Source organism: Thermobia domestica, chromosome 8 (assembly GCF_964235325.1).
Source record: "Thermobia domestica chromosome 8, izTheDome1.hap1.1, whole genome shotgun sequence".
NCBI classification, from domain to species: domain Eukaryota; kingdom Metazoa; phylum Arthropoda; class Insecta; order Zygentoma; family Lepismatidae; genus Thermobia; species Thermobia domestica.
In genome coordinates, this window is record NC_137461.1 from 294,323,915 (window position 1) to 294,396,003 (window position 72,089).

At 36.3% G+C, this 72,089-nt stretch overlaps 1 long non-coding RNA gene across 1 annotated transcript; it reads left to right on the forward strand.

The window, feature by feature from the left end:
• The first annotated feature begins 26,567 nt into the window (after window positions 1-26,567).
• On the forward strand, window positions 26,568-53,075 carry LOC145692046 (uncharacterized). Its single transcript, XR_014132613.1, has 2 exons — window positions 26,568-26,793; window positions 52,972-53,075. It is a non-coding gene; the product is annotated as an uncharacterized LOC145692046 (long non-coding RNA).
• The last annotated feature ends 19,014 nt before the right edge of the window (window positions 53,076-72,089 follow it).

A 72,089-nucleotide genomic window follows, 5' to 3' on the forward strand; every position in this document is an offset into this window, starting at 1 on the left:
AAACGTGTGTTACGAAAATACTTTCTTTAAAAAGTTCATGAAGTCGCCATCTTGAATCCAATATGGTGGATGAGAATGTATTTCACAATCACTGGGGATAGAAATACCAAATGAAATACACATATTGATTATCAAGATGTGATCACGAAATGATAAATAAAGTGTGAAAAAGTAGTTGTCTTGAATCCAAAATGGCCTCCTATAATAAAAATCGAAGGTACTAAATTTGGTAGAAATATTCATGAGAATGGGCAGGTAAAGGGAAGAATACCAAATGTAGAAAAGTTCCCATCGTGGATCAGTATGGCGCCCTGAATAAATAACGAAAGTATATGCACAACCCAATAAATGGATGAAGGCAGAAACACTGAATTTGGTATAAATGTGCATTATGATGACTACGTAAATGGGATAATATGAAACTTTGAAATGGTTTTCATTTTGGATTCAATATGGTCGCAATCACGAAATAGGAACTTTTCCCTGTATATGACTTTAATCGAAACAACTACTAATTGCCATCTGAATGTAACCAACAAAATGAAAATACAGAAAAAAAGCGAAGATGTCTGAAAAGCCCTCGAAAAAGTGGACGAAAACAAACTACGCTTACATTGTACGGAAATGGTGGCTACTTTGAAATTGTATGTACGGTTGCCGTATTGAATTCAAGATGACAACATTTTCAAAGTTTCCAGTGATGTCATCCTAAAATTTTAGGTGGGATACGCTCTGACACTCTATAGATGCGGTATATAGACTTCATAAATTTTAGGTAGCCATACAATGGTGTCTCAAAATTGAAGGTGAGTATACGCCGAATATCCTCGTATTCCCTCCATTGCATTCTTGGTATTATCCAATTTACCTAATGGATTTACCAATTTATCATAATGCACATTTATACCAAACTTTGTGTTTGTATAGCTTCAGCCATTTGGTTTGTGCATATACACTCCTTATTTTATTTAGGCTCCAAATAGGATCCACGATGGCATTTTTTTCAAAATTTGGCGTTGTTTCCTTGACTTGCTCATTCTCAAAACTATTTCTACCAAATTTGGTACATATAACTTCAGAACTTTGACTGTACATATAGCTTTGATTTTTATTTTAGGAGGCCATATTGGATTCAAGATGACGATTTTTTCGTACTTCATTGCGTGATCACATATTGATAATCAATATTTGTGTTACATTTGGTGTTTCTATCCCCAGCGACTGTGAAATATATTCTCTCCGCCATATTGGATTCAAGATGGCGACTTCTTGAACATTTTTATTATTCTTTTAATGCACGTTTGATGAAAGGGTTTTATACCAAATTTCGTATTTTTAGGTTCAGTAGTTCGGGCTGTGCATATACTGTGCTTATATTTTAGGAATCATATTGGATTCAGGATGGATACTTTTCCCAAATTTATTTTCTGCTTCTAACCTCCTCGTGATGGTCATTATTTATACCACATTTGGTGTCTCTAGCCTCAGCGTCTAGGCTCTGTATTTTTATGACAAATGCTTTCGGCCACCATATTGGATCCAAGACTTTGGGAGGTGATAGAAAAGGTTATTCTAAGCAAAAATGTTTTTTGTGAACATATAGGGTTTCGGAGATAGAGGTGGAGATAACTTTTTGCATCTTGCATTTGCCCATTCTTGTTTCAAACATTATAGCACACCCTGTAGTTGGTCTTACATTACATATTATAGCTTGTTTTAAAGCTAATGAAACATTCTTTTAGGAGATCTGCAATTTGTCTCAACACTGCATACAATAGGGAAGTAACGGAGGTTTTTTTTTTTTTTTTTTTTAATTCTCTTTTGCAACACAATTTTTCACTGCTCTTGAGTAGAAACTCTGTCAGTAGAGAAACTGTTTCTGATTTGGGGAAAACTATACACAGGTGTCAAGTTGTTATCTTCTTTAGAAGCCATAAACACTTCTTACTAATCTGTTTATTTGTTAAATAATGACTTCCACTGGAAACAAACAATTTTGCTTGTTTAGTAATAATGATTATTATAATTTCTTCTCTTATTTTAATTGTTACTGTTATTATTGTCACAATTTTTATTGTAACTTCTGTTCCTACGTGGAAATGTAGAGCTTTCGTATGTTTGAGAATAGTATTGTATTTCCAGTTTTGTAGAAAAACGGCTTATTAACCAAGTAACGGTTATCCTTATATATAAAAATGATTGTATATATGTACGTATGTATGTATGTATGTTCCACATCTCCTCCTAGACGGTTGAACCGATTTTGACCAAACTTGGCACAAATATTTCTTGCTACTAGGCAACCAACACTGTCGGGGTTAGCTACCCCATACTCACCCCGTTGCAGAGGGGGAGGGGGTGGAACACTACACAATGCTTTTTAAATGGCGATATAATTGCATAAATGGTTTTAATGAATTATCTTAAGAACGGTTCGACCGAAACTTGTCCCACATATAGCTTATAGTCCGGCGAATAATAATGTTGGAGTAGAACACCCCTAGCGCGTCCAGGGGCGGAGTTGGAGGGAGTGAAATATAAATAATAGTATAAATAAATGGTTTTAATGAAATATCTTAAGAACGACTACACCGATTTGAACGAAACTTGGCACACGTATAGCTTATAGTCTGGCGAATAATAATGTTGGAGTAGGACATCCCTAGCGCGTCCAGGGGCGGAGATGGAGGGGGTGAAATATATATAAATAATGGAATAAATGGCTTTAATAAAATACCTTAAGAACGACTACACCGATTTGAACCAAACTTGGTACACGCATAGATTATAGTCAGGCAAAAAATAATATTGGAGTAGAACACCCCTCGCTCGTCCAGGGGCGGAGGTGGAGGGGTTGAAATATAAATAATGGCATAAATGTTGTTAATGAAATATCTTAAGAACGACTAAACCGATTTGAACGAAACTTGGCACACATATACCTTATAGTCTGGTGGATAATAATGTTGGAGTGGAATACCCCTAGCGAAGGTGGAGGGGCTAAAATGTAAAATTTGTCGAAAATGACCAATACATCCTGTACATAGGTCTTGTACATAGGTTTTGAGGTCACTTAGATCAATGTTAACACTCCAAACGCCGTAATAGTAGTAGTTGCTGTTGTTGTTGTTGTTGGAGTAGTAAGTAGTAGTAGTAGTAGTAGTAATAGTAGGTGTAGTAGTAGTAGTAGTAGTTGCAGGTAGGTGTAGTAGTAGTAGTAGTAGTAATAGTAGGTGTAGTAATAATAGTAGTAGTATGTAGCTGTAGTAGTACTAGGTAGTTGTAGTGTTAGTAGCAGTAGGTAGTTTCAGTAGTAGTAGTGGTAGTATTAGTATTAGTAGTAGTAGGTAATAGTGGTAGCAGCAGTAGTAGTAGTAGGTAGTTGTAGTAGTAGTAGTGGTAGTAGTAGGTAGTTGTAGTTGTAGTAGTAGTAGTAGGTAATTGTAGTAGTAGGTAGTAGTAGTAGTAGTAGTAGGTAGGAGTAGTAGTAGTAGTAGTATAATGTAGTAGAAATAGGTAATAGTATTCCAAAATATTTTTAAGAAACCAGATCTCCCCGTACGAAGTCGGGCGTTAAGGCTAGTAACCTTTAAAAAATAGGAAAATACTTGGATAAACTGCATGTAACGTAAGACCAACTACAGGGTGGGCTATAATGTCGGCAAGTGCACCACGAAAAACGTTACCCCCACCCCTATCACCAAAACGAAGGGGAATAGACGCTATGTTTACATAAGCATTTTTGCTTAGCATGACCTTCCCGATCCCCCCTCCCCATCACATCCCAAAATCTTTGCATTTCCTCACCGGACACCGTGTATACATTGTAATATACTTATTGGAAATATCAGTATAATATTTTCAATAAGGGTGATGTTTTTATCAGAAGTGATATTCGAAAAATCTGCATAGAAATTTTCTAGAATTTCTAGCAGAGGATCTCTAATAGTGGATTATCACCTGTTCTCACTTTGTGTGGGGTAGGATACATTAACGAGACTGTTTATGTTGTTCCACTGCGAACTACCGTGGATGAAATGGGGAATCAGTATTTTGCATATCGATAATACTCGGGAAGAAGAAGAAGAAGACTAGATCCACAGATACTACTCTATAGCGTCTCACGGTGCCCCCTACACTATGTTGCGTAAACCGAATTTGAAAATTGTTCTTCGTTCCAAAGATATTTTGATTTGTCAAATTAAATGTACATAAAAACCCTGTATATAAAAAGTGTATAATTTTTTTTAACTTTATGAAAGTAATTTTTAATGCTGAAATTGTATTCAAACCACATTCTATATGGTTATTACTTTTAACAAACATTAAGAAAACACAAATAGCTCAATACCCGCGAACTTGTACCTTTTCATACACACGCACAAATATATTCATTTTCATAAAATTTATATTTGAATTGAAATATTTTTGGTAAAAAAGAAGAAAGCAAATTTATGGAGCCTGCGGTGCTACTTTCCGGGGTATTTATTATCTCCCGAGCCTGGAAACGGAACGAAACTTTTCTGGTGGAAATTCACGCAATGCTGCTCTTTCAGCGCTAAACAAACTTATTTCTACGTGCTTTGAATGCACCAAATCGGCCCATTGGAATGTGTCCAGGCTTGTCGTTGGCCAACCTTGTCGTCAGCGATCCAAAATCAATCCCGACAAGCCTGGACACCTCAGGAATGTGTCCAGGCTTGTCGTTGGTCAACCTTGTCGTCAGCGACCCAAAATTAGATGTGTCCAGGTTTGTCGGGATCGACCACGACAAGCTTGGACACCCCAGGAATGTGTCCAGGCTTGTCGTCGTCCAACCTTGTCGTCAACGACCCAAAATGAGATGTGTCCAGGCTTGTCGGGATCGACCACGACAAGCTTGGACACCTCAGGAATTCGTTCGAGACTGGTGCAAGAGGATAAATTGAGAAGTGTCCAAGCTTGTCGTTGTCCAAGCTTGTCGTCGTCCAAGCTTGTCGTTGTCCAACCTTGTCTGGAGCGACCAAAATAAAGTGTCCAGGCTTGTCGTCGTCCAACCTTGACGGCGTCCCTCCGGGAGTATTACTCTCCCGAGCTAGTCCTGGAATACGAACTACACGTTGTCTCGAAGTGTTGCCAACTACACTCACTCAACGCAGGTTACTAGCAGTGTTGCTAATCCCTAGAAAGAGAAATTGCAAACGTGCCTTTACTTTTTGGATTCCACTCGTAAATGGAACAGGTGTTCGCTACTGTTCGAGAATTGAGTTCTTGTAGTTGACAACACTCAAGTAATCATGCTGGGATTTGTTTGACCATTTGCTTTAGTCCTGTCCATGTGACCTTAAACTAATGCGCTATCCAAAAATACATGCTTTAGAATCCTAAGGTACTTATGTAACAATTGTTATAAAGGGAGTTTGGCTACGGACATATAATTTGAAGTACTCACCAACTACCTCTATAAAAATTGTTGAAGAAGTACCGCAGGATTCTGAAACATGGGTTTTTGGATTGCACATACTAGTTCCTAAATAAAATCTTGACTCGACTATAATAGGTCCCATAGTATTGGAGCTATGGATCTTTAAATTTCATTTTTTCATGTTTTCGGCATTTCCGAGTTACTGCACCCAGGTTGGTCTATACTTTTTTTTTTTTTTTTTGTCTTATCTTGATGTTAGGAGTCACTTCCCAAGCGTTATCGGTGTTGTTTTGAAACCGACTTGATAAGGGATGAATTCACAAATCTAGCTACTGATATGAATATTTAGTTCACAATTATTTAAGAAAGAAAGAAAGAAAAGTATAAACAAAGAACAAAAATAAAAGATAATAAAATTGTGCTGCGTCATTTCTGTTACTTTGTAGCCAAGCTAGGGACAACATACACAGTACAGTGTGTATAATCTCGTTTGATTTATCTAGGCGTGCGTCAAAGTTGCGAACTAATTTCCTTGTTTACAAGTGACGTCTGCAGCATGGTAAAGTTGCCAGAGGTACTGGTTTTACTTGAGATTTCTTTTATATACAGTTTTTCAAGAAAATCAAAAGGATAAACAAACTATCCTGAACCAAACGAAATCTAATGGAATCAGTCGTGTATATTATACTTTAAGTCAGTAGTTCTCAAACTGGGGTCCGTGGGACCTAGCCAGGGGGTCCGCGATGCCAAAAAAAATTTAAATGTGTTGTAGTAAAATGGAACTCACAGCTGTTACGCAAGAAGTAACTTTTCAGTTGCTAAAAAGAAAGCAATTAGAAATTATACCTACGTTTGTAAATTTAAATATTTTCCTAGTTTACTAAATTTCTGCCCTGAAGTTAGTCAATCGTTATATAGGACTACTTCAAGTGAGAGGAATTTCTTCTTTGTTATGGCACTTTTACAAAAACAGTTGTACATTAACTGTACGACGCCTCGGAATTTCGTGGATTTTATCTTGAAGAGGCGGAAAGCTGAAATGAAAATAAAATGAAATTATTGAGTTTTACGTCCCACGGTTATGCCGGTTAGGCTAAAGGAGACGGTGATGATGAGGAATGAATGAAATGGTGGAATGAAGAAAGTGGGAAGAAATGGGAGAACCCCGAGAAAACCCCACGCACACGGTGTTTGTCCACCACAAAGTTCACTTGGCGGAGGCTGGGATCGAACCCGGGACCCCAAACACCAGAGGTGAACGCTCTATCACAGAGCTACCGCGTCCCAGGCGGAAAGCTCTCACCACTACCACCAATTCCATTTTTTCTTTTTCTTTTTCTTTTTTCTTTTTTCTTTTTTACAAAAAGGAGTAAATGTTAGTCATTTCTGTGCTTATAAACATCAAGCCTCCTCCCCCCAATTCTGGGATTTCTAAAAAAAAATTAGAAACTCCTCCCAAAATATATTCCTAAATCCGCCACTGCTAGTAACTCTTGACTCAAATTGGTTTGCGTGTGCGCTGTGAGTTTCGAAGAGTTGTCTAAAAAGGTATTGCAACATTTGATGACTTTCCCTACCACTAACTTACTTACTTTTGTACTCTTAGCAGTATTAAAACCTTAAAGCGAAATTGTTTTAATGTAGAATCGGACCTAAGATTGATGGCAACAAAAATTAGTCCAGATTCAATGCAATTATAAAAAAACACAAATAATTTCATTCCTCACAATAGTGGTCCCACATTTGAGAACTTTGTTTATCAAGTGAATTTCCTTTTTTTTTTTTTTTAATATTTTTAGTCTTGAAAGTTACTGTATTTTCAATTGAAATTTTGTTCACTAGGAAACAATCATGTATCTTTAGAATAAATTACTTATTGGATTATTTTTCTTGATCTTTTCTTGTCAGTGATAATTCTAAGTAGTATATTTTTTAATACCATGTCAAATTTCAGATAGCATTGCAAGCGGGTCCGCAAATCGCTTCAGGGGGTCCGCAGATCAATTCCCGAACGAACAGGGGGTCCGCGTTATCAGAAAGTTTGATAACCCCTGCTTTAAGTGATTGTGCGCTGAATACGAAAAACTATTTAACATAGGATGAAACACTGAATCATGTAAATGACTGTAAATTTAAATTTCCCATTTGAAAATAGAATGTAAAGAATATCAAGAGTATATAATAACAATAATAATATTATGAAATAATATTTTTTTTTAAAAAAAAGCATTCATTTAATATGTGTACAACAGTGGCAAAGACAGAAAAGCATCCGGCAGACTTTCATGTACTCATGCGATACCACGTTAAATATGTTATTTTAATACACAGAGATGAGTCAAATTGCAGGGGAGACAGATAACAAACAAGTTTTATGCTTTTTTAATTTTCTTTATAGTCATACGGTTTGAAATGCTGATTTAATTAGTTAATAGATACAACAAAGTACTCAACTCAGTGCTCCTATAATCTATGAAAAGCACTGGTTAGGCAGATCTAGCACATTCAACGTGGTGATGAGTGGTCAATTGATCAGCTCTCAGATGCCATTATTGTTCGGCTGTTTCCTATACAAGAAGAGATGTTCCACGGTCGCCCGAAAGGGAGGGGAGGATGGGACCCGGCCCTTCCTAGCTCACGAAAATGTATTAAATTTCTTAAGATTTTCTCAATACAAATAAATAACACCAAATGTAATATAGCAACCAGGGGGATGCCCCCCTAGAAAATTTTCTTCGGACTCCCTTGGATGCTTCGTTTATCTCTCTTGTGAACCAATTCATCCGAAGATATCACGCTATAATTATGAAATTTTCTAACAAAGATATGTAATTTATTAAAAATGAAATTTGAAATCTTTAAGAAAGTTTTAATATACGAAATTTTGCTGCATTGGGTAGGGCTTCATGCTATTATTAAGTACCTAAACTTGAACATTTAGAAATTAGATTTAAAAAAAAGAAAACTATTACTCATTGCTGTTTCACTGTCCTAAATTGCTGCAGAAAAGTAAATAAATATAATGTGATTATGAGGGCCATCAGAGATAATATATCTGTATCAGATACGTTCAAAAATGCCAAGTATGAACCCTTTTAGTATCTTACAGATGCCAGTTCGTCCTAACAATATTCATATATATATATATATAACTATTCGAGCTGAACCGATTCTAAGGGACATGAATGATGGTGACTTAATGGCCAAGGAGGAAAGTGCGACGAAACAGGAGAACCCTGAGGAAATCCACGGTCACGGTTTTCATCCACCACAAAGCCTATTTGGCGGGAATTAGTTAATGTCTTCCATATAGCTACGACGAGCAATTATCGTATATTAATAGGTAGTATTATGGGTTTTCAATCGTGAAATCCTGGGCTCGAATGCAGCGTACATTTATCCTGATTTTCCCCCTTTGTTCCAACAGATGAATGCTAGAATGGTCCCTTTAAGTGTATAAGATTATTTGTACTAATTTTCTTCTGAGGAATCCTTTCCTATTTCATTACTAATGTTTCTAGTAGCTGTATCTGGGACTTCATTAGTAAAGGTTTTTCTTCTTTTCTTTCTTCATTGTTCAAGCATGTTCCAGCAAACAGCGAGTGCATCATGATTCCACCTCCCAAAGACAGGTGAGTCAATTTATTTTACATTTTCAGTAGGTAAAATGTGGTTGTTAAGTTAATAATAAGATTACCTAGAAAATAATTTTCTGTTGACTCGTGGATGGTTTTTCAAGATAGTGTAAAAACGCCATCTTGAAAACTAAAAATAAAAATAAATAATTTATATTTTTATTATTATTATTAATGAAATTATATGTTTATTTCTTTGACATAAATTGTTTTATTTTCATTTACTTGTCAAATGTTTCAAACAAAACAAAAAAACTAAAATCTAATTTATTTACCAGTGTAATTTATGTTATTTATGACTACTGTACAACGTTTACATCATATAATACTATATATACACATCAATTTATTAAAAAAAAAAAGCTGTTATAACTTTTTATTCACGTAATGCCAGGAAACATATTTATCTCTCAAGCCAAGAATTTTCTACAAACCTTAAAGTTTTAAATTTTAAACACCATAAATAACACTTTTTCTTCCATAATATATAAACTAAAACCTTGATACTCTAATTTATTCAATATCTAATACTGTATCTTTACCCATTACTAATAAACAAACACTTTAACCTTTTAAAACTTAACAACAAACTAGCAAAACTAAATTTAACCTTTTCAATAAAAATAATACTCTTAACAACTACTATTTATTTAACCTCTAACTTTTACTTCAACAAAATCATGAAGCCCTACGTCACAGCTTCGCCACACCTACTCTGCCCACTCCGAGCAACTAACAATAGGGTAGGCAAGGTAGGCATTGCCTAGGGGCGCAGTGCTCTTGGGCATATTAGGTGGGTATGGGGGCATTTTAGAAGGAGTATATGCTTGAGGTACTAAATCTATACAAAGGAACTACTCCTCACTATCTATTTCCATACAGATGTAAAATAATAAATTCTAACCTGAACGAAGAAAACACGTGAGGAGGGGAAGGGAAGGAATTAATACTTTTGTAATGAAGTTATTAGCTACACAAGACAAGGTCATTACATTGTGTTTAAACAAACTTGTAATTTTTGTATTTTTCACCAGGTGGCCTATACAGGAACTAGTATATGCTATATTTATACAGGAACTATTATATGCTATATTTACTGGACTTTTTCACATTTGCCTTATATTTTTTACAATATTTCTTCTTTTTAAATTAAATTTACATACATTCACAATAACCTTTGGAATCTAGAAATCTGTCTGGGCACAAAACCTAACTACATGAATGTGTAGGTCTGGCTATAAAAGAAAATGATATCTTCTGTACCAGACCAGTGTCCATAACAACATTTACATTTTTATACGGAATATTGTTGCAACTTCATGTCAAATTTAATTCACCTCTATTGAAGAAACAACCATTACCAAATTTTAAGAAATAATTATTATCAAATACAAAACAATAAAAAACATATGTTCTTTATATCATAATTCACTACACTACACAAAACACATTACTCTCTCTCAGCACTTACTCTCAAAAATCATTGAAACAAAATTATAAATACTTGTGTCAACCGTTTTATTCCATCAAAAAACTATAAAGTTACCAGTACTAAATGAATAGAAAACACATTTCTTTATAACAGTAACTATTTTAATTTTTAAACTCTACCATAATTTTTGTAACAGCGTCATTCAAGCATGTACAGTTGTAACTGTGGAGATGCTGGATATCGATCTCAGTACCTCTCCCAAAAGTTTACGTCGACAAAAGTTTAAATTTTATCGCCTCCAGTATCTCCTGCAATAATTCTTGTATGCAGTAGAAGAATCAGGATATAAGGTTAGGTTAGATTAGGGTAACTTGTAAATTTTTTTTTTCGTATATGACTAGCCTCAAGACCCGCCACTATTCGCAAAAGAAAACTAAGAATATGTATGATACCTACATTCATCACAGATGGTCAGCCGCGTTGTAGAAAGCATCATGCATATTTTTGTGTCCGCACGCATTGAACTATTAATTCATATGTGTCTATTACACACACACGCACACGCACACACATACACACACACACACACACACGTATATATATCGGGTAAACATAACATTATTTGAATTTAGCAAGTGTTTTGATCTGAGTCTTTCTTTAAAAAAAAAAATTCATTGGGATTCATTACAAAATAAAATTTTGACTTAACTTAGTCAGTATTTGCTCTTCTGTTAGCAAGTGAATTGTTTTATTTTGTACCGACGCTAATAGATGGTGCTAGTATCAATGTCTATAGACTTAACTGCCATCTGGAAAGAATTGATGTAACTATTTGATGGTAGATTAACTGTATGCTCTTTTATCTGCAATGTGATGTTGCTACATAGTGGAAATCGCGTTTTCAGATGACCATCCGAAAGACATATATATATATATACAGGGTGACCGCGTGACTATGTTACAAAATTTAAGGGATGATTCCTGACACTGAAACAAGAAAAAAAGTTCAAATAAACTTTTGTCCAACGTACATAATTTCGGAGCTACAAGGTGCCGAAAGCGTGGGAAAATGACATTCAAAGCTCTATAGCTCGACTATGGTGAATGATAGAGCTAATGCGGCATGGTCACGTCAAAGACACTGAAGCTGCTGTATTCAAAAATGCTTAGGTCGAGATCGTGCAATTCGTGCACAAGGGATTCCCCAAAGGAGCGTAGGGATTCCCGGATAATCTGTCAAGAAAGATGGGTCGAAAAGGATACGGATGAATAGCTGTCCCAAATGCTAGCAATAATGCGTCTGTACTAAGTCGATATCTCGCACAAGCACAAAATGGCGAACAGTTTTATAGTATCATGTGTGGTTGCATAACGCGCACTAAATAAGAGTGGGAAACATGAAAGGAAAATGTGAATAATTTGGTACAAATGGTAAATACATGATATTACGCTGTCCCATCATTGAACAGACGCTTTTAATAAAATGTAATAGTCATGAAACGTACTAAAATGTTGTAAAAGGATAACACTATTAAAGTCTTTTTTCCATGTATTGTTGTCATTGAAAACAAATAAACAAAACTGAGCGAAACAACCATAATGCAAAAGAGGTTGTTTCCTAAAAACAAAAGTCACAAGAATGGGAATAATGTCTTCAATCAACATTTTACAGCAGGATTGAATGCAGCCAAGAACATCATCAATTACCTGTAAAAGAGACAAATCTCCTAATTATCCTACAGTAGGCGATGGACATGGCGTCCCTCTACTTCAACACAGGCGTTATAGCGTCGCAGTAAGTTCTGACGCATCCGCTGTAACAACACAGGAGCTGTTCTTATAGTATCACAGGCAGCGAGTATTCGTGCTAATAGTTCTTCTGCGTTGTCTATAGGCGTTTCATAGACAAGTGTTTTGACATGACCCCACAAGAAAAAATCAAGTGGAGTCAAATCTGAGGAACGTGCAGGCCAATTACAAGGACCGCCTCTTCCAATCCATCTGTCTCGAAACGTTTGATTCAAATACTCTCGAGCACTAGCTGAAAAGTGGGCTGGGGCGCCATCATGTTGAAACCACATCCGTTGACGAACACCGAGAGGGACATCCTCTAATAACTCTGGAAGTATGTCTCGCAGGAATCTCGTATACACTGATGCAGTTAATCGTGGTGGTAGTAAATATGAACCTATTATCTGATCACTGATAATACCCGCCCACATATTTATGGCGAATCGGTCTTGGTGGCCCCTTTCCACAATTGCATAAGAATTTTCGTCTGTCCATACTGTACATGACTATTGTGACTATTAAATATCCCGTATTTCGTAAAACAAGCTTCGTCGGTGAAAAGCACGTAGGAAGCAAACTGCGGATCAATTACAGAGCGTTGGAGAAACCACTCACAAAACCGAACGCGAGGTTGAAAGTCAGTTGGACGTAAGCCCTGAACTCTCTGCGGTTGATAGAGGTGTAACTGTTGCTCGTGTACTACTTTCCAAACAGTATCTTGTGCTACTCCCGTTTCACGTGCTACTTTCCGGGTACTTACTGTTGGGTCTTGGGCGAAACGATCAAGCACTTGTTCTTCAAAGTCCGGAGTCTTTGTGGTTCTTCGTCTTCCTTGGTCGTAGTATTGAGGTTGTAAATTCCCCGTGTCTTGTAAGCGTTGAAAAAGTCTGGCAAACATAGTATGGGCTGGATATCTTCTTTGTGGATACTTCAGTGGATATAACCTATCAGCTTTTCGACTGTTGCCATTTGCTTGACCGTATATAAATATCATGTCCGCGAGTTCTGCTATCGAATACTTCATTTAATTTCACATTCGAATAAGCAAAGCACAAACTGCACTAAGGAACTCGTACGCAAGAACAAACCACACGAAGAATGACCTTCCACCTTCCACAACGCCTTCTATCAGGGTTGTCTTATACTTTCCTTACCTTTGATTGTTTTCTACGACAGAAGAACAAATGCTTGTGATCGAACCTGCAAACTGTGGTGTACTTCAGGTGATAACGCCGTCTGTGAAAACAAAATATCTTCTAAACGATAAAAATATGACGACATGTTAAGCATTCTAGACAAAATCTCGGAACCAGTCTTGCAAAACATCGGAAGCAGCGACTAAAACAAACGTCCTGATAAATTGTTTTTTCTTATTATTTTTCAATGTTCGGGTAACGCACATTACGGCTAATGATAAGAAACGGATATTTTACTGTTGTTCTCTGGCAGTGGTCAAATTAACATGTGATGGCGGAAAAATCCCCCTCTCGTAAAAAGTATCCTCGGCTCGTATCATCAAATAAAATAAGATTTCTGCCTGGAAGAAAGCACCCATACCCCCGGTTTTTCCACTTAGTTTTACTTGCTTTCAATGACAAAACTACATGGAAGAGAAACAATGTTAGTGTGATGTTTGTACAACATTTTAGTACGTTTCATTATTATTCCCTTTATTAAACGCGTCTATACGTGCAATGAACAGGACAATGTACTATAATGTATTTACCATTTGTACCAATTTATTCACATTTTCCATTCATATTTTCCCACTATTATTTAGTGCGCGTTATGCAACCACACATGGCACGTATAAAACTGTTCGCCATTTTGTGCTTGTGCGAGATATCGACTTAGTACAGACGAATTATTGCTAGCATTTGGGACAGCTATTCATCCGTATCCTTCTCGACCCATCTTTCTTGACAGATTATCCGGGAATCCCTATGCTCCTTTGGGGAATCCCTTGTGCACGAATTGCACGATCTCGACCTAAGCATTTTTGAATACAGCAGCTTCGGTGTCTTTGACGTGACCATGCCGCATTAGCTCTATCATTCACCATAGTCGAGCTATAGAGCTTTGAATGTCATTTTCCCACGCTTTCGGCACCTTGTAGCTCCGAAATTATGTACGTTGGACAAAAGTTTATTTGAACTTTTTTTCTTGTTTCAGTGTCAGGAATCATCCCTTAAATTTTGTAACATAGTCACGCGGTCACCCTGTATATATATATATATATATATATATATATATATATATATATATATATATATATATATATATATACTAGACTCGCTAAACGAGGAACTACATAATTTATATAGTTTACCCAACATTGTTAGGGTCGTCAAGTCTAGGAGGCTTAGGTGGGCGGGTCATGTAGCTAGAATGGAAGAAAGTAGAGACGCTTTCAAAGTCTTGACTGGAAGACCAATCGGAAAACGACCATTAGGAAGACCTAGGCGCAGATGGGAGGACAATATTAAGATGGATCTCGCAGAGATTGGAATACAGAGTAGAAACTGGATGCAGTTAGCTAGGGATAGAAGTCAGTGGGGAGCTTTTGTGAACGCGGCATTGAACCTCTGGGTTCCAGAGGCCATAGAGTTAGTTAGTTAGTTAGACTCGCTAATCCGGCCCTCAGTAGTCCGGCCTCTCAGTAATCCGATGCATATCCAACCATAAACACGTGCACAATGAATTATCGTGCGCATGCGCAACAATGCTTAGTTAAATAATGCTTTATATACTGTACGTATTAGAAATTGTAGGATTCTTTACAGTTCGGAATCATGTCTTCTAAAAGGAAACACGTTACGCTAGACCTCAAGCAGAAACTCGAAATTTTAGATAAGTTAAATCGTGGTTTTTCGCAGAAAGGCATTGGTGCTGAGTTCAATGTTGGACGAGCAACTATTTATGACATCAAAAACAAAGAACTCAATAATCCGGCATTTTCGCTAATCCGGTAGCGAATCTAATATATATTGCTTTATTTTGACCTGCAGAATAATGCACTGTGGGTGCCATTTTTAGAACACCCGATATATATATATAAAGTATATATTGAAGATAAGAGTTCGCCTCTTTATTTTTTTCCTTCAGAAGACTGTACATCCAATAGCCGTTCTAATTTGGGCATCAATGTGCCTTCATAGAACCTTCATTAAGACTATTGTGTTGTCCTTATGAAATAAATAAATTTCGCATCCTAAAGTGTTCCAAGAACCTGAAATGTGAAAAATAGAAGGGCATTTTAAGTGCGACGTCCAATGAATGGTTTGATATGTTAAATTAGTTGAAATTTAGTGTTCATGTTCTTCATTCGGGTTATACAAGACGGAACCGGTCATTTAAGGTATAATCCAAACTTCTATATTTGGTTTTGTGTCTGAAATAACATTCTTATCACCAGGAAGCAAACCTGGGATCATGTGTATAGGAAGTACACACGTTAACCAGGAGCATCCGATGCGGTCAAGGAATCTTCAACTAAGATATGCAAAGTTTCGGAGTTTCAGAAACGGGAAAATCGTTTAGAAACAATATTTGAAATAAATAATTTAAAATAAATATTTGGTATTATATAGGAGTTCAGAATACAAGGGAATCAAGTCCAAACAAAAGCGTGAGAAAGAGAGATTAACTTTGTACGAACACTTAGGTACATGGAAAAGTTATCACTGTTCTTTTACACTGAAGAGTTATTTACATCTGGACATGAGTCTTCTAAACTCTAAAAGAAACTTCAGATGGAGATGCTAAAGATTATATAATCAGTCCAGAATGATCAAAAGTGGATTTGATTCATTTGTACAACTACACAGAACGTGCTACACTTGGAATTAGCAACTGATGCAGAATTTTGATAATGTGGGCGCAGGTTGGGTACGAATTAGACAGAGTAAAACAAAGCGTCCTGTGACTTCTGTGGGCTACAATTAGAACTATCACTAACATTTCCTATCAATATTTAAAAAAACAAAGAAAAACAATAAAGATAAGTGGGTTATAATAGCAATATATAGTGGCGTATTTAGGGGTGGCTATCGGGCTCAAGCCCTCCGAAATTCCACCTACAACAATAATCCTTCTTACCGTTTCTAAGGAAAAATATAAGTTCTTATTCACGTGTTCTGCATTGCCCTCAAAAAATGAAAAAAGAAAGAAAGAAAAAGAAAAGAAAAAGTCGTAAATATGACACTGGCAATATATATTATAATCCTATACATATATATACCAATTTATCCTGCGTATTTGTAGTGTTACAATTAGTAATATTTTCCTCTCCGTATAATTTAAAAATATAAATGAAGTTAGAACATGCTCGGAGTACACAAAGTGTATATGATGGTCCCTGGCTACCAGACGTCTAGATTAGTGCTGTCGAATTTTTGTGACATTTGCGGTTTTCGGTTTTTGAGAAACCCGGTTTTCTGAAAACCGAAAACCGCAAATGCGGTTTTGGAAACCGAAACCGCAAAAGCGTTTTTTCAAAACCGAAACCTCAAGAGCGGATTTCCAAACGGAAACCGCAGAAGCTCTTTTCGAAAGCTAAAGCCGCCCGAAACCGTGTTTGCGATTTCATAAGGGAAACCATGTTTGTCCTTTTCAAAGCAGAAACAATGTTTGCTGTTTTTAATTACACCTTTTAACAATTGTGAAAGCATCTATCAATCGAGACAATTGTATTGCTTTATATGTGTGTTTCAACTTCTTTTTTTATGTACTCCATGACTATTATAGTAATATGTGCAGCACTTGCGAAAGGGATAGTTCGATGGTTGTACACTTCGCATCAAAAAAATTGCGACAGCTAACGCCGTGCAGTTAGGCCACCCAATATACACCTTCTTATCCCATAATCATGTCAGGTAAAGAAACCTCTTTTTCACCCTTTCTTCTCTCCCATTATAAAATTAGCTAACACCATGAGCGCAATTCTGATTTCAAACTACACATGTATTAGTTTCGATAAAATAAAATAACAAAACCGAGAAGAAACAACATTCATAAGTTGATGTAGGGAGAAACTTAAACACATACAATGAAAAGTTGAAACCAATGGATGTCTATTACACAGAGATTCAAAAATGAGACAGAGAAAAAGAAGAAGAAGAAAAGGAGAACAGATTAAACTGTGGAATTCAAACGTGCTTAGAAGAGAACCTAACATTATAAAGTTCCGTTTCCAGAAAACCAACAGTAATATAGAAATAACGTTTGTTTTTACATATTTTTTCAGAACTATTCGAATATATAGAGGATGCTTTAAACATTCATTATGTTATTTTCGTAATGGATAGCATACTCAATTTCCAGTAGAACTGTATATCTCCGAAACACATTTAGGGTAATGTCAAAAGTTTAACACACATTCTTTCTTTCCGCATGGTTCGATTGCAAATTCGGTTGTGTTCATTGGGCGTACTGATCCAAAATACATTCTAATAAACCGAGTAAATAGCGTTGTTCATATCCTCCATTTCAGAGTACTAATGCAAACTGAAAAAAAACGAAAAGAAAAAGAAAAAAAGAAAGAAGATTGAAGAATGCTATTTTACGGTTAAATTTCTATCAGAAATACCCTATATCAAAATTAGAAACTGTATCGTAATGAAAAGTTACAAATGTTAGAAAGGAAAACTTTATGTTCCCCTTGTAGCATGTTTCAAATTTCAACGTCAATAAAACACATTGAATTATTGGATGGAAATAAATTTTGTATCGAACTAGCATAAATAAAATTCTGTTTTCTAATAACCAAAGAGATTACCATTTTCTTGTCTTTTCCGAAGATTTATCTGTTCCGAACATCCAGCATTGATTTAATCTCTTTCGGATATAACGTAATTTGCACAGATAAAATGAAAACGTTAAAAGCTCAAACGTATCATCGTGTCAGTCGGATGATATAGACCACTACTGGGTCGAGGATTCAAGTCCGTAGTGACCCGGTAATTCGACTGAGACTCGGTAATCCAGAGGATAGAAAAGAGATTTTACTTATTTCCGTGCGTTTAAACAGTATTTCTGTCAGAGATGACCAGGACTGGAGATGTTATCCCCAGAGTACGAAAAACACGACGCCGAAGTTCCCACTTAATTAGATTATCCAGACCAGGTATATGGACTCTTGCTCCGTTTTTACTTTGGAACATGAAGTGCGTGTGTGCATGGGAGAGAGAGAGGGAGAGAGGGGGAGAAGTGAAAGATGCAAAGACAAGATAGGAAAACGTCAAGAAAGAGAGAGATGGAGGGGGACGAATATAAATGTGAAACATACTTACAATTGCAGTGTATGATGTAGAACGCACACACTGTTTACTCGAATTATCGCCAGTGATGCTTTGTAAGTTCTCCATCAGAAGATAAATCTCAGTTTGCCGTCATTATTTTATGCGAAAAAATATTTCTACCTGACGGGAAATCGAACCAAGATTTCCCATTTGGAAGTCTAGCACGCTACCACTACACCACCGATTGCTTTATCCAAACTTTGTTTAACAAATGGTGTAGTGTTTCTTTCTGAGAATGATAAGACGAAAAGTGTACACTGCAGATCAATGATGTCTTTGCAATGTCCTGGTAATTCCCTTGCCCTTTCCCATCCAACGTTCGTTAATCATCTCTATCTTGATACAGGAGTTTAGTGCACATTCTTACGTATTGCTTCTCCAGTATGATAAGTCGATTCTTCACAATCACTTTGTAAAAAGTTAACTTTGGCGGGAACAGAATTTGAACTTATGTTAGCTATATTATTCATAAGGCCATTACGTTACCTCTGCACTATCGGAGCACCTGAAATTGCAAGCCAAATATTACTTAGTTTAGCCCTGATCTTTGGAACGAACGAAAGTGCACAACGAAATTCATTTATTCGACGGCCTAGAGAGAAATTAATGCCCACTAACAAAGGAAAAGCATACAATCCACGAAAAATTACATAAATAAAACATATTTTGCAGTAATTTCGCCTTGCAACTTCAAAAGTAAGTGAATAATAATAATAATAATAATAATAATAATAATAATAATAATAATAATAATAATAATAATAATAATAATAATAATAATAAATGTTCACATTCACAGTAGTTGTCTATTATTATTATTATTATTATTATTATTATTATTATTATTATTATTATTATTATTATTATTATTATTATTATTGGTTTAAATGAAAATATTTATCCTGAAGCCTGGAAAATTGTAGCCGTAACACCAATACCTAAAACTAAAGGTGATAAAATTAACGATTATAAACCAATATCTATAATGAATGTTATTCCTAAAATTTTTGAAAAAATAATGTAAAGCTACTTGTATAATGCTGTAAGTGATCAGTTGGATATAAGTCAACATGGGTTTAAAAATGGTAAATCAGTTACTACAAATTTGGCATGCTTTGTACATAGTTTGTTTTCTGTTATTCGATCGGGTGGTCAAACATATGTTATTTACTTTGATTTTGCCAAAGCTTTTGACAAATTGCCTCATCACTTATTAATAAGTAAGTTGTATAAGTACAAATTATCGAATCAAATAATAAAGTGGCTAGATTCGTACTTCAATAATAGGAAATTCAAAGTAAGGTATAATGGCTATATGTCTTCTATTCATAATATAACATCTGGTGTGCCTCAAGGCTCTTATCTTGATCCGTTGTTGTTTTTGTTGTATGTAAATTATCTACCTGAGAAGTTAAATTGTAGATATTTGATGTATGCCGATGACATAAAATTTTTTAAAGAAATTAAAACCTTTCAAGATCAAGTAACCTTACAAGATAATATTGAATTAGTGGTCAAGTGGTCTGAAACCAATTTTTTGCCTTTGAATATTACCAAAACTAAAGGTATAATTTTCTCAAGGAAAACTGATCTTCTTTTGTATAATTACACAGTCGGTAAACAGAGAATCGATTTTGGAGCCTATGTAAAGGATTTAGGAATAACTTTGGATAACAAGTTATTATTCAATAAGCATTTAAAGGTAATAACTTCTAAGGCTAGGAAGAACTTAGCTATGTTAAAATGTCTGTGCCGTAATTTTTCGAATGTCAACACCTGTAAGACTTTGTACATTTGCAATGTGCGATCCCATTTGGAGTACTGCACTGTTATTTGGAATTGTGAAACTAAGTATTTTGTAAATGCAATAGAATCTGTTCAAAACAACTTATTGGCTTGGTTACGATGGAAGTTTAAAAACTTCAAAGATAAGAGTTTGTCTTGCATTTTTAAAGAGCTTTATTTGTTACCTCTAACTGAGAGGCGGTGTATTTTTGATTTGAGTTACTTTCATAATATTCTTCAAGGTGTCTTTTCTATTGATGGTCTCTGGTCTATAAGAATTTCATATCGCAATGTTAGAAATTTTGTACCTTTTGTTTCGAATATTCCTACCCTGAAAAGTTCAATTTATAAAACTATAGATACAGCCAATAAGTATTACTATGCTATAGATATCTTTCAAAGTAATTTTATTAAAATTCGTTCACAATTAGGGCCTAATTAAAATTCTAAAAGATATATAAAATTTTTTCTTTAACTTGTAAGGTGCTATTTGAGAATTTTTTAAATTATTTTTTTAGGTTGTTTTCTTGTTCTCTCTTTTATCTTTCTTTCTCTTTTCCTATCATCTTTTTTCTTTTATCCTTGCTTTCTTTTTTGGATAATACACTTCTTTATTATTATTATTATTATCTTGGTTATGAGTTTTACATGTCATATGCTTATTTTGTATTCTTTGGTAAATTTATCTTATTATTTTTTTTATTTTTGTCTTTGAATGAGTGTACATTAATTAAGGTGTCAATTGATTTGAAAATTACGCTTACGTTCTTTTATGATTTTCATGTATTTTCATTTGTAACTTTGACTATATGTATGTTCCTTTTAATATGTTATATACTTTTTTCCTACTGTATACTCATATCAATATGTTATTTTAGTCTTATGACTGGGTGTACTTTGTTTGAGATGTACTTAAGATGATATTTCTGCTTATTTGTTTTCTCATTATGTTTTTCATTGTATTTTATCTGTAATACCCATTGCATGTATTTTTTGCATGTTTCATTTTTATGTTATGTTTAAATGTAAGCGCCCTATATTTGTATACTCCTTCTTGGGGTCACTTTGTGGCTGTAGCTGTTTGTCCCTAATAAACATTTAAACATTTAAACATTATTATTATTATTATCAATTACCCACTTAATTGGGTTAAATTGAGAGAAAATAGTAATATGTTCCGTTACTCAGTCACTGTTTAGCATTACTAAAGCGCTTTTCGATATCGGTCATTTTCGATGAATTTTATATATCCACTTCCCACCCTATGTTGTGGGGCACGGTATTTGCTGTGTCATTGTTCATCTCAGCGAGATGGAAACTATGAATTCGACACTGATATTGGTTATTTCGATCATTTTATATGTCTTCCCTACTCCAAGTTGCTTGGCTGAATTTGGATTTAAACAGCATCAGATGTGTCACTGTTAATCTCAGCGACTACAAAAAATATAGCTTTGCCACTAATACCGGTCATTTTTCGTTATTTTCTAAATGTCGCTTCCCCTCTCCACCTCTTAAGTTACACAGTCAAAGTGATACGACAGAAACCATCTCAGGTTTGAACTTCATCTAGGTTGAGAATTTGATCGAAATTAGTCGGGTGATTCAAGAGTGACAAAGTCACAAAGACAGTCACTGTCATTCTCATTTTTTTACATACATCTCCCTCTCTCCGGCCTCTATGTTGCACCGCCAAACTGAAATGATAAAAGTCGTACCAGATCCAAACCTTAACTATGTTGAAAATTTGATAGAGATCGATCTGGAGGTTCAAGAGTTATTACGTTTTATTCATTTTTATATATCAACCCTCCTCTCCTCCTCCTCCCCCTAAGTTCTACCGTTAAAATAAAATGGTAAAAAAGCTTCCCAGGACCGAACCTTATCAATGTTGAAAATTTGATCGAAATTGTTTGGGTGGTTCAAGAGATTGCGAGCCACAAACATAGTTACTTTCAATTTTCTAATATGTGTTGTTATTATTATTATTATTATTATTATTATTATTATTATTATTATTATTATTATTATTATTATTATTATTATTATTATTATTATTATTATTATTTGCGTACTTTTGAACTTGAACGGCGAATTTACTGCAAAATGTGTTTTATTTCTCTATTCTTTCCTGGATTTTTATGTTTTTCCTTTATTAGTGGGCATTAATTTTTCTCTAGGCCGTCGAATAAATGAATTTCGATGTGCACTTTGGTGAAAGTAACGATACAGGGAGAAGCCCGTTCGTTCCAAAGATCAGGGCTAAACTAAGTAATATTTAGCTTGCAATTTCAGGTGGCCCGATAGTGTAGGGGTAACGTAATGGCCTTATGAATAATATAGCTATCTAACATAAGTTCAAATTCTGTTCCCGCCAAAGTTAACTTTTTACAAAGTGATTGTGAATAATCGACTTATCATACTGAAGAAGCAATACATAAGAATATGGACGCAAACACCTGTATCTAGATAGAGACGATTTACGAATGTTGGTTGGGGAAGGGCAAGTGAATTACCAGGACATTCCAAAGACATCATTAATCTGCAGTATACACTTTTCGTCTTATCATTCTCAGAAAGAAACACTACACCATTTGTTAAACAAAGTTTGGATAAAGCAATCGGTGGTGTAGTGGTAGCGTGCTAGACTTCCAAATGGGAAATCTTGGTTCGATTTCCCGTCAGGTAGAAATATTTTTTCGCATAAAATAATGACTGCAAACAGAGATTTATCTTCTGGTGGAGAAGTTACAAAGCATCACTGGCGATAATTCAAGTAAACAGTGTGTGCGTTCTACATCATACACTACAATAAGTATGTTTCATATTTATATGCGTCCCTCTCTCTCTCTCTCTCTCTCTCTCTCTCTCTCTCTCACACACACACACACACACATACTTCATGTACCAAAGTTAAAACGGAGCAAGAGCCCGATATGCCTGGTCTGGAAAATCTAATTAGCTGGGGACTTCGGCGTCGTGTTTTTCGTACTCTGGGGATAACATCTCCAGTCCTGGTCATCTCTGACAGAAATACTGTTTAAACGCACGGAAATAAGTAAAATCTCTTTTCTATCCTCTGGGTTACCGAGTCCCGGTCGAATTACCGGGTCACTACGGACATGAATCCTCGACCCAGTGGTGGTCTACATCATCCGACTGACACGATGGTCCGTTTGAGCTCTTAACATGTTCATTTTATCAGTGCAAATTACGTTATTTCCGGAAGAGATGAAATCAGTGCTGGATGTTCGGAACAGATAAATCTTCGAAAAAGACTAGAAAATAGTAACCTCATTGGATATTTGAAACCAAATTTTTTTATGCTAGTTCGACACAAAATTTATTTCCATCCTATACTTCAATGTATTTTATTCACTTGAAATTTGAAACAAGCTAAATCTAAGCGGAACATAAGCTTTTCCTTTCTAACATTTGTAACTTTTCATTACAATACAGTTTCTAATTTTGATATAGGGTATTTCTGATAGAAATTTAACCGTAAAATAGCATTCTTCAATCTTCTTTCTTTTTTTCTTTTTCTTTTCGTTTTTTTTCAGTTTGCATTAGTACTCTGAAATGGAGGATATGAACAACGCTATTTACTCGGTTTATTAGAATGTATTTTGGATCAGTACGCCCAATGAACACAACCGAATTTGCAATCGAACCATGCGGAAAGAAAGAATGTGTGTTAAACTTTTGACATTATCCTAAATGTGTTTCGGAGATATACAGTTCTACTGGAAATTGAGTATGCTATCCATTATGAAAGTGACATAATGAATGTTTAAAACATCCTATGTATTCGAATAGCCCTGAAAAAATATGTAAAAACAAACGTTATTTCTGTATTACTATTGGTTTTCTGGAAACGGAACTTTATAATATTAGGTTCTTTTCTCACTACGTTTTAGGGATGTGCACGAGACAAGATTTGAGGCTGTCTCGACTCGAAAATGTGGTATAGTCGCTGTGTCTTGATTCGAATTTTGTCAGAAAAATTCTGTCTCGACTCGTCTCGTGCGCATCCCTACTACGTTTGAATTCCACAGTTTTATCAGTTCTCCCTTTTCTTTTTCTTGTTCTCTCCTCTCCTCTTCTCTCTCTCTCTCTCTCTCTCTGCCTCATTTCTGAATCTCTGTGTAAATACATCCATTAGTTTCGATTTTTCATTGTGTGTGTTTCAGTTTCTCCCTACATCAACTTATGAATGTTGTTTTGTCTCGGTTTTCTTATTTCATTTTATCGAAACTAATACATGTGTAGTTTGAAATCAGAATTGCGATCATGTTGTTAGCTAATTTTTCAATGGGGGAGAAGAAAGGAAGAGAGGGAGCGAGTCTCGTTGCCTAACAAGATTATGGGATAAGAAGGTGTATATTAGGTGGCCTAACTGCACGGCGTTAGCTGATGCAATTTTTTGATACGGAGTGGACAATAAAGTTTCAAAAGTTTCATAGTTGTAACTTTTGAGCAATGGCACAATTTGTAAAACACCATAAAATTTGTTTGTATGACCATTAATGTTTGACAGTTTAGCCTTTTGCAAGGTTAAGATCAACTGAAAGAGCAAAAATTAAGCTTTCATTTGACACCTAGATGAGCCCAATAACTTCATAAATAAGGAAGTTATGGTAATTTAGATCAATGATGCTGAGTGTTAAAAAGTGAAATTGAAGCAAAATTCACATTTTTCAAAAATTTCTTCCCGGCCCATTTCTCATCCAAAAAATCGGAAAAAATTAATTTAGCATAATTTCATTGGTATTTATGTATGAAAAAATTTTGAAAAGAATCTGAGACATTGAAGCAGGTCATGTTTTAAAATTAGGTGATTTGACATGGAATGACCCATTATTATTATTATTATTATTATTATTATTATTATTATTATTATTATTATTATTATTATTATTATTATTATTATTATTATTATTATTATTATTATTAAAGATTTATTAATTCACAAGTGCAGATCAAACAAAATAATAAGTAGGACCAACGAGTGGAAATAGGAGCCAGAAAGTATGTAGGGTTTACGAAGGATTTGTCAGAATATTGGAAATTTCAAAGATACAGGAAGATTCTGAAAGAAATGGATGTTCAAGTTTTGAATTTAGGGTCTAACTGCAGTTGCTGCTAAGGTTTTCGACATACTTATAAATATTCCATGAATAAATAATTTTCATCTAATATAATGTTCGTGAATAAAAAATTTACAAAATGTGATTTTACTGTTCATCAATTGGGAAAACATTAATTTTCGGCATCCCGTGAATATGAATTTTTAAAAGTAAACATGTACGTCCGTTTCATATACATTGAACACTGCGCAAAATTATCTTTTACTTCAGCAAAGCCTCTGAGAAAATTTCGTTGGTTACGTCGAAGTCCGTTCTATGTTTAATTACTAATAAAAGAGGCAGTGACACCTCCTGAAACGATATAAAATCCCATCTCGAGATACAGAAATTCCCATTTTGCTCTGGAATTTTCCACGCTATAAACTAAAAAAAAAAAAAAAAAAAAAAAAAAAACTGTAATTAAATTGCCAAATGTCAATGTAAAATCATTTACCGTTCATTTTGTAAGTTGATATACATGTCCTTAGATTAAATTACAAAATTTGCTGGGTGATTTTAGAAATTTACAGTAAATTTACAAGAAAATATGCTATTTTTATTGATAAAAATGTAATTTTACACCATTTCATGTTAGTAATCTTATTTATAGGTGTATATTGATTTACATAGAGTCTTGGCAAACTTTTTTTTTTTTTTGTAAATTTACCTGTGAAATTTTTTTACAGTGTACTAATAACAAAATTTTCTAAACTTAGAAGACACGAACAGTGAAGTTAGTGTATACAAGTAATTTTCTTCAATATATAAGTGAATTATTCAAAAATTCCCATCATCAACGTTTATCAAATAGCTTATAAACAAGTATTTTCCTTAATTGAAAGAAACAATTGAAAATGTTGTTAAAAATAAGCACATTTCCATCACGCTTTTATCCCATAATCTTGTAGATATATGAAAAATCCCGTAAATCCTACAATTTTTTAAACGAAAATTCTCTTTAGCCTATTTCGAGGAATTATTGTCAAAAAATCCCACAATATGAGATTTTCCCCCCGGATTGGCACCACTGAATAGAAGCAGATTTTTGCAACTGAATCGCTAAATGATCTAACAACCCACTTAAATTCTGTTTCTATGAAACAGCGCCGAGCTGCAGTAGGACTGGTTGGAAGGTTTACAAGTTTCAACTGTCGAGGTAGAGAAGGATACCTGCCACATCCAAAATATTGCAACCGATATGTGGACTGCTGGCGTAACCACGCATTCGAATGGGCCTGTGACAATGGTATGCTTTTCAGTACGTGGTCGTACTCTTGTTTGCAAACGGAGTTAGCAGATTGTCGAGGAAAGACTTCCCCTGGTAAGTGAAGATGTATTAACTTTTCATGGTCTGTTATAAAGCTAATTTTAAGATATTTGATTTTGCGGTTGTTAATCATAAGTAGTAAATTTCTGTACAGATTTTACTGTGTAAAACCGATTACTATTTTTCTAATAGTATTGTTGCATGCAATCTGGAAAGAATTGTGTCCGTTATACAAATACGCTGTAATAGCGGGTGTAGAGACCTGTGTTATTAGCAAATGGTAAGGGTATCCATAAGGGAAAGATCGTCCCCTTATTAGCAATTGGTAAGGATATCCATAAGGGAAAGATCGTCCCCTTATTAGCAATTGGTAAGGATATCCATAAGGGAAAGATCGTCCCCTTATTAGCAATTGGTAAGGATATCCATAAGGGAAAGATTGTTTCCTTATTAGCAATTGGTAAGGATATCCATAAGGGAAAGATCGTCCCCTTTTAGCAATTGGTAAGGATATCCATAAGGGAAAGATCGTCCCCTTATTAGCAATTGGTAAGGATATCCATAAGGGAAAGATCGTCCCCTTTTAGCAATTGGTAAGGATATCCATAAGGGAAAGATCGTTCCCTTATTAGCAATTGGTAAGGATATCCATAAGGGAAAGATCGTCCCCTCCCTTGGCATTCCAAACTATTTTACAAATTGGGAAAAGAAAACAACCCAGGCAAAATTATTTAATTTTAATATAAACATATAACTTATCAGTTGATTTGGAACAGTAATAGCGTTTTGCTCCTATCAAAATCACGGCTATAAAGAAACTTTGGGTTAAGTTCCAAAGTTGGACGTCCGTTTCCAGCAAAATTTTTAAAATTTACAGGAAAGATATGGATAATTTGATCGTTTGTGTGCTTAATAACATATAAGGGTCTCGAAAAATCTGTTTATTTGTTATATATAAGCGGTTATAAACATGGGACTATACGCCGAGCAGAGGGAACTACTTGGCGCAAGGTAACCGAACAGTTGCATTGCGGGAAAGTAACGAGCATTTATGTTATCAACATGGCGAATGTACAAGGGCAATGAACTAACAGTTGTAACATTTGTGAAGCAATACGTTGATAACGACCAAAATCTTTTAAAAGTTTGTGAAGAGCGCGAATTAATGAACCTAATAACAAATTGCAGAAAATGTGGAAAGGAGATAAGAGCGAAAAAAAAAAACGTGGTGAAAGCAGACGCCCAACTTCGGAATAAATGCCAAAACTTTTGTCAGTGTAATATTTAAAATGATAGTTCTGCAGATCGAGCACCTGCCAGTTTTCCTCCCTTGGAATCAATTATATGGTCGCCCTTGGCTATTGGCAATGGCGCATTTAAGAAGGGCTTCCGGGCTTAAGCCCCCCAACCCAAAATTTTATTTACCATTTTAAAATAAATTAAATATCTAGCATAATTTTCACATTGTCAAGAATAAAGTTAGCAAAGCCTCCGAAACAAAACCGTAAATACGCCATTGGCTATTAGTAATTAGAATTATGTCCTAATGAGAATAGTTGATAAAGCTGTAGATAGAAAGGAGACAATGGACCCTATTCATTAACGGTTTGCGTCAACGCGACGCAAAATCTACGTTATAGTTTGCGACAGGCGCGCACCCAAGAAATTTTTCTTGGAAAGGGTACAAGGTTTGGGGTCTCATAATACAATATGCTATGTTTATGTAGCATCGAACGGATGCTATTCTACAACAACAAATAATTATTAAGTACTGTCATCTGGGTCAATGCAAGCAAAGTGATCGAGAAAAAAGAAAAATCGTCGTTCGACGTTTTCAAAAAAATATTTTTTTTTCATGATTGTTTATCCTACATCAGGATACTTCAAAATCGCAATTAATTATTTTTAGAACATCCCATGGAGACGCAACGGCTGCCACCACTTTGCGGTTTTTTTTTTTTTCGATTTTAGGCGTTTACGTTGTTTTGAATATCTCAACATGTGTTTGTCCTACCAAATTGAAAATTGCTGGACTCCTCCAACTCGTGCAGAGCTAAAACTTTGATCTCTTAACATTTTTGCCTAAAACCATTTGAAGGGGGTGAAATCAAGGCTTACAGTAGCAACATTTTTGGACATCGAAAACATGTTTGGGAAGAGGAAACAATTGACGTAGAGGTCTGAATTTGTGTGTGTATGTAGTCCAGGGTGATAATACACAAAAATTTACAGATCTGTAGCTGCTCCCAAAAGTCTGAAAAAAATCGTAAAGTTGGGGAATTATGCCAATTTAGCATATTTCCTGTTCAATATCTTCAATGGGCCTGGATAGAAAAATCTGATATTTTGGAAATAGTTAGTCCTTCAGTATAACGTAACACACAACAAAGCGCGTTTTGTGTTTTTGAGCAGAAGGGAGTCAAAGTATTAAGTAATGACGTCATACTCTAGGAGGTGTTTTGTTCATAAAATCTACTGGAAATTTGTTGTTGTGAAGTAAAATAAAGTAGGATGAATGGTTAGTTCAGTCAAGGCTCTCAAGTTCATTTCTTTTCTCTAGTTGTAACATTGTCTTATCACACCCACAGCAGCACTGGTGAAGAATGCCGCTATCAACAGAAGGCGAGGAAAGTCAAAATGCACTCTTGACAAAAAAAAAAAAAAAAGTTTGTAAGTACTGCTTGCTCTTGCTGCTTGCTATATCAATGATAATCATGTTTAATCTTGTTTTAACTGTCAACTCATGCAGGTCACTGTTGTCCTTTCTTTTGATCTACATTCTCAAGTCAGTGAATTACTCGCTGTTAACACTGACTGTGGATAAATATGTTAAATTGGCATAATTCCCTAACGTTACGATTTTTTTCAGTCCTTTGGGAGCAGTTACAAGTCTGTAAAGTTTTGTGTATTAACCCTTCAGTACACGGGTTGTGCCTGAGAAGCACGCAGCAGGCAGTAAGAATGTAGTTTTCTGTTTTCTCAATATATGACAGATAGATACTAATGTGTCAGTCATTGTACCTTCCTTTGCGATTGCCGAGAGTCAATTGCTTATATTTGTATAGATAGTGTTTGAGTTGTCTGTGAGCGGAAAGGTATAGTTTTTGTTGTGTGCCTGTCAGGCACCACCCGTATGCTCGCGTAACATAATAAGCATTGATTTAAAGTTTCGTTGCGACACTCGTAATTTGTGTTTTGTAGACAATGTCAAAGAAACTGACTGTAGAAGAAACGAAAAATTTGACCGAAATCGGTGACTCGTCGGAATTGTTTTTTTCGGACGATGATTCGAACTCTGACGCCACTTTTCAACATGCTAGTTCTCATAAGAGTGAAAGTGAGCTTCAAAGCCAGGTTTTTTATGTTTCGAAGAAAGGGAGAAGTATTACTTTCGTCATGCACCACAATGGTAATATTGACAGTGAAACCTGTGATAGTAGAAAACCTGAAATTATAAGATTTTACGACAGAACGAAGGGATGGGTAGATGGGGCAGATACAATGTGCGCAGAATATGACGTAGGTAGAAATGTACCCAGGCCTCCACTGTGTCTGTTTTATATACTGATAAATATTTCTGGAACAAACGCCTATATTGTGTTTCGATCAAATACTAATCAAGAGAATTCTATATCAAGAAGGCAGTTTCTCAAGAACTTAGGACTTAGTTACCTACCAAATAAATGAGGGAACGAGCTCAGCTGCGTTATCTGCCGCGGCACATCAAAAGAACGCTGCAAGACTGTCGGGATTCATACCAGAACAAAAGGAAGACCCACTGCAAGGGAAAAGAATGAGATGCTGCAACTGCAAAAACAGTGGAACATGGTTTTATTGCAACTTGTGCCAAAAGTAACAGTGCCTCAAACACTGTGCAATGTAATGCACGGAATGAGTTGAGGACAGTTTGTATGGGTGAAAATGACTCGTTTTTGAGTTGTGGTTCAAACAATACACCACACACTTTTAAACCTCAATACATTTGTTTATGTTAACACACATTAGTCTTATAATTTCATGAGTGCAATCAGATGCAATTTCTCAGAAATTGTAATTTTACGGCATAAGATTTGATTGCATCCGTTATTAATAAGGTAAAAGAAACATGTTTAATAAATTTCGGAAAAGAACATTAAAATATTCAATTTTGTGTTTCGAACATTATATATCAACTAACACAATTATCCTTTGAAATATAAAGGTATTATATTTAAAATATATTTTATATGTGTTTAACCTAATTAGATTTTGTGGTGTCTCACAAGCACAACCTGTGTACTGAAGGGTTAACGTAGGACCCCGGACTACATGCACACACAAATTCAGATCTCTGCGTTAGTTGTGTCCTCTTTCCAAACACGTTTTCGATGTCCAAGAATGTTGCTACTGTAAGCCCTGATTTCACCCCATTCAAATGGTTTCAGGCAAATGTTAAGAGATCAAAGTTTTAGCTCTACACGAGTTGGGGTGGGGTGCTGACTGCCACGGGTGCTGACTCCCACCAGTGTAGACAGATCCACTGATTTTACAGGAGATCTCCTGCTTTTTCTGCGTTCTACTGATCTACTGCGAAAAATAATGAAAAGTGAACAATCTCCTGCTTTTTCCTTACTTCGATAAGTTAAAGAAATGTATTATTATTAGTAGATAGTATTGAATTTTCATTTTTTTTTCTCATAAAAAGAGGAAATTTCTATGTACGCATACACAAAGCTCTGTAGAGCATATAGTTATAGAACTTTGCTGTATATAACATGATTACAAGAATACAACTGTTCGTCATCTTATATATGCATGATGGTTGGCGATCTTTATGACTTTCTATAAGATTTACGAGTATGTCTTGTTTAGATTGGGACTTGGGTTGGAAGAGTAGCTTAGATCACCTCTCCACGATCGTCAGCGTTTTACGTCACGATCACGTATGATATCTTGCAGGGGGCGTAATTTCATACTTCGCTTAAGGGTCGGGGGCAAGAGCACCACCAACATAAGACTTTCACGTTTTGTACTAGTACGTTAGTAGATAATCGATTAAAGTATAATATATATATATATATATTTCTCACTTTTCTTCGCTCTTCTATCGATTGCGCATTGTTCGATTGGGCAATGCTACTATCAATATAAGATGTTCCCTTGTTAGATTTAAATACCGTATACTAGAATACAAAGTCGGATGCACCTGCCGAACTCCCAATCCTACTAATATTTTCTTTTTCTTTTATTTTTCTTGTTTTAAAAAAAGAATAATGATCTATGAATAAACTTCTTACTGTGTTGTTTTAAAATGAGTTAGCGAGACACAATGGGCCTTATGCAGAGTCGTTCTGAAGCGTGATTAGTAGGGCAACCCAAAAGCATAAAAAGCATAAATAGCATAACAGCAATTTACACATATGGTTGGTACCTTCAACATGGTTGTGGTTGTCTAAGGGTCCAGAAGAAACTAATTTTAAAAGCATAATAAAGCATAAATTTGGAAAATAAAGCATAAATATAATTTAAAATATGTATAGCACAATTCTTGGAAAGTTCTGTTTAACTGTAAGTTTAACATACTGTATTAATATTTTAAACCAATATTTACAGTGTAAAACCTTTGAGAGCATAACAATGCAACAATGAAAAGCTTATTTTTATTTCTGTAAACTTTTCGGTGTAATCCTTTGAAGCGGAGAAAAGAGAAAAGGAAAACAAGAAGAAAATTTCCCACTTACAATGAATAAACAATAGTTTTATTCTGTGTAACTGCGCAGTTATGTATGGGCACTTTTGGTGGTATTTTTACTTTCCCTTTTTGCATATATGCACCTCTAAAGGGCACACAAGCAGGGGTAAAAGTGGATCTGAAAAGGTAAGGGGACGGTAGGTAGCGGCATGACGTCACGTCGTCCCCTTGCTTATCTTTGCCCATTGTAATTTTTTAGGAACTGCAGGGACGCCGTACATATTTTTACGAGGTGGGGGACGGCGTCCCCCGCGTTCCCCCTCACTTTTACCCCTGCACACAAGTGATAAAAAACTGACTCGAATAAGCCATATCTCTTTATAAGTGCATTAAGTAGAAAGTTCATTAAATATGAGAGAAACTGGTTAAATAAAATATTAATATAGGTAAATAGATCAAGATAATTACAATATTTAATGTATAGTAAATATTATACATTATACAGGATTTATGTTAAACAATGATTGAAATTAACAATAAAGCATAATAAAGCATAATTTGGAAAAATATAAAGCATAATTAAGCAAAAAATAAAGCATAATGTGGATTGCTCTAGTGATTAGTGTTATACTAAAGAGTTCGACTAGCATGTTTCCTGCAGTAGTCAGGCCTTTAGTATGAAGCTAATCATACATCAAAACGACCCTGCATAAGACTCATTGGGCCTTATGCAGAGTCGTTTTGAAGCGTGATTAGTGCCATATTAAAGAGTTCGATTAACATGTTTCCTACAGTAGTCAGGCTTTTAGTATGACGCTAATCATACGTCAAAACGACTCTGCATAAGGCGGATTGTTTCTATGCAGTATCGGACTAACTGTAAGACAACAGCAACTTTCTAGCACAATTTCTGTTTCATTCAATGATCTTTGTGTCTGCTACGTACCTCACCTATCCTCTTATATCCTGACATTTCCTCTTTTTATAAGGATAAAACAAGGATCAATGCTTATTTTCTGTCACAACAATTTTGCCAATTTTCTATCAATTCGAGGAAAATAGAAAGTCGAAATAAATAATTCTATTTCGATTCTTGTAAATATTTGTATTTATTGACCATTAAAAAAAGTAGACCCATGTGATAGTAGAAAGCTGCCCAGAAGGCGGTTATCTGCTAATTATATATTTCATGTTTTAAAATACAATTATTCATCTGTTTTGAGGATTATGAGCGGGTGCAGAGTTGAGAATCCTAACGGTAACGGATGGTCAAGTAATTGCGTCACTTCCACTGTCAATCCAAATGCGAAGTTCCAATGGTTCATAAAGTCATATTTTCGGTTCACTTTCATATAAATATGTTTCTTTCCCTTCATCATCTTTGATGTATTTGCTCTTTAAAGTTCTTCCTTTCAGAAATTGAAACATATAACAATTCTTTCTTCCATCATAATACTTATTAGTCAAACGTAAAGCATACTCGTTCCAAGTTCCATTTGTAGCTGATATTTTTGGAACCCAACGGAAATAAATGATTTTCGAATCGCTGACGGAAACACATCATGCTTTCCATGCTGCGCAGAAAAGTTATAGACGTTGTAAGCATTGGTTTGGTGCGTTACCTGATTAGTCAATGGAATAGTTGTGAGCACAGACAGGAATCCATACAGATTACAGACAGTAGACTTGGCGAAGACCCTGAAATTTTACGTGATCACTCACATGATTGATACACAGTAGTTTCTCTTATTTGGAACGAAGAGCTAACTTTCGATCTGACGTCAACTATCTGGAAATTTTGAATATTAGCGTCAACCGGCACATGAGGAAGGATTCATGGTGTATATAGACAAGAAAAAGTTCTAACCTGAACTTATTGGGTCCTATGCAGAGTCGTTTTGAAATATGATTAGCGTCACACTAAAAGCCTGACTACTGCAGGAAACATATATTAATAGAACACTTTACTATGGTACTAATCACGCGTAAGAACGAATCTGCATAAAGCCCAATCTTTCTATAAGAAGGACATGCGCACATATTCCGTAACACATTGCGTCAACGTAATGCAAAACTTCAGATTTAATATATACGTACTGGCGCCACTTACCCGTATTATTTATCACAATTTTTAGTGCCAACAATCGTACTTCGATCAGACTATTCGGCCTCATGGCCGGGCCATTTTGGTTACAGCTTCTCCTGTAACGTATGATTTAATTACAAGATAAGAACAATTAAGCGGGTTGAATTTGTTACTGACAGGCTTTCTTTTATTACTCTTAAGGGTTGGTGGTGTGATATTATTATTTTTAAATGTACATGCCTCAACTGAAGATAAGGATGACGATATAAAAGACAGTTTTTACGAAGAAGTGGAACAGATATTTGACCAACTTCCGCGATACCATATGAAAATTCTATTATGGGATTTCAATGCGAAGGTAGGACGAGAGGATATTTTCAATCCGATTATACACTGAGAAAAATCCATTATCCGGACAGCGGTATATTGTACAAATACAAGGATTCGTTATGTTTACTAAGGAAATCTGTACGGAGCGTACTTTATCCATATACTACACAGGTACTGCCTTTTACCCGCTTAGATATTACATCATTTCGCTGCAGGATGTCTGACATCGAACAATCTTCTGTATTTTACATACATATACGTATGTTAAGTACTTCAGTTATACGTTATATACGTCCATCTGTACGTGAGATCCAGACCGCCTATAGACACTCTTTCTTTCGCCATGGCTGACGTCATTGAACTACCGTCTTTTGCTTGCGAAACGAGGTTGTTACAATCGGAAAAGAAGAGAGGAAGGAAACAAAAACTTGGGTAAGTGCACTAGTTAACTATTACTTTAGTTAAATATTCCATTAATTATATATTCTTTTAGTGTAACTTGCTTTAGTATAGTACTAAGTAAGTAATATAGTTTATGACTACAACTCGTTAATGATTGAGGAGAATGGAATGGGTGAATCTGAATTTTGAGAAATCTTTGAATATTAATGTTTTGAAACATTTTACGTTACAAGGTAGCAAAATGAATGTTATGTGTTTATTCATTCCGTTTTATATGTGACGATTTATTACGTGGTGCAGAGTTACTACAGGACTGCTTAACATAATTGCTAAGAAACCGTTTTCAGCGCGAAAATTCCCTTGTGTAGTGAAGATTTAGGCTTTAGGTCTCTGGGCTTTCGGCATCAATGGCCTTGTTAGCCCGTCACATATGAGGGATGACGTCCCTCGATGAGCACACTATCCGGGTAAAGGAAGGGAAGAAAGGATTGGGGAAGGAAGAAAACGGCCTGGGACCTATATGTTAGGTACCACTCCGGCATTTTCCTGCTGTGAATGAGGAAAACCCAAGGAAATCTCATTCAGGATGGCTGGACTTAAAATCTTTTGATACTTTTTCGACTGAGGAAATCGATCCCCAACGGGATCGAACCCGGGACCGTTCGCACCGAAGGCGAGAGCGTTAGCAACTACGCTACGCGGGGCCACTTGTGTAGTCTAGAAAACTCATTTTTATTAGGATATTTGCATTTTTTTTTTTTTTTTTACTTTTAGTTTAACGCCCCATGATTGTACATAAACGTAAGTGAGAAGGTGACGATGAGATACATGATAATGGTGGAATCAAGAAAATGTAAGGAAACTGGAAAGTCTTAAGAATAACCACACCTACAGTGTTCACCAAAAGGCTATTTGTCGGGAGCAGGAATCGAACCAGGGACCTAACAGGTCAGAGGTAAGCGCTCTACTACAGAGCTTTCTTTTGTTTAAAGAACTTGTTTACATTGAAATATATATATTTGACGAAGATATTGATATATTTTAGAGCCTCACTGAAATTTTAAAAAAAAAGTTGTCAGGGAGAGCTTACTTGTCAGGTTTTTTATTTTTTAAATTTAATTTGATTTGATTTCTATTTATTTATTTTTGCTTGTTATGTTCCCTAGTTAATTAATGTTTGGGTTACTGAGAATTAAAACCTTTTTAGTATTATTGTTATGGCATCACTTTGGAACCAAAAAGTTTGAATTTTTTTTTCTTGTGTTTTCATATAGGAAGTTGGTAAGTTTGTGCCTTAGCATTGGTTTGGTTTCTACTGTAGAACGTAATTGAAGGTCATGTTGAGTTGAGTCTTGGCGGGTTTGAGTTCGTGAAGTGTCAGGCACTGATTGTGCCCCTGTCTTCTGTCTGTGATGTTTCCTGGTTTTGGGCAGTGACGTATTTATGTTGAGGAGTACCAACGCAGGCCGCGTAACTACAACACAGCTTCAACACCTACGAGTGCCAGGCGTTTGAATTTCACCCGTCGTTCCGGCGTGACTAATGCAGTATAGTACTAGGTTCAAATTCTATGGCTGGTAAAAACGGTATGGTAAGAAACACAACGTAATAGTTATTAGTTTAATTAGTGTTTCTTCATAGTATTGTTTCACTATTTCTAGAAGGAATTAACTATTAACGAACTAATGAATAAGCAAAAACACACTTTGATTGACGTTTACGATTTCTCATACTCCATTGAGGATGTTTTGATCCTCAGTTGCGCAAACATCCAGTGTGCGTTTTTTTTTTTTTTTAATTTTTTGTTGCTTACACTGCCTTACAGATGAGGGTTATAGTTAAGGAGCCGTACTTCCCATTTAGGGAAGGACGAGAAACGCCATACTTTCAGGAATTATTCATTGACTATCTAGGACAGCGTTTCCCAACCGGTGCGCCGCGGCACACTGGTGTGCCGTGAATGGGCCGCTAGTGTGCCGCGAGGAAGTCGAAGCAAATTATTAATTCTATAGCAATCAAATTGCAAGACGAAGGAAAAATGTATATTTTTATTTCACATTACTATGAACCTCTACTATGAATCTACAACTTTAAGTTTCATACCGTGTTACTTTTCTGTACATTTTTAATGTTGAAAATATATATTGGTTATCATTGTTGTGACTATTATTGCTTCTTTATTGTTGCAGACTATTTTGTAACTTGAAAATTTAAAATAACATTCAATCCTTTCGACAAATTAAATACATTTGTATTTTAAAAGTAAAAAAGATTTGTTTGTTCGTTCGTTATTTAGTGATCTTACTTCTTAGTGAAAGGTTGGATACAGTTTTCGAACAAGAAAGCTTAGTTTTAAAAACCTGAGTCCAATATTTCATTGCAATTGTTTTATATTTTTAAATTAGAATGAAAAATAAGCATAATAATTTACCACGGGGAAAAAAACAGTGATTGAGCTTTCTTCTCTGTGAGAAGGAGATCAATAATCGCAGAAAAAATACTAGTTTTATATTTACAAATAATAATATCTATGAGTGCGCCGCGAGAATTCAAGTTACATCCGTAGTGTGCCGCAAGTTGAAAAAGGTTAGGAAACGCTGATCTAGGATGTTAAAAAGCAGGTAATAGACTGAGTTCTTGCCCTTGTACTTAGGGTGTTTAGGTAGTGCAACAATAAGATGTATCCTCGTGCACGGGAGATGAGAAGTACCTGTTCTTAACTATTACCCAGATGGGTTCCCTCGTGGCTAAGTGGTTAGTGTACACGCCTTTGGCGTGGGACACCCGGGTTCGATTCCCGGCCGGAGCTTATGTGGTTCGGATTTCACGTTAATCTGTAAGTCCATGTCTCATACAGCCTTGCTGCTGAAAGGAACGTTAAAATCAACTCAGCACTGCTTTACAGATGCAATTGTTCGATTCCGAGTTTGAATGGAGCTTTTTACGGGCAGGGGGTGACTTTTATATATACAATCCAAGCATTTTAGTTATCAGTCAGTGATGTAATATATATATACAGTAATATATACTGTAATATATATATACAGTATATATATATATATTACAAAATTGAAAGTGACTAAGTTTATGACTCTCAATCTCTTAGGGCCGCGGTGGCTCAATGGTAGAGCGTTCACCTCTGGTGCTTGGGGTCCCGGGTTCGATCCCAGCTCCCGCCAAATGAACTTTGTGGTGAACAAACACCGCGTGCGTGGGTTTCCTCGGGATTTTCCCGTTTCCTCCCACTTTCTTCATTCCACCATTTCATTCATTGCTCATCATCACCGTCTCCTTTAGCCTAACCGGCATAACCGTGAGACATAAAACTCAAAGATTTCATTTCATTTTCATTTCCATTGTAGCTCTCCCCGCAACCAGTGTTGCCAAAATGTTGACAATAAGTTTGCGAAACGAGAGGTAGCGACTCGAATTTTGGGTGAAAAGTCGCTATAAAAAATAATCGAGAAATTCATTGTCTATAAGCATTGTTTTAAAGTTGTAGATGTAAACTAAACAATATGTTCTACTCACTGCCGCAAATCCCGGGGGGGGGATGACGGATACATGTCCCCTCCAATCTTGGAACTGAGGGGGAGTTTTCCCCAATAATCCGATTTGAAATGTGTTTTTTGGGAGAAATTTGATGATTTTTGTCCAATTGCTACAAAGGAACGTGAGATAAAATAGACGTCTCCCACAATAAGCCTCAAATCTGCAGCTTCCCAATGCTGAAGACAACTCTGATACTCCACAACATTGTTTTTCAACTTCATAACTATTTTGGACATCGCAAAATAAAAAGTATGGTAACGGTCTTACCCTTCCCCCCCAATGTTGAAGACAGATTTGCGCCGCTGCTTCTACTCACATCTTTGTAAACAGGGCGCAACCAATCCTTGAATTCAGGGATCATTTCAGATTGTTTCGGGTACTTTTGTTCATATTGTGGAGTCAAAATAGTTCCGAAATAATTAACACTACAGTACTTACGTTAAGCAATTTTTTGTAAAAGAAAAACTGCAGAATAATTAAAAGACCCCAAAGAACAAATATAACAAACATCCACATCGCCTTTATTCACGCATCTATAGCTAATCTTTTTGCTATCGGTAAAGATGTATTACGTGTGTCTCTCAACGGAAACTGCGAACTAAAGGACATCAAGTTTGTAGTTCTTCTTCGTTAGAGGACAAGGGCAACATAACAATGCAGGATTGTGGGCCAGTGGGTACGCTGTATTTCCAACTCTTCATCACTTGCGCTGATTAAAACAAACAAACAGAAAAAAGAACAAACAGAAGCATTATTAGTTCAAAAACTGTTTTGAACTAATAATGCTTCTCTACAGATGAAAATTTTGTTTGCAGCAAAAAGTCGCTAAATGTATAAGTAGCTGAATCGTCATTTAAAAATCACCCATAAAAGTCTCCAATCGGAAAAATTATTCGTAGGGCGACCATACGTCCCGTTTTGACCGGGACAGTCCCGTTTTAGGGGCGTTTCCCGGCCTTCCTGTCAGTAGATGGAAAAAAGTAGTATTCGTCCCATTTTATGTAAATGAAAGAAGTAAATAACAAACCCAGTACCTTTACTCCTTTTAAAAGTATTAAGAACAACAAAGAGGCAAAAATTGAACTGAAATTCCCTATATTAAACATACTCTATAGTTCGTAGTACTGCTCGAAAGACAGCAGAGATTTAGCAGTTGGTTGTGTGTTGAACAAACTTCAACGTGTCTTTCCTTTTTCATAAGTACCCGCTCAGTAACAAAGAGAGAGAGAGGGGGAACTCTGATATCAAGGCACTGATAAATGAAATGAAATGAAATTTTTGAGTTTTACGTCCCACGGTTATGCCGATTAGGCTAAAGGAGACGGTGATGATGAGAGATGAATGAAATGGTGGAATGAAGAAAGTGGGAGGAAACGGGAGAACCCCGAGAAAACCCACGCACACGGTGTTTGTACACCACAAAGTTCACTTGGCGGGAGCAGGGTTTGAACCCGGAACCCCAAGCACCAGAGGTGAACGCTCTACCACTGAGCCACCGCGGCCCCAAGGCACTGGTAAGAACAAAGGTAGATCTAAAAGCCAGAACCTATCCCGTTATTAACTGAAAATTTTATGGTCACCCTACGCTATCGTTGAGGTCGAATTCCCCTGATTTAGTGACTTTTCCCAAAATTGGCAACATTGACCCCCACCGAACAACACCAAGTCATCTGTAGCCTAGCAAGCATAATAGTGGGACGTAAAACTTAAAGATTTTATTTCATTTCGAACAACACCCCCAGAAACCTACTGTTATACCATTCCCAAAACACCCTTTTGTACAATTCTCCCTATTCGAAAAAAATTGTAAATAGCAGGGTTCATACATAAATATGGAACTCAATTTCCCTGAATTTTCCAGGTTTTCCAGGTATTAATTTTGCAATTTCCAGGTCTAGTGGAAGAAACTAATAATACGAGAAGACATAAATTTTAAGAATACTATATTTATATATTTGAGAATGGCCACCCTTCTCCCCAATGAACGATTGCAATTAAATATTGAGTCACAAGAAAATAAATAATCAAAACAAATAAAATTTAAGTTGAAAAATATTAAGTTGAGAAGCCTACTAAGGGAATTAATTAAACACTTTTGTTCCATACTTGAATACATTCAAAATATATAAAAATATTGGGTTGGGAAAGAAAAAAGGGCCCGCGAGATTTTAACTGATTTTTGTAGTACTCGACGACAGAAATCGATTACTGAAAGAATTTTCAAAATCGGCGCAGGCAAATATGGAGAAAATCATATTTTCATGTACCTGTTCAAAATGGGGAAGGAAAAAGGGCCCGCGAGATTTTAACTGATTCTTGTAGTACTCAACGAGAGAAATCGACTAGTGAGGGAATTTTCAAAATCGGCGCAGGCAAGCATGAAGAAAAACCCATTTTCATGTACCGGATCAAAATGGGGAAGAAAAAGGGCCGCGAAATTTTAACTGATTCTTGTAGTACTCAACGAGAGAAATCGACTAGTGAAGAAATTTTCAAAATCGGCGCAGGCAAGCATGAAGAAAAACGCATTTTCATGTACCGGTTCAAAATGGGGAAGAAAAAAGGGCCCGTGCGATTTTAACTGATTCTTGTAGTACTCGTCGAGAGAAATCGATTAGTGAAGGAATTTTCAAAATCGGCGCAGGCAAACATAGAGAAAATGGCATTTTCATGTACCGGTTCAAAATGGGGAAGGAAAAAGGGCCCGCGAGTTTGAACCGTTACGATGTATGTTCACGAATGTGCTCGTCTTCTCAAATTTAGTTAATTACTGTAGCACTGAAACATGTGACACAGAGTCACATTGTGGATGACTCTGCAATCGGCAACCACTGCACATATACTCCTCCAGTCCCACAGTTTTATTATTTCGATCCATTCCTCACGTGCTAACGGCATGGTTTAACATCTGCAAGAAAGAGGTAAATGTAACGTTCAATTGGCAATAGCTTTTCACCAAATTAAGCTGCATGAAATCTGATTGCATTTTTGACATACTGAGAAAATTCTAGCCCGTGGCCATATGTATCACATATCCCACCAGTTCATAATAAAAATTTTGAACACAAAATTACGGTCGTCCGTGTGATGTACTCCCAAAAGGCCTAATGTGTATCACCCACCTCACATTCAATGAAACCACATCCGTGTAGAATTTAGAAAGGAACTTCTTATGATGTATACAGTATGTCTCAAAAGTTCCCTGACATAGGGTAACTCTGTTATTATCAGAGTTACAGCAAAATGTAAGAGGAAAAATCATATCGAAATATGACGTTTTCAATCTAAAGTGAACACTTTTTTTTTTTTTTTTTCAAAAAAAATCGGACGAGATATTTGTGCTGTATACTCTTTATGCACCCAAATTTAAATGAAAATGCAACGTTGTCATTTACCTGGACCCACAACATAAGTGAATGAAGTTCCTGTTTGAAACGGGGGCTGGCCATCGAAATGTTAGCGCAAAAGAAAGTAACTTCATTCACTTATGTTGTAGGTCCAGGTAAATGGCAACGTTGCATTTTCATTTCACATTAGGCGCATAAAGAGTGTACAGCGCAAACGAGTCATCCGATTTTAAAAATTCCTTCACTTTAGATTGAAAACATCATATTTGGAGATGCTTTCCTCTCCTACATTTTGTTGTAACTCTGATAATAACAGAGTTACCCTATGTCAGGGGACTTTTGAGACACCCTGTATACCTTATTTAATGTATGTTTTATGTCACTATAACTGTAGTATAATTTAGTTTGTTTAAATTTACAATTTAATATAAGTAGATTCGGATTTACATGCGTAGGATTTTGTATGCATCTAACTAATGAATTCTTTTATATTCATGCTTCACTTAGTGACTTGGCTTTGGACTGCAACTGATTATTGTAACCCATTATTGCTTGAGAAGAAACAAGATATCCGAATCTTCATTTGAAGAAATCAAAGGTCTATTGGAAAGCTGGGGATTACAATCATTAATTTCTACATTTCAAGGTGCGTAAATTATATATTCTGTGTTTCTTGTTAAATTACTATTACTATTATTGGGTTTAGAATCAATCAAGCACTTCATGATATTTTATGGGGATCAAGATGGGTGCCGGATAGATAAGTATTTAAGCGTCAGGTTCTTAATTCTTTTCAATTTAATATTTAATCAATGATTATTTTCTCCCTCGTTATTCGGCCAAATCGTATTCCAAGATCATCAATTTTCATTACTCAATTCTGACCGTCAACCTACATAGCATATTCGTAGGACGTAAAACAAAGATTTCCTGTTATTTTTTTGTTTCTATCTCTTTCCTCCATAGCTGTGAAAAATAACGCCTTCAGCATCATAAATTTGTATGCTACTTGCGCCTTCAGTCGTCTACTCTTCGGTGGCTCAGTGGTAGAGCGTTCACCTCCGGTGCAGGGGGTCCCTGGTTCGATCCCAGCTCGCGCCGTGTGGACTTTGTGGTGGACAAACACCGTGCTCGTGGGTTTTCTCGGGGTTCTCCCATTTCCTGCCACTTTCTTTATTCCACCATTTCAGTCATTTCTCATTGTCACCGTCTCCTTTAGCCTAACCAGCATAACCGTGGGACGTTAAAGATTTCATTTTTTATTAATCTCAGTATTTTATAGTGTATTCTTAAGCTTAAGGTGATGTATAATTAAATTTTGAATTCAGTTAACTTATTTTATTTCTCAGATTGTTTTTAAAATGAATGTACAAACGTTCATTTTCATTCTTGAGTGTTTAAAGTGATGTATAGTTATTAAACATAGTATTTAATATTGTACTCTTAACGTGAAAGTGATATACAGTTAACTTTTGAATTCAGTTAACATTTTTCTTTCTGAAATTGCTTTAAAAAGTATGTAAAAACGTTTCTATTTTCTTTCTTGAGTGCTAAAAGTGATGCAAAGTTATTAAGCTTACTACTTTATATTGTATTCTTAACCCTAAACTGATACACAGTCCGTTTTTGAATAAATTATATCAAGTTATTTGAGTGACGAATACTGGTAGAAAATCGTGACTACTACTGGAACATTTTGATTTTAAGGTGACGACTACTGGTGCAAGGATTTTAAAATATTGTTTTTCCTTCAACGGCTACTCCTTTTTGAATTCTGACTATATGGTCATTATAGGAAGGATCAGTGAGTCCTTCCAACTATGGTACAGCTCCGACAGATTCACGATGCTCAGAGAAGAGACAAAATAGTATGTTTTCAACCTTAAAGTGAGAACCATTGGCGTTTTTACCCTGCTATGCAAAAGTAAGTGAGTACTCCAATGGGGTTCCAATGCGGTACCTAATTTCTGCATTTTAGATATTTGGAAATACATGTCTCTAAAATGTAAACAACTGATTTTTTTTTTTAACTGAAAACTGCAACTCGGTAAGCCTTATGGATACCGAGATATGGGAAAATAAAGAGCGATACTATAGGTATGTGGGACTCGCATACTTGACGCTAGAATTCGGAAATTGAATTAAAATATGACTAACGGCTATCAAGATGTTGTCAAATAAAGGGAGGACCAACACAGTTAAGGGGTTTTAGTGTTAGATGCTAAAATTTCCGAAATCGGTCATAGAAAGTTAATAAACACCAGTAGCAATTTCATCTTAAAGTAATTAGATATCTTCAGGGGGTGTTAGAACATCATGGAGTCTACCAAAATTAAATTTTAAAAGCTTTTGAAAATATAATCTGACATTTGTAAACAATATTTGAAATATGTGTTTACCCAAAACTTCCAGCTAGTACATCTAACATCTGGAGAAACACTGAAATAAAAGCGTATGAGATCTTGAAATTTCGGAAACAATTATTGGTCGCAACAAAATTAAATCAGATGGGTACTTCTATGGGTTAAATGAGTACCTTAGTACAATTTCGATCGAAAATTTAGTTCAGTCCTAGGTTTTCTTCAGGCAATTCCAAGGGTTCATCGAGCTGTGCAAAAGAATGAAAAGTCGCTGTCAATATCTAAGATAGTCGAGAAGATATAAGGAATTATATATTTTATGACGTAAAAATAGATCTTTATGGATTTGTACTTTTGGGTCTTTCCCATAAGAAAAAAATTCAGGAAACTACTGTATATACCTTAATAGACAATTCAATGGACGGGGATACAGTAGCTTAGTGGTAGGGTTTTTAACTAGTCTTCTTTTGCAGAAACTATTGGAGTTTTCACTTATCCCATAGAGATACGATCATACTTAACTCCCTATTTCATTTTAAAATTAAATAAAAGGAAATATTTCAGTGTAGCGACCCACGATTATGCATTTTAGTCTCAGGGAGATTACGATTAAAGCAAGTGAATGTTGTTGACAGAATTGATGGAATGCAAAGGTGGGAGGAGAGGTAGTGCCCCTAGAAAACCCACGAATACGATGTCCACTACAAACTGACGGCCGCGGATCGAACCACGAACCCAATACACCAGAGGTAAGCACTCTACCACTAAGCCACCGTGCTCCCGCCCATTTAATTTTCTATTAAGGTATATACGGTTGTTTTCTGAAATTTCTTCTTACAGCAAAGACTCAAAAGTACAAATCCATGTGGGTCTCTATTTTTACGACGTCATAAAATAATTTCTTATATCTCGCTTGCTATATTAGATATTGACAAAAAATGTTCACTTATTTCAGAGCCCGATGAACGCTTGGAATTGTCCAAAGAAAATTTAGAGCTGAATTAATCTTTCGATCGAAATTGTACTGACAAGTCTGAGGTAGTCACTTAACCCATAGAAGTACCATCTTATTTAACTTTTGTTAGGATCAATAATTGTTTTCTGAAATTTCAAGATCTAATACGCTTTTATTGTATGGTGTCTCTCTAGCTGCTAGATGTACTAGCTGGAAATTTTAGGTAAATACATATTTCTAATACTCTTTACAAATGTCAAAATATATTTTCCAAAGCTTTTAAAATTTAACCTTGGTAGACCCCATGATGTTCTTAAACTCCATGGAAGTACCTAATTACTTTAAGATGAAATTGCTACTGATGCTTATTAACTTTCCATGACCGGTTTCGGAAACTTTACCACCTAACACGAAAATCCCATAACTGTATGGATCCTCCCTTTATTTGACAATATCTTGATAGTCATATTTTAATTAATTTTCTAAATTGTACTGTCTAATATGCAAGCTCCACGTACCTATGGTGTCGCTTTTTATTTCACCATATTTCGGTAACTGTTAGGCGTACCGACTTGCAGTTTCGGCAAACACACACCTCTAACGTTCTTTAAAACGTTATTAAGACATATTTTAGAATATTTAGAAATGAGAGTTCTGCGAATATCATGGTACCCGAAAAGCCCCATCAGGGCGTGTGTGTAGTGTATTTAATTGAAATTACTTTTGAGGTTGTTGTAAGCCCTCGTAATTACATTTCCGAAACTGCACCATCTAGTACTCAAACCCCACACTTCTATGGTGTCGCTCTTTATTTTCCCATATCTCAATATCCATAAGGCTTACCGAGTTGAGGTTTTCGGTAAACAGATGTCAGTTCCTTACATTTTAGAGACATACATTTCCATATATCTAAAAAAATACAGACATTAGATACCCCATGGTACCCCGAACACCATTGGGGTACCCACTTACTTTTGAATAGTAATACATTTTGAGTTGTTATTCAGCATCAATAAACACTTCGTAATTTTTCTATGTGCAACCTAAAAGTCCATACCTGACCGAACAGATTTTGTCCATTTAATCTCAAAAATGTTAAGATACTTTGTATTGTTAAGTACAACCAAGTTGAGCACACCGAATGTAACATTTTAAATGTTTTCTGATTTTTGTTTCAGGTATTTCGTGCATCAAACCAGGATTCTGCTTGAAAGACAGTGAAAAGAAGCAGTGTAGGTTGTGGCTAAAAGTACGTCCTTTCTGAAGACAGACCCAATTGTACTTACATTCTTTTGTACGAACATATAACTCTAATAAAGATACTGTACTACAAATTATTTCTTTCTTCCATAAATTAGAATAAAATATTGTCTCTGTTTAAAGAAAATGTTTGTTACTGTTAAGTCATTTCAACTCTTTTTCTCTGTAATAAGAACATTATCTTTCGCAATATTTTTTTATCTTCGTGCTATTACGTTTGAATGAAGTAAAATTCTATACGAAGCACTATTATTTCAGACATGCATTAATAACTAATGTATTGTTCTGTATGTAAGACAATGTGTATACTGAACATGTCTAGCAAAGGTGTTGTTTTAATACAGAATCTGTAACTCAGCTTTTCAGTAGTCAACTTTATTGGGAATCCGAAGAAAGAAGTAAAAAAAAAAAAAGTTCGACTTACCAACGTATATGTGTTCGAATTCTGGACTAATCCAAATTATCCAGAGAAATCATATATTTTTTGTTGCAATTTCAGATGTATCCTTTATCCAAGTCGTATGAAACGGAGACTTCATACATCGCTATACTTTGTATGAACTATGTTCCGTATTTACTTAATCACTTTGTAACTTTCTCTAGTGTTGACAAGGCCGCATGTGTCAATCGAATAGTTTAGTGTTTCACTCATGTCACCTTGTGACTAAGGTACGTCCTGTCGGTATATATATATGGTACTGGGTTCAAGTAGCGATAAAATACATTTTTAGCATTAAACAAATGCAAAAGTCTACACGAAATGAGATACCATGATCTCTGACTTACGGATAACACCATGAACTAATGGTACTGAGTGTGATTGAGTTTACTAGTTACTATCTGGCTAAAATCAGTGTTCCTTTAGCTATAGTTCTTTTCGTGCTCTGAATTGCAAAGTTTGAAATAACAGTTTTAAATTATTGTATATATATATATAATATCTTCCGAGTAATTCTGAGAATCATTGCTCTTTCTTTAAGCAATGTATGAGACTGTTAATCCGCTCGTTGCTTAAAATGTTGCACTAAGAAGGATGCACCCACGAAAATCCAAATTTGCAGAATGTCTAGAGCAGGGAAGGATAAATATGTTTAGTCGATGGCTGCACAACGCCTCCGCTGTCACCACGTTGTCGCACAGCGAATACGGCGGACGTTTAAGAGTATTCTGCACTTACTATTAGGTATCGGCCTGGGAACTTTGGCGCAGCTACCCAGCCTCCTTCTTGGTGTTGCATTTTTATGGCGAGTACTGAGTAGAAATTATCGTGTGAGCGAACACGTTTTCAGCTGACACCATACTTTTAATTGTTGCGACATTAAAAAAAAAAATACCTGTTAATTAAAATGTACAGAGAAGTTGTTTGAGTTTGAATATAGGATTGTATATGGCTGTGCATTTTGCATTATTATTAAAGTGCTGGAACTAACTAACAACAAAGCATATGATAAATTCTTACAGTAATATATCACATATTGATTTACTCTGTATGAAAACGAAAATAGTTTAACATATGGTTAACCTCCTTTGTGCCCATAATTTTAAAATTAACGCTTGTGTCACTTTTCAACACTTGGCTTTGCAGTAGCTTCCCAACGAATTAGCAGGAAATCCAAACTTATAGGACACCCTGCAGGTAAATACATTTCTTTGGACACTTTCACTGCTCCAAACTAAGATTGTTAATTTTATTATTATGGGCACAAAGGAGATCAAACATATTTTAAGCTATTTAGTTTTCATACAGAGTAAAACAATATTTGACAACATTACAGTAAGAATGTATCATGCATTTTGCAGTATGTTGCAGCACTTTAATAATGGTGCACTATACGTACAATCTAGATCCTGCATATGTCCAATCCATATATTACAAGAAGGCAATACGTATGCGATACAGGTAAAATCCGTATATTTCATATGGACAACCTATTAGCTATATACATCCAATCCATACATTACATATGGCCAACCTGTACGCGACATACGTATAATCTATATGCTGCATGCATACAGTCTGTAAGCTACATATGTGCACTCTGTATGGTGCATATGGATATTCTGTATGCTGTATCAGGACAAGCTGTGTGCGACATAAGGAAAATCTGTATAATACATACGTACAATACGTATACTGTATCTAGTCGTACGTACGGGGCACAAGTACAATATAGATGCTGTCTTGGGGTTGAACGAAAGAAACATACGTAAAGAACGTATATTGCATACTTCTTGAAATTATGCTCCGTCCTGATAGTCAGTGTGTGTCGTCATTATTAACCCACATGCTACATACGATCCTGACGTCACAAAGCTAGATATCACCTCCGTATATATTTGTTACTGCAGATGACGTCACACGAATGACGTCATTGCACTTATGCAGACAGTGCGTATAATACATACTTTTTCAGCTATACGTTTGCTGCAGGATGTTATATACGGTTGTACGTTAAGTCCAGAAACTACAGGAATTACGAATGTAACCTACGTTTTTAAGTATGCCACCTACATTTTTTTTCTCAGTGTAGGGAACGAAAGTCTGCATAAGGAAAGTAATGACAACGTTGTTAGACTCGTGAACTTTGCAACATCCAAAAACCTTATTGTGGAGAGTATAAAATTCCCACATCGCGACGTTCATAAATATACTTGGACCTCACCAGACAGAAAAACACATAATCAAATTGATCACGTTTTAGTAGATAGAAAAAAATCTAGTATAATTGATGTCCGGTCGTTTAGAGGGGCTGATTGTGACACTGATCACTACCTGGTAGCAGCGATAATAAGAGAGAGATTATCGTTGAATAAAGGAAATATTCAATGTCTGAAAACGAAGAGATTCAATTTAAAGAAATTAGAAGATAGCCAGGTAAGAGAAAATACCAGATTGAAGTTTCGAATAGATTCTCGGCTTTAAAAGATTCGGAGTGCACTAGTGTTGAGGATACTCGGGTTGAAATTAGAGATAGCATTAAAATTTCAGCAAAAGATAAATTGGGACACGCGGAAATACCTAGGAACAAACCATGGTTCGACCAGGAATGCATTAAACTAGCAAAGAAGAGAAAACAGGCAAAATTACGTTGGCTACAAAATCCAGATGAAATAACGACACAAAATTTCGTAGACATAAGGCGGGAAACTTCTAAAACTGTTAGAACAAAGAAACGCGATTTTTTGAAATCTAAAATTAAGGAACTTGAAGATAGTAGTAAAAATAAAAACATTCGGGACATGTATAAGGCTATCAACCTTGTGCATATATATTAAAGAAAGCTGACGGAACAGTTCTCACTGATACAGATAGCATCTTAAATAGGTGTAAAGATTTTTTTGACGATTTGCTTAACACGCAGCCAAAAATTAATGTGCGTGGAGAAAGGAAGATACATACCGCAGAACCGTATATTCCAGAACCCAACCGAATAGAAGTAGAAATCGCTATAAAGAAATTAAAGAAACACAAATCTAAGGGTGTAAACGAAATTCCGGCTGAGTTAATTTTAACTGGAGGTGAAAAATTGTGGAACAAGATACACAAACTCATTCTCCTTATCTGGAACAAGGAAGAATTGCCACAAGAGTGGAAAGAATCATTGTTCCAATTCACAAGAAAGGCGACAAAACTGTCTGTAATAATTATCGAGGCATTTCTCTTCTGTCAACATCCTATAAAGTCCTTTCAAACATTCCATTAGCAAGATTGACCCCATACGCAGATTAAATTAGTGGAGATTATCAGTACAGATTTAGACGAAATCGATCAACTATCGACCAAATATTTACCACTCGACAAATACTCGAAAAGAAGTGGGAATACAATAGCCCGGTACATCAACTATTTATTGATTTTAGAAAGGCTTACGACTCGGTTAGGAGAGAAACATTGTACAACGTTCTTACAGAATTTGGAATACCGAAAAAACTAATTAGATTAATTACGGTATGTTTAAATGAATCCCAAAGTAAAGTCCGGATAGGAAAATTTTTGTACAAGAGCTTTCACGTAGAGAATAGTCTGAAACAAGGGGATGAGTTGTCGCCATTATTATTCAACTTTGACCTGGAATACGCTATAAGGAAAATCAAAGAAATCAAAGATAGCAACCAGGGCCTAGAGTTGAACGGTGTTCACCAAGTTGGCGTATGCAGATAATGCAAATTTAATAGGGGATTATAGGAGAACAATATAAAGAAATGCAGAAGTCTTATTAAACACATGGGTTTGGAAGTAGGTCTAAATGCAGAGAAAACTAAATCCAAGAAGTGCGTCGGGACCGTAATACGGCAAAATGGATGCGTTAAAATATTGAATAATACTTTTGATAAGTGGATACTTTCAAATATCTAGGATCAATATTAACAGACGAAAATTATATTTACGAAGAAATTAAATGTCGACTAAAAGCAGAGAATTTGTGTTATTATTCAGTTAAAAATCTCTTGTAGTCGCGAATACTGTCAAGGAATTTAAAACTTAAAATATATAAAATAATAATGATAAAATATATAAAATTATAATCATGCCTGTTGTTCTGTATGGTTGCGAAACACAATCGCTTACTCTGAGGGAAGAACATAGACTGAAAGTGAGAACAAGATCCTCAGACGAATATTCGGACCCAAGAGGAACGGGAATGGCAGAAACTTCATAACGAGCAACTTCATAATTTATACGGTTTACCAAACATTGTTAGGGTCATTAAGTCTAGGAGGCTTAGGTGGTTGGGTCATGTAGCTAGAATGGAAGAAAGTAGGAATGCTTTCCAAGTCTTGACTGGAAGATCAATCGGAAAACGACCATTAGGAAAACTTAGGCGCAGATTGGAGGACAATATTAAGATGGATCTCTCAGAAATAGGAATACAAAGTGGAAACTGAATCGAGAAGGCTAAGGATAGAAGTCAATGGAGAACTTTTGCGAACGCGGCATTGAACCTCCGGGGTCCATAGGCCCATAGTAGTTAGTTAGTCTTTAATAAAAACAATTTTAGTGATATGGTCGACAACTCTATGGTCGCGACTCTGATGTTCATTATCATACATTATATATATTTAAAATGTTTTGCTTTATGGGGATTGATTCCATGTCAGAAGGGCCCGGACAAAAGGGCGAGGACAGAAAGGCCCGAGTCAAAACGGCCCCGCGTCAAAAGGGCCCCGGTCAAAAGGGCCCTGCGTCAAAATGGCCCCGGTCTAAAAGGCCCCACGTCAAAAGGGCCCGGGTCAAAAGGGCCCCTCAATATTGTTGTGTATGTAATGTATTATTTCACTATATACTGTATATTCAAAGAAATAAAAACACTGATCACACATTAATCAGAAATGCTTGAAAGTAGACCAAAATATCAAATCTAGAACAACTGCTGGAAAGAAGTTAGTAAATGATTGTCTTCATTGAGAGACCTTCTCCAATTCTCCTCATTTCAACATTTTTTTTATTTCTGGAGGAGAAAAAATCTTGCTTGTCACACTGAGTATGTATTGAAATTGAAATTGAAACATTTGAAAAAGTTAGAACCTGACCGGGATTTGAACGCGGGTCCGCTGAATATAAGTTCAATGCGCTAAACACTTACCCCACTCCCGAATTTTGCGCCACCTTACTTCGGCAGCCAGGGCCGTTGCCCCGCTCACCCACACCATGACACGGCACTGATCAATACCTACCTGCAACACTTTTCTCTGTTCACATGAATCGTAACTGGGCTGTCGTAATAACTTTGACTAACACTGTATACAGATCCACATGTACGTTCTTTCAACACAAATCAGGTGGTGTCCACTGAATACTTTTAATCTAATAAGAATTTTTGTATTTCTCATGCTTTTCAAGCTATATCTCACGTGACGTGAGGCCCTTTCATCCCGGGGTCCTTTTGACTCGGAGCCCCTTTTGGCACAAGGGCCCTTTTGACCCGGCATATTTTGACGCAGGGCCCTTTTCACTCGGGCCCTTATGACCGGGGCCCTTTTGACGCGGGGCCCTTTTGACCCGGGCCCTTTTGACGCGGGCCTTTTTGTCGCAGGGCCCTTTTGACGCGGGGCCCTTTTGACGTGGGGCCCTTTTGACTCGGGCCTTTTTGTCGCGGGGCCCTTTTGACGCAGGGCCGTTTTTACTCGGGCCTTTTTGTCCTCGCCCTTTTGTCCGGCCCTTCTGACGTGACACCATGGGGATTTGGGGCATCTTCTTGTTCTATGTTTTGTAAGCAAGTTAATAGATTACTCTCATACAACTTAGTTTTAATTTATTTAATTTTCAGATTGGAAGACATGGTGAGTGCCACTGAAAGTTTCAACAACAATGACAGACTTGAGTGTCTATCGCTTTTAACTTCGAGAAGAGAATTCGTCTTTTTAACAAGACACCATACGTACAGTATCTGCAAGTGTAAGAAGTATATTTTTAGTGTTGTCTTAAGAACAATATGAGATTAGTAGTGTGGTTCCACGGAATTGTAATAATTAATAAAAGTTGTAAATATAGTCATGCATATGATAAAGGGAGCTATTGCCTGTGATAACGCTCAGCATGCTAATCGCACCATCATGATAGAATGTAGAACATCTTGGAGAGCCGTAACAAAATACATCGTGTTCCCGGATTTCGTTAGTTACTGTAGGCAAATAAAGATTTTTTTCTGGTTTCTGGCATCATATTTTCGTGTAAGTTATGAATTAATAAGATGTAAATTTATACATATAATTGCAACTAAGTAAGTAAGTAAGATTGAATAACATTAAGAATGGTTCGTATTGAGCAGCGTATATGCATGGCTGTGCTAAAGATGCCTCTACACCTCTGTATTGGATGAACATTTCTATTGTGTAGAACGGGGGCAAGAGTTGACATCGGAAACGTAACTACAGGATAGCTGAACCAGGCCGGTAGCCAGCCCAAAAATGTAGGGGGTTTCGGCTGAAGTTAGGGGGGCCCAATCCAACCATGTTATAGCTCATCACCATATTATAGTTCATTTGCAAGCCTACCATGGAAATTTTAGGGGGGCGCAAAAATTTAGGGGAGGGGCGGACCCCTAGACCCCCCTGGATACGGGTCTGAGCTGAACTGTCAAATGTCCAGGGAGCCACTGTGATTTAGTACAATTTTATTTAATCTTATTTTTTTCTGAAGAAAGTTAAGGAGATTAAATAGATAGTAGTCATTTATATACTGTATTATATGCATGCAAGTCATCCTTAAATATTGAGTTATTGCCGTAAAGAACTCCTAAGATTTCTGTCTTACGCGTGGTTAATGTAATATGAAAATATCAGGTATAATACTTATACTAGTGAAGCGGTGTAACGATACTCGGTAATGTCTCTAAGCTTCCGACTACATAATAGCCTACTATTGGTCCACCGTCTCTGAGCAGCTTGGCTATAGTAAAGAATAGCAAGTGGCATGATAGACTTAAGAATATGTTCGAAGAAGCAGGGGCGAATCCAGGAGAGCGATCGGGGCAATTGCCCTTTTCCCCCAGAAGAGGAAACTTTCTTATTTTATATATAAATAAAACTTGTCCAGAGTTTGGAGCTCTTAAAAGTAGCTCTAAGTAGCAGTATTACAACTCACCGCCCCTCCAGAAGTCCGTCTTGAATCCGCCCTTGCGAAGAAGTAATAGACAACTTTCCAGAAGTCTAGCGGGAAGAAAGAAATTTCAAGGTATGAAAAGTATTATAGAATGCCATATGTATAAAAAGACCTAGGAATAAATTATATATATTTTGCATACAAATTATATTTAAAATTATGTTTTTCTAATTAGAAAAGATGTCAATTGTCAATGATAGAAACCCAAAGACGTAGACCATTACGAAAGTTTGGTAGAGAGCCTGGAAATCTCTAACTACGCCCTTGGTCCACATGCTTGTGTCACCTAAGAGTAGGCATGCTTGCTTGTGTCACGTGTTCATAAATACATCTATATATTATTGCTCGCTAGCCAATTCTTGCCATTGTTTAATATTCTTAAACAGTAAGGTTGTATTTATGAAACTTTCAGTAAAGACAATAAACCTGCGGGATTTCTGCTGTGATATATATGGACCTCAGCTGAATCAACTATATCTTCAATATCGTGTACAACAACTTACAGTTGGGGAAGGTCAGTGGAAAATGGGTTCCAAAACTCTTGTCTATAGAACAAAAATAATGTTGTGTGGACGTGTTCAAGAACTTTTGTAACGCCATGATCATGATCCAGAATATTTCATGTCGGCTTGTGACTGGTGATGAGACCTGGCTCCATTACCATGAGCCGACGACGAAGTAGCAATCAATGCAGTGGGAATATCATAACAGTCCACCGCCAAAGGAATTTTGATCAACACCTTCAGCTGGATAGCGTGTGGCTACAGTGTTCTGGGACACGAAACACAGTATCCTAATCGACTGGCTGGAAGGTGGAGCCACAATTGACAGTGCAGCGTATGTGGAGATCCTCAGATGCTTTCGTCGTGCCATTCAAAGGAAGCGGCAAGGAAAACGAGTGAAGGGAGTGCTCATGAAACATGATAATGCTCGTATTCATACCAGCCGGGAAACCGCTGCTGCCATTCTTCAACCAGGTTTATAGTGTTGCCACACCCTCCATACTCTCCAGACTTGGCTCCCAGCCATTGCCACCTCTTCGGGACAATGAAAAAACTGTGCGTAACTTAGTCGTCGGTTTGCAGATGCTCCTGAATTTGAACAAGCTGTGTGATAGGTGCGTAGGACCCCAAAGAATTGATTCCAGGAGGGTCTTCTGAAACTGGCACACTGCTGGCAAAAGTGCATAAAGATAAAAGGAGATTATATTGAGAAGGCGGACACATCAGTTGCTGTGTAACGTGTATGAGTATGTCTGAAAAAATGAGTGTAAATCATTATAGTACATCCCTCGTATTTACGCAGAAGCTCGAGCATTTATGGTTTTCTCAGGTTCGAGAAATTCAAGCAGAATGAACCGCAGACGATAGTGCCCATAACTCTTCTAACTGAGAACACTGCCTTCATTTGTTTTCTGGCGATGTGGAATGATGCCATTTCATCCTCTGCCTCTGTTTTCGGTTCATAATGATGGAACAAACTTTCGTCGCCGGTCACAAGACTCAAAAATAATCATTCTTTCGATATCTTCGAAGCTCTTGAGCGGTGCGTTTTGGCTGTACTGTGTTCAGCTCTGAATACTGACCCAACAGCAATACATTATTTGATAGCTTAACCTTGCAATAATTTCCTGCAGTTCACTGTGTCTCATAGAAAATGTTATTAGAATTGCATCCACTATGTAAATAAAAGTATTTCTATTAAACTATCTGCGCATGCAATTTTTTTAAAATCATGTTGTAATACCCGAAATACTAATCGTACTTAATACACAGTTGTTTGGTAGAAGAATCAGGGGCGACTCTATAGTGTAGTCACAAAGTCATGTGCCTTTTCAATTAATACAAAGAAAAATAATTAAGAAAAATATGTACATTTATTCCTGTATAGAAATCAGAAAGGACCGAAAAAATATTATATTAGTATGGAGCTCGCAACCTTGTTGGCAACATAATGTGAATCACGATGCTTGATGTTACTCTTTGTTTATGTGTTCTGGCTAAACTCGTTCTAGCGATCCTCTGACACAAAGACCAGCCCTTTAAACACCTTTGGTACAGTCTGCAGCAAAAAACCTGCAACATGAGCATGTAAGTATATTGTGAAACGACGAAGTCTTTTGCTCCAAAATTAGTGTGCAGGGGAGGACGCCGAGGTTTCTCCTGGCATCATTGGTACCACTTAGACGTTATATTGATTCCCTGTGCTGTTAGGCGTAGTTACACAATAAACTTACATGCTCATGTTGCTGTTTTTTTTGCTGCGGACTGTACAATGTAATCACACTTTTTTCGTAATCGAGAAAGCAATCCGTTTTGGTCGGCAAGCAGGACCGTAGAAGAAGAGGAAATAGGGCGGAGCGTAAGCTTTGTGACTGTGCTGACATGTTTAACACGAGCGAAGTGAATCGGACTTGTTCCGCTTCTCATTCACATACACACAATAATTAATCTTATTGTATCAAGAACGAGAAGAATCTACAGTAGAAATTGGAATTATTTCTTTGCGACGGTCACATTCAAATTATTGTCAAGGAGAAACGTTTGAAAAAGCGTCTTCTTAGTGTACTTTGCAATTTCAGAATTTATTAACACCTTATATATGTTTACGGCTTTCTTTTTCTTTTCTTTTTCCTTTTTTCTTTCTTTTTTTGCAAGCATCTAGGGAGAAAATGAATATTCTTAAACCACATCATAAATTGATTAACCACTGAAATGTTACAGTGAAAGCAAACATGTCAAGCCACAAATAAATATATAAGTGATACACTTGTAATTCAAATAAATAATTACTGAATAACAATAAATAAAGAATAGTGAATTATTAACTGATGTAGGGTAGGTTTCAGGAGGACAACATTCACGGAAGATAGTAAACTCGGCACCCGGTATATTTGCGGAACTTCATGCGTATTTTGAAGCTTCCCGGTGGATGTATGTTTCAAACGCGCCTTTATCATGGGATACAGGATTCGATTCTCGATAGGAAGACACGTGATTCAGACACTGCGTTAAACAGACAGTCTACGTCTTGGTGCTGAAAATGAATTATCAAATTATTAACTCGTTTGCTTTAGAAACGATCGAATTTGAATGTATACTTATTTCATTGCATCATGAAAATATCGTTTCCTCTATTTTAGAAGTTAATAAATAGTATATAGGTAAATATACGAGAGCGAGTATGAAGCTAGTTATTTTTTCATTATTACTTAAAGTTTTGTATGTTTCACATTACCCTCTTAAGTATGTATGTTTAATGGTCGCGTAGCCCATTAATGATTTTTACAAAAATTGATTGAGAGGGAGGACATGGTAGTTCTCTAGTGTCAGGCAGGCCCGTAGCCACCCTGATTTATTTGGGGGGAGGGGGCAGAAATGAAGACTGAGGGGACAATGACAAAGACATCATAGAACACCATAAAATTGTGTCTATATATTAAAATGGTAGGCTTATATGTTTGTCTCCAAAGAAAAGTTTATATGTTTGTCTCCAATCCTTTCGACAATGAGATCTCGAAAACTACAAGTATTAGAAACGTGCCGTTTTCATTGGTCGATTCCAAATTTTCTGTAGGTTGTCCAGTTCTAACTGAATATTTAGAAAACATGGCCGTTATTTCTTTATTACATTTTTAGGGGTATCTGGAAGTGTTGAATTTTTTTTAAAAAGTAAAACATCATATCTTACGAGTTATACATTCCACCAAAACATAGTTGTATACAAAGATTGTATGTATATATATCTCAGACGTGTTATGAAAAACGAAGGAAAACCATTCTTCCGGACTAAGATAAATCTTTATTGTTTGTAGTGTTTTGCCCAATGAACACCGTATATCACTGAGATTACAATTAATTGTGTGTGTAATGTATTTGCTTATTACATACTGCATGCAGGAAACACTGATCATACATGAATTAGAAACTCCAACCGGAAGTAGGCTCAATCTTGCAAACGGTGCCAGATATTTAAAAACTAATGGAAAAAATATCCCTTTTATGGTATTCCTTGTCGATTTTTATCAAAACGTCTTTCACTTGTGTCTATATAAGGACATGAATATATGTTGTGAGGAATGACAAGGAGATTCATGCTGATATGTGAATGATGCGCTGTGTAAAGAGCGCAGGTTCAGCTAGTATTTACTAATTATTTAAAGATTTTTTTTTTTTTGAATTATCGAAACCGTAAATTTTTGTTTTATTTTTGTGTGCTTAATACAAGCTCTTTGCGAGGAACTTTGTTTCATATTAATAATAAAAATTGAAGTATTTATTATTTAAACATTAGAACAAAATTATATTACAGCTATTTTAGATTATATGAATACAAAATAGAAGTAAATGTTCTATTGAACGTTTGCACTCAATTTTCTACCTTCCAAAATAAGCGAGACACTATAGTTTATTAATATTCACAACTAACGTTGTGGACTATAATACTGTTGTTTGGAAGTCCACCTGGTATCCTTGCATGCTTGTCATGTTTGTAATAATAGGGTACGGTTTGAAATTCTTGAAATGGGTAAGGCAATGGAAAATGTTTGGTGCATCTAGCAAAAAAACATATAATTTTACACAGAAATGAGTAGAATTCGGAAAGTTGAATTTAATTTGGTAAAGTTTGAAAATTCTGTTCACCGTTATACTCTAGAGCGCGAAAAAAAATATTTAGGGGGCAGTGCTCCCTCTAGCCCCTCCCTGGCTATGGGTCTGGTGTCAGGTGTCCCTGGTTTGATACCCGCTCATGCAGGTTCGTGATAAACAACGTAGTGTTTTAAAGTATATAAAGTTAAGTTAAATAACTCTGTGTATAAGACATATACAGTATATTAGCTATATAATTGAAGCACTTGGAGGATAAAGGTGTTATGTTACATTTATTGAAATGTTGCATTCTGGCGGTTCATGCACGTGTTATATGTTAGTCATGCTATATAACACCTTATTTAGTGAGTCCTCGTCTGGGTGCAGGTATTTAGAAAGGATGAAGACGGTATGTTAAGGGACAAAGTTGTGAAAGTCAATTTTCCCGTAATATTCAATTTGTTACATAACACCTTTATCCTCCAAGCGCTTCAATTATATAATGGCATTTTTCCTAGAATTTAAAGAATTCCTTCAAAGTAAAACAGCACAGAAGGCTCTAAAGTCGGAAGAAGATTTTGCGACGAGGGGGTACAACTAGTTTCATCACCCATTGCCGATTTGACTTCTGTGTTGTAGAACTCTGTCTTGAGCCGCCACTGGTAAGAACAAAATGTTTAAACGTGGAATAGTATGATTGAATACGCAAATTTTCTTCAAAAAGTATAATGAAATTAAATTTATGACAAGGATAAGGAAACGCAGATTAGCTATGGACCCATGCCACTGGTTAGATGACGGAGTTTCCCAGACATTGGATTCGGAGAATGGCCACCGGTTGTCGATCTCAGTTTGATGGATTTGATCAAGGATGTTATAAAATAGAGGATCTGCCCATATGTATCTTCATCCTATTAAATCAATGAAGCCAAAAAAACAACCCAGCATCGAGATGTCTGGCTACTCTCGTTTTCGCCATTGTCTGATTCGCTACTTTCGTTTCCGCTATGATTGTTAGCTCAAAACATTGCGATCTTATTGGGCGGAGTGGGCAGAGTAGGGTTGGCGAAACTGTGACGTATGGCTTCAAAATTTTGTTATAAGGGCAGATCCTCTATTTTATAACATCCTTGGATTTGATTATATGAAGAATCAGCGGTATACGTAAATATAGAAACCAGGAACTCAAGAGGGCATTTATTTATTTTTTTGACAAACTCTCCGTTTCACCAATGTTGTTTTGCAGTGCAAAAATTAGAAAGATTTTTAAAAGTACCATTACAGGATTCTCTTGGTAAAAGTGAAACATGTCAGGATTGAGCCCACCAGACTTGAACATGGAACTTCCTGATTGGGGAACAAACAGTAACCACTACTCTATACCTGGCAGAGGCGGATCCAGGGGGGGCGATAACCCCCCAGAAGAGGAATTTTTCTTATTTTTTATATATAAATAAAACCCATCCCAAAATTTGGATCCCTTAAAAGTAGCAGTATGACAACCCACCGCCCCCCCAGAAGTCGGTCCTGGATCCGCCCCTGATACCCGGTCGAAATATTATAAAGTATTCTACATATTAATTATTGGACAGTACTTAAATTTAAATACGAGGTGACACAATAAAGTCTCCCACATTTTAAATGGTAATAGGGGGACCGGTGGTTCAGTGGTAGAGCGTTTACCTCTGATGTGTGGAGTCCCTGGTTCAATTCCCGGACAAGTAAGTTTATGGCAGACAACATCGTGTCCGTGGGTTTTCTCGGGTACTTCCGTTTCCTCCAACGTTATCATTCCACCAATTCACTTGCCTTAAACATCCGTCTCCCTTAGCCTTATGGGCATAACGTGGAACGTTAAACATTTCACTTAATTTAAAATGCTGATAAAACAAAAGTAACTTGTTTATTCAAAAATATAAAATGGTATTGAAAACACTTTTTAATTACTCTGTTTTGTTGTGTATTGAAATGACACAATTGTCAATAATACTGAATAAAACATTCTTCTTTTTCATCGGCTGAAGCTTTCTTTCTGTTTAACGTCCCACGATTATGCTCTTTAGGCTAAGGGAGACAGATGATCAGGGCCGTGCCGTGGGGGGAGCGAGTGGGGCGATGGCCCCGGGCGCCGAAGTAAGGGGCGAAAAATTCGATAGAAAAAAAGAAAAAAGAAGGAAAATTGCTTGGAATATATGTATGGGGGCGCCGTCGTATACTTTCGCCCCGGGCGCTGATTTTCCACGGCACGGCCCTGCAGATGATGAAGGCGAGTGAATGATCATGGAAGAATTTGTGGAATGAGAGAGATGTGGGAAGAAATGGGAATACCCAGAGAAAACCCAAGGACACAATGTTGTCCATCGCAAACTTGCTTCGTCGGGAATCGAACGAGGGACCCAATGCAGCAGACATAAGCGCTCTACCACTGAGCCCTCTAATCAACTGTAGCGCTATTAGTAGCTTAATGAGAGGACTGCGGGACTATACTACTTCCGCTACCACTCTCTTGAAGTTTCCAGTCGTCATTATGGTTTGGACAGCAGCTCATCAAGCCCATAGGCGTCTCTGGCGGGGGGGACACGTCCCCCCAATATTTTGAAGTACAAATTTATTTGGAATATAATACTCAGGCTGTGGAACGATTATAACAGAGTCCTTGATATACCTTAGGGGGCCCGTGAAGGTAAGCAGAAAGGTAACAAATGGAATCGAAGATAATAAACAAGTTGGGCTAGGTATTACCATTTAAATAACTTTCTTTGATGTCTTCCCCAAATTTTTCATGCCAGAGACGCCAGTGATCAAGCCTATGCGTCCCCATTCGAAATGTTTCTCAAAAGCAGCAGTTCTGTCATTATTGTGCAAATAGCTTTTCCATTAAAGTTGCTATTCCACGTAATGAAAACGGTCCTGATCAAAGACTACAGTATATTGCAGTGGGGAGAAAATTTTAACGAGTTCAGCGTTGGAATATCTGGCCGATCTACGCCTGGGAATATTTTGAGGCTATGAGACAATCTGTTTTGCAGTCCGCAAAACGTTCTACAAGGAACCATGCTGCAACTGCTGGATTTTTTTAGGGAGAGTGCAAGAATAATTTTTACACTAAAACCTGAACTTTCACTGAATGTTTTCAATACCATTTTATATTTTTCAATGAACAGCTTTCTATCTGCAATACTTTTTCTTTTATTAGCCTTTAAAATTTGGGAAGTTTTTTGGGTCACCCTGTACAACAAACAATTATTTAAAAACCAAGTTTCCTTCTTTGATAACACTAGTTAACAAATTTAAACTTTTTGTTTGTTACATGAGAAAAATCACCTGATCTTAAAGGAACTTTTTGCGCTGAATTCGAATATGCACTCGGTTTCTCTCCATCACGTACAGTTTTCCCGTAACAGAGGGATTTTCGGGAAATTCCCTCAAAAATTTCCCTTTTTCAGATATTTTATTCCCCTAGCTCCTGTCCCCTTACATATAGTAACATAGAAATTATACCTAAGTATACCTTGATTTATATTTAATAAACCCTAAAAGTTTCGTAAAAATCGCTTTGTTCTTTCTAGAGAAATAAATATATTTGTATGTATACTGTGTGCACTGTTTATTGCACCTGATAGTAATGCTTTCAGATCTCCTGAGTTGGGGTAAAAACGATTTGCTTTATTACTACAAACACAGACATAAAAATGAATATTTACAATAGTCAACCACACACTTGTATTGCTCTCTGTAAATTAGAAACGTGTATAAAAATAGAATGTACTTCCAACGTATATTTTTTTTAAACGTACAGTATATGTATATCTTAATACATATATATACAGGGTGGGCCATTTTAATTAATCCACGGAAATATCTGAAAAATGATAAAACATAGAAGAAATGTTTGAAGTAAACGTTATATATTGCTAAGGGGGAAAACCATTTCCGCCAAAAGTACCCCTCCCCACCCCCCGGAAATGGGGGTAACGGGGGGTAACTTTGAAATGTCAAATGGGAACATGGGTCGAGTAATACCTCGTTCGAAAGGTCTTGGAAAACTAAGTAACGCTGTACCAAAATTTGTTTCATATGGAGCACCAGTTTCAAAATGGCCGCCATGATATAGTTCGGAAACTTCAGTAGCCGTAGTATGAAAACCATGGGAGGTAAATGAATGGAACAAAATTGAAATACGTAAATATCATAGGGCATATCGAATGGTGTGGTCCCTGTGATCCCAGTGGCCTCCCTGAAGTGGTCTTGGGGCTAACTTCAAGATTTCAAATAGTAACATGAGTCGAGTGGTACCTCGTTCGATAAATCTTGCAAAATCACACATCTTGCAGGAGAAAACGATTGAGGTGAAATGGCAGTGTTCTCAAAAGGCCGCCGAAACATAGTATTAGTGTCAGAGAAAAGGTTTAGTATCCGTAGTATGAAAGCGATTGGAGATAAATCAACAGAAGAAAAACTGGAGTAGGTAACTGACGTAAGGCACATCGAGAGGTGTTGTCGGGGTGACTCCACTGAAAGGTATCCGGTGCCAACTTGATAATTTCAAATAGCAACTTGAAGCGAGTGACATCATGTTACATAGACAAATGAATATCAAACAGCTTCTGTAAGAATATTTTCGACATGAGACACCGTTTTCAAAATGATCGCCAAGAAATGGTGAATGTGTCTAAGAAAACGTCTAGTGACCCTAGTATGAATACGGGTAGAGATAAATGAAAATAACGAAAATTAAATAGGAAAATCACGGAGGCGTTCCAAGGCTCGAGAATGATACAACAGAGATAAAAATGTTAGAGTAAAATTGCCATAATGTATAGAGAGATATCCAAGTCCTGCAAAATAATCTTTTCCTGTGCTCTGTATGTGAGTGGGGTGGAAAGTAACTCCGTCGCCACAGAAACTTTTATGCAATGCGTGCTGGTTATTCGGAAAGCATTTCGGGGATATACGTACACACTGTTTCGTCCCTCAAGCTCACAATATGACATGAGTGCTAATAGTTAATCAAAATGTAACTGTGGCCAAGGGCGCCCATGTTGTGGTTTCCAAGGAAGGCAAGAGAAAGTGACATTTCAAATATAGTTTCAAATTTTGCTGTAGCTATTCTAAAAATTCTATTGAGTTTTCGATATTCCGAAGCACAATTTCCTCTAGGGGGGCGAGATCCCCCCTTGTCCCCTTATGGGTGCCCTTGACTGTGGCCATCCGCATTAACTGAGTGCACTAATTCTCTATCCCTGAAGTCTGCCTTAAAAACAGCATTGGGTAGGTCAAGCGTACGCCCGAACCGTTGTCCGGTCGGACATTGAAATTTGAAGTTAGCTCACAAGATCCCTTCAGGGAAGCCGCTGGGATCGCAGGGGTCACATTATTCGATATGCCCTATGATATTTACGTATTTCAATTTTGTTCCATTCATTTACCTCCCATGGTTTTCATACTACGGCTACTGGAGTTTCCGAACTATATCATGGCGGCCATTTTGAAACTGGTGCTCCATATGAAACAAATTTTGGTACAGCGTTACTTAGTTTTCCAAGACCTTTCGAACGAGGTATTACTCGACCCATGTTCCCATTTGACATTTCAAAGTTACCCCCCGTTACCCCCATTTCCGGGGGGTGGGGAGGGGTACTTTTGGCGGAAATGGTTTTCCCCCTTAGCAATATATAACGTTTACTTCAAACATTTCTTCTATGTTTTATCATTTTTCAGATATTTCCGTGGATTAATTAAAATGGCCCACCCTGTATATACAATTCTCCAAGTTTTTTCGTTTTGTTCATGAAATGGTTATCAATATTTGTTATCAAATGTAACAGAATGCAAAAGAAAGAAAGAATGGAATACAGACTCATTGTTGACAACAATGAACTAATGCAGTCTGAATTTTCCACTACGGTATCGTTTCCCCCCTCCCCCCGCGCATTTCTTTCTTTCTTGTGTTCTTGACACCTGGTGAGGGAGTTTTGTACATTTTTATATTGACGTGTGGTTTAACACTACTTCACTTTCAAAGTTGTCTTTGCTGCTAAGAGTGCTTTCATGTTTGATCTTAACGGCATTATACCCAACTAAGACCAGAAGTTTAGTTTGTGATCAGTACAATGGCGTCAAGAGGACGGCGTTCGTGTGTTAACTCACCAAATAGTTTTTGTTATGTGTGTGGCCAGTTTGTAGTTAAAGGACAGTGTAGATCCATTACGCCATCGGTGAAACTAGCATATTATATATATTTCGGATGTCGTGTGGGAGATCAGGACAAAACTTGGGCACCCAACATAATTTGTGCGTCGTGCTACGTCACTTTACTTGCATGGGCCAAAGGGAAACGGAGGTTCATGAAATTTGCTGTACCAATGGTGTGGAGAGAACCCACCAACCATCTGGATGATTGTTATTTTGTCTCACAGTAGTTAAGGGACATTCTAAAAAAAAGCAAATACACAATAAGTTATCCCAACGTTAAATCCGCAATTAGACCTATTCCGCACGGGGATGAACTTCCACTTCCCGAGCCCCCTACCAACTGGGAAGAGATATGGCCAAAAGACTCTGATGATGATCATGACCTTGATGAACCATCGACATCAACATGTACATCCAAGGATCCAACGTTCATCCCTGACTGTGTTCGCGAGCCACATTTCATCCGGCAATGTGAACTTAATGACCTAGTCCGTGATTTGCACCTGACAAAACAAGAGGCGGAACTTCTGGGATCAAGGCTCCAGCAGTGGAACTTATTGGATGCAGAAACGAACATATCAGTGTACAGGAAAAGGCATGTTCAATTTTCAAGCTATTTCTCAATGCAAGATAATGTGTGCGTATGTACGGATATAAATGGGTTGATGGCGGAGCTAGGAATTCCTTACGTTCCAGAAGAATGGAGGTTATTTATCGACGCGTCAAAGGTCAGCCTTAAAGCTGTCCTTTTACATAATGGAAATAAAAAACCTTCTATACCACTTGCGCACTCAGTGAAGATTAAGGAATCCTATGACACCATGTCAACTTTGCTAAATCTTATAAATTACAAGGACCATCGTTGGCAAATAAGTTGTGATCTCAAGGTAGTTGGTATTTTATTAGGACTGCAGTGCGGTTACACGAAGTACCAATGTTTTTTATGTTTATGGGATAGCCGAGCTGATGACAAACATTATGAAGTGAAGGAATGGGAACCTAGAGTGAATTACGTACCTGGAGAATGCAACGTCAAATACGCTCCTTTGGTAGATCCTAATAAGATATTACTACCGCCACTTCATATCAAGTTAGGACTTATGAAAAACTTTGTCAAAGCCATGGACACATCTGGTGAAGGTTTCAATTATTTGCGAGATAAGTTCCCTAACCTGAGTGATGCTAAGATTTCAGCAGGAGTGTTTATTGGTCCCCAAATTAGGAAATTAATGCTTGATGATAGCTTTGACAGCAAGTTAAACAGTGCTGAGCTAGCTGCCTGGACAGCATTTAAGTGTGTTGTGCGCAACTTTCTGGTCAATAACAAAGCTGAGAGTTACACAGAAATCGTACAGGACATGATACAGAAATACAAAGAGTTGGGTTGTAGGGTGTCTTTAAAAATCCACTTTTTGCACTCCCACCTCAGCTTCTTTCCTGCTAACCTAGGTGCTCTCAGCGACGAACAGGGGGAAAGATTCCACCAAGATATAATGGCAATGGAGAAAAGGTACCAGGGACGATGGGATCCTTCAATGATGGGGGACTATTGTTGGGGTCTTGTTAGAGAATGCAACATTTCTTACAAAAGAAGGAAGTAGTGTACGTTTTTGTAACCCAATGGAAGTTTCATATATTGTGATAGTTTTGATTGTCTTTTCATGACCTTTTGGTACATTTGTATTATTGTTTATTGTAAATTGTCACACTTGTAAATTATATTGTATTATATTTTATATATGTGTTTGTGGTAATAAAGCAAAACGTTTTACCTCAACTTAAGAGATCTGAAAGCATTACTATAAGGTGCAATAAACAGTACACACAGTATACATACAAACATATTTATTTCTCTAGAAAGAATAAAGCGATTATTACGAAACTTGGAGGGTTTGTTAAATATGAATCAAAGTATACTTAGGTATAATTTCTATGTTAGTATATGCAAGGGGACAAGATCTTGGGGTGTAAAATAAACGAAAAGGGAATTTCCCGAAAATCCCTCTGTTACGGGAAAATCGTACGTGATGGAGAAAAACCGAGTGCATATTCGAATTCAGCGCAAAAAGTTCCTTTAAGAACAGGTATTTCCTTTTATGTAACAAAACCTTTGTTAACTAGTGTAATCAATCCGAAGACCCGTTGCCAGGAGTCCTCTATTATTCTCCTTTCCTCCCATCTCTACGTGCTTCTTACGTCTAACGTATTTGGTTATTTGGTCCTTGTATAAGAGTCGAGGTCTGCCCCTGGCTCTTTGCACGATTTCTACAGACTTGCCTTTTCACCAGTTGTTTCAAGAACTTTTTATTATTATTATCATCAGTTCACTTTTAACAAACGTCTGTAGTACCACATCTCGTGATTTCACTCGTACGCTTCATTTCCTAATCCGCTTCACAACCACATAAGGCCATGTTGGACACGAAATCTTTCAGAGACATTCTCCAAAGTTACTATGGGGCATTAAAATCCTCTTTTTGTTGAAATGTCCTTTGCGTGAGCAAATCTACTTTTTACATTACTTCAGTTTGTCCATTTCTGGCAATCTTGCTTTTTAGGTGTGTTAAGTACGTAATTCGACTTTTTGAAGGCTATGTTAATTCTCACTATAGCTTTTCTCTTCTTTATCCAAAATCGTTACTTTTGTTTTAGATTTATTGATTTTCTTGACATTTTTCATGTCATCCATTTTTATTGTAACTAAGATAAATCTCCATTTTCTGCTAGAACAGCAATACCAGCTGCCTTTCTGAGCATGCCTATTCTTTCACTATGAATTAACCCTTTTAAATTTTTAGGCTTTCAGTCAAGTAGCCACAGTACCAACACTATTGACGATAGGATCGTCGTTACTACCTTTTTTTTTTTTTTTTTTTGTAATGAAGCAGTTTCCAACTGTATCAGTCAAATTTCCGTAATACGTACCAAATGCGAGAAATTCCCGCTCAAAGTGGGAAAAAGGGATTTTTTGTAAAAATCATTTTATCACGAATTTCTCCGCTCAGGTATGACACACACATGCGAATAGTACCCCAAAACAACTTTGCTTCATTGTGAAAATAATGAGGAACGAAGAATGTACGGGGTAAAATAGTCTTGACGCTATAGCCGATTTTCCAATTTTCCCTCGATAATACATTTTCAGTCAATTTCTATCCAATCCGCTTCAGCATAAAGACTAATCATTGTAGGAACATGAATCGTACCTAGTCTTGTTCGACATGAATCGGCCTTTCGAAGGGTATAACTTGCATATCCCTATCGTGCACCTGAGGGGAGAAAATTTCCCCCAAAAGGAAATTTTTGTAAAAAAAATCCCTTTTTTCGATTTGGGCGGATTTTCCCGCTTCTGGTACGTCATAGGGAAATTTGAGGGCTACATTTGGAAACTCTGCTTTATAACGAAACCAATGAAGTACAAATTATGTTTCTAAGATCAACAGGGATGCGTCACGATTTTTTTAAAAAAAGCTGTAAAACTTACCTTTTAAAAGCCACCTTCGTTGTTTGTGACGTCACTGCCCCCAGGCATCGTACACGTAACTGCAAAATGCCCATAAAACGTGTTCTTTGATGCTTCCATACTTGAATAAATGCAAAAAACCCGGTGTGAAAAGCTTTACTAGAGATTTATAAATCAGTCCGAAGGTCGATGCCATGCCCTGTATACAGGCCAAAAACTTTAAAAGGGTAAATACTTCTTCTGCCACCTCCTCTCTGGCTTTCTTTAAAGTATCTTCCATGTGCATGTGAATAATAATGGATGATCGTGCACATCAGGAGCGTCATTTAGAGGGGGATGTCGGTGGTGCTTTTGCCACCCTCAAGCGAAGTATGAAATGACGCCCCTGGTGCAAATCCTTCCCAGGGGCGGCTTTAGGATTTTAACTTTGGGTAGGCCCGCTCCTTAGCTTATGTATACAACACATTTAATTGATTAATGACAGTAGGAAATTACTTTTACAGTAGTATTGTTAAATAATTATCTACCATTAATATAAATAGTGGAAAATACTTTGTATATTTACTTTTCATTCTAGCGTTTATATATTTTTCAAAATTTTTGGGTAGGCACGCGCTTACTACCTGACCTACCCTCTATAAAGTCGCCCCTGATCCTAAATTTCTACTTCAATTTGCATGTTGTTGCCTTTGATCACATCTCTCTCAATCCTGTAGTTTTATATTATTCCTCGATCTCTACAATTTATCCCAATTTTCTTCATATTTTGAAACATCTTTGACTAGATCGGAACATCATAAACCATTTTACATATTAACTACTGGGTAAAGGTTCAATTTACAATACAACAAACAATTATTAAAAAAGAACATTTTATTTCCACAAAATTCGGTAAGATTACAAGTTTTATGTATTACGTAAAAATATTTATAGGTTGGGGTAGTAACATGTCAAATGTTTTTTTTAAGTACCACAAAAGTCTTTTTACTATTTATTTTTAGTATCAATGTATAAAAAATACTTGAGTTAGTACTAGCAGCAGTTATATGAGTACATACTGTTGGTAAGCATCATCATCTATAGTATACTCTCGCATGGCACGGCCATGTTGAAGTATTCTTCCAAAATACAAAGTAGTTCCATCGTACATTCACTTAAGCAAATTAACTCGCGTATTTTTACACCTTTTTTTTAAAATTAATATTTATGTTTAAATATGGAAGAAGTTCTTATAGTTCTACACTAAGAATCACTACTTATAGGGCGAATATCGGTTGAATATATATACATATGAATTTAGACAACATCCCTACGAAATTGAAAAACTGAATTGCGACTTTATTTCTATTAATCAAGAACATGATTTAACGGGACTTTTGTCTTCTATAAAAGTATCGAATAATGCTTTAGAAAAATAAAATTACGTAGTGTACAGTATTCCTAGTATATAAATCTATCTCTGAAGCTACAAGGTTTTCAAAAATATCTGGAAAAATAAAACTAACTATGCAGTGTGCAGTATTCCTCGTCTATAAATGTTATATAAAAGATCCAATGTTATTATCACCAGAGTTTTGAAAGAATAATTTTCTCATCCGCAACATAATTTCTGCATTCTATGATTTTCAGGCATAAATTGATGACGTTACATAGGAAGAAAAAACTGACAAGTTGAAGATTACAAAAATGCTTATTTGATTCTTAATTTCTGACTACAAGCAGTGGCGGAGCTAGCCCGGGCAGGAAGGGCTGTAGGTTCCCCAATTTTTTGAATGACAAATAATTTAAGCTATTATATATAGTAAAGTCACGATATACCTATCATAGTCTGGGTTGTGGCTGCCCTTCCCCCGTTTTAACTTTCTAGATCCGCCACTGACTACAAAAAACTTAACAGTGACGAAATAAATATATCATAAGTAATACCAGAAATGTAGTGTTTGGTAGAAGGAAAAACTGAATGATATTATAAAGTTTCTCTCACTGAATTCAACGTGCACCCCCACCCTTTTTTCCTGATTCTAACAAAGATTATTTTTATAATTCGCTAAACTAAGATTTAAGTTCATATCGATACACATGCAATATTTATCACTACTGTCACTCAATCTGTAGCAAGATCTTCACTCAAAATTTGTGTGTAAAATTGGGCAAAACTATGAAAGGAAGTAGAACTTGATGAAAGGAAATTGGAGAGACCCTGTAGAAAGATTTGGCGACTACAGAGAAGGTAGAAAGAATGTACCTAAAAAAAAAAAACACTGAACATTAAACTAAACTCTTATGTTGCCAAAAATACACTACTCTGGCATGCCACTAACAAAAACAACTTTCGGAAGGAGAAAATATTTCTTTGAAACTAAAGAATATTATTACAAATGTAATCGTTTTGATAAGATACTGAGAAGCCACTTTAAAAAAATCACTGATTTAATTCCACTTTTGGGTAACAGTATAGTTTACTTAAAACAGAAAAGTGTAGTCAGAATATTTTATGGACGAAGCCGTATATAAAACTACAATAATTGTACAGGAATGCTAATTGTCTTATACTAATGAAAGCACAACTTTTAAATGCAGACCTACGACCCACTGTATACGTTCTTTAGTCAAATCTCAAGAACAAATGTTCTAATTCAACTGCAATGTATCAGTAGCAGAGAGGATGATTCTCTATTCTTGATTCTCCCGAGCAATGCAGTCTCCAACTTTATGTAGGGATGCATGATTTTTTATTTCTTTTTTAAATACAGTACTGATTACTTTTGTATATTCCAAATATAAATTTGAATTACGTACTTTCGTCTTTTTCTTAAAGGTTGTTTTTATTCTCTCCTAAAAATACGGGAATCAGGCATTTTAACGTTTCTCTTACATGGGTCATTAGCTAAAACTACTTACGTAATCAGCACTAATAATAATAATAATAATAATAATAATAAAAAGAGCAAACAAACGCTTAAGTTCTCATCTGGCAAGCGAAAAGTTCGAATTCCACGACTGACCTACAAATCTCTCCAGAATTTTCGTCACTCCCACTACGAACATTTATTCCCGCTGCAAAAAAAAGTTCTCCATTGGACATTATTCTACGATAAGCTAATGCAGTCTGAATCGTCATTATCCACACTTCCGAAGATCCTGTTTTATATCACCTTCCCACAATCTTCTTGGTATATATATATATGTCCTTACCGGCTTCCCAAACCTTTGTTATATTAGGCATGGCAGATTTCTTTCAAGGTTTTATAACGAAACTGCCTTCCTATCTATCCGGAACACTGGGAATAAATAAAAGATTTTATTGATTCTGAAATCCCCCTCCAATGCAACATCCCTCTGCACACATTAGTACATTCGTTCTGAAGTTATTGACAAAAGAACATGTGAGGAGATAGGTATGGACTTTCCCTAGAGCCTGTACAAGTCAATACAACTTAAAAAATTATACCTCAGACTACTACCCACTGCTTTCTTATCACATTCACAGAAAGATCAAAATAATAAAACTACAATTCATTGAATTTGATTTAGTAT